Consider the following 72,089-nt stretch of genomic DNA (forward strand, 5'->3'; position numbering starts at 1 on the left):
GTTATTATTCACACAGCTCTGATGATGCGCCTCAGCACGGGGTTGACGCAGTTATTATTCACACAGCTCTGATGATGCACCTCAGGCATGGGCTCACAGCTGTTATTATTCACACAGCTCTGATGATGCACCTCAGCACGGGGCTGACGCAGTTATTATTCACACAGCTCTGATTTCATTATTTTGCATTCTCAGCAGCCATGTAAACAGCAGAACAAAATAAGCAACGGAACAGAACATGATGACTACATATCACTGAGGCATAAGCCATGTTTCGATGTTCTTAATCAAATAAAAAATGTTCACAGAAAAGAAAGCTAGGATGTGTTATAATATCCTGTTAACATCTTTCTGTAAAGCCTCATACGAAAAAACCCTCAGACCATGATTTCACATATTCAAAACATAACACCTCCCTCATCCACACTGCTCTCCCAAGACAATACCCATAGGTGTTTGTAAGAAATATTTGATCTTCCCTTCACCACTGAGAAAGTAATGAAATTTCAGCGACTATAGTGACCACAGTGAATAACTTGTAGGGGGATTATGTATACTACTATTATAAAGAGAGAAGTGTGTCCTTTGAGCCAGGTAAACTCGAAAACTACACCATCAATCCAAACACCCAAAACATCTTTGAAAACGTCAGGGCAAGCAGATGGACATAGGCTATATTAAAAAAAAAAGTAGTCTCTAGGAAGAAGCGTCGGCCGCAACGTGCGTGCTGACATCACGAGCGGAGGGAGGAGCGGCGTACCGGAGCAAGAGGAAGAGCGGGGGACGTGAGCGCGGGAAGGAGCGGAGAGGACTGGCGGACAAGCGGGGAGGAGCGGTGACGACCGGTGAGGAGCAGCAGAGCGGGGAACTCAGGAGCAGGTAAGAAAGACTCCCACTGCTCAGGGGCCCTGAAGCAGGCTTAACGTCAGGGCGGGAGGGGCCCTGAAGCAGCCTTAACATCGGGACGGGTGGGGTGACGACCGGCAAGGAGCGGCCGAGCGGAGAACTCAGGAGCAGGTAAGAAAACTCCCACTGCTCAGGGTCCCTGAAGCAGCCTTAACGTCGGGCGGGCAGGTCGGGCGGGCGGGGCCCTGAAGCAGCCTTAACGTCGGGCGGGGGCCCAGAAGCAGCCTTAACGTCGGGGCGGGCAGGGGCCTAGAAGCAGCCTTTTGCTCCCGGACAACGTCGGGACGGGCTGCTAGTAGTTAAATAAAAAGCAAACATTTAGGTATTTCCCTTTGTTGAGTCTCCCTTACGCATACCCTGGGAAGGCGTAGGAATCTGTCCGTGGGGACCATCACCTTCAAGCTCCTAACCCACGCACGCAAGGCCCTTCACAACACCGGCACAGCATACCTCAACAACCGACTGTCATTCTAGGCACCCAACAGGAGACTCCGCTCCGCAGACCTCTCCCTGGCCGCCGTCCCAAGCATCCACAGGACCACCTCCGGAGGCAGGTCCTTCTCCTACCGCGCCGCCAAGACATGGAACACCCTCCCTCTCCACCTTCGGCAGACGGAAGACCCTCAGACCTTCAGGAGACTACTCAAGACCTGGCTCTTCGACCACTAGCTGCAGCCCCCCCCCCTACCCCCTCCCCCAGCGCCTTGGAACCCTTCCGGGTATGTAGCGCGCTTTATAAATGCTTGATTGATTGATTGATTGAGTACCAGCTTTCCCAGCAGACTGGGCTCATGGGCACCGGAGGTCATTTCGAAACCACTTGATTGTAGAGGATTGTCAGGCCCAGGATCAGGGCACTACAATCCCCTGGGTATGTTATATTAAGGAATCCGTACAGGCTATAAGAAGGCCACACCTTTTTTTTGCACATGACACTTCATGCCCTGGGGATCTTAGCATCACAAAAGAGTTGCATCATAAATTTGTCACTGCCCAACGCGAAAATAATGAGCTCAGTAAACCTACAGTGAGAGCTTATGTAATGCTACAGTCTGTGCCGGATATGGAAACATATATTTTTGCACTCTCTAGCGCCCATGATAGATTTTTAATTTCGCGCTTCAGATTTATTCAACTTCACCACCTTTTAGCATCACCAGCTGGATTGCTTCCCTTATCCCAAGGAGGCTCCTGTGGCTGCGATCTTACATCTCCCCAGGACATGCTTCATTTTGTTTTATTGTGTAAATTGTTCTCAGTGCTAAGAACACAATTCCTCCGGCCCTTACTAAAGATTTTGAAGTTCAGGCAGGCAAAAGTGCACTTTTGCACCTACAAGGGATAGTGCCCTATCCCCTCCTTGCTGTGATTATTTTTTTTGCGGGCAGCTTACAGGTCCAATTTATCAAGAATTGATTGATCTCCCATTTCTTTGTATTCATGGGGTTACTATTGGTGTGATAGGGTATATAGCCATACATTTCTGGGGTTCTAGTATCCTGTTATGTTTTAATCGGTCATGTTGTTTTATTTGTCTATAGTGACTTTTATATTGTACTAGCAGCCCATCCCGACGTTGTCCGGGTATGAATTGCTGCCGGCCAGTAGTATATTGTTTCGTAGGATTTCATTTTGATAGCATTTCTTATCTGTGACAGGCCTGTGAAACGCTCCGATTCACAGTGCACTGCTGATGCACTTAAGAGTGCGCGCTCAGTAGTGTGTGAACTCGAGTTTCCCTACTTTATTTTCCTTGCAATATTATATTGCGCAAACTCGACAACATGGCATGAGCACAATTTACATTACAGAAGAACACATTGATTTGTGGTAGGCACGGGGAGACAAAGCGATTTGCCTGGAATCACAGGATGTTGAGCTGATGCCGAGATTCTAACGTAGCTCCCCATCTCTAAAGTTCGCAATTCTAGAACTTGTGGTGGGAGGTGTGTCTAAAAGTGTTTGTCGGTGCTGGGCATCAATGAGAGAGACCTGTGCATTTTTCCAATTGGTGGTGAAAAAATATGAGTATGTTGCTGGAGATGTGGGCCGCCGTGCCACCAATGTACTTACGGGGGAGGGTAAACACCCATTATTCCGCAAATTTCTTTCTGCATACCATCACTCTGCATACTTTCATTACGAAAGTACCATGACTCCGCAATGCCATTATAACGCATGGTATTACATTTTATATGCTTTTACCACGCATACATTTACAACGAAATTCGTTGTAAATGCAAGAATGGTAAAAGCATGTTTTTTAAAAAATGTTTGTATAAGGCAAGTATGGGTATAGGGGTATATGTTTTGGGGTACTGAGGTATATGTTTTGGGGTGTTTGGGTATTTTAATGGTTCAGATATAGTTTTGGGTTATGGGGTACAGGGGTATTTTTAGGGTTCAGGGCTAGGTTTGGGTTTTGGGGTATAGGGGTATTTTTAGGGTTCAGGGATAGGTTTGTGTTTTGGGGTACAGAGGTATTTTAAGGGTTCAGGGCTAGGTGTGGGGTACAGGGGTATTTTTAGGGTTCAGGGCTAGGTTTGGGTTTTGGGATACAGGGGTATTTTAGGGTTCTGGGCTAGGTTTGGGTTTTGGGATACAGGGGTATTTTTAGGGTTCAGGGGTAGGTTTGGGTGTTGGGGTACAGGGGTATTTTAAGGGTTATGGGCTAGGTTTGGGTTTTGGGGTACAGGGGTATTTTAGGGTTCAGGGGTAGGTTTGTGGTTTGGGGTACAGGGGTATTTTTAGGGTTCAGGGGTATGTTTGGGTTTTGAGTTACAGGTGTATTTATAGGGTTCAGGGCTAGGTTTTGGTTTTGGGGTACAGGGGTATTTTTAGGGTTTAGGGATAGGTTTGGGTTTTGGGGTACAGGGTGGATTTATAGGGTTAAGATGGGTTAGTGTTTAAGGGTGTTGGGGTATTTTATAGAGTAAGGGTGGGTTATGATTATGGGTTGCAGGGGTATTTAAAGTAGGGGTGGGCGGAATTGGCGCGAACTTGGTACAATAAATCCGCAATATTTCGTTCCGTCAGATTTCCAATTATTAAAACAGAAACCTCATATATTCAAGGTAAAATAACAAGTATTTCTACATGCTAAAATGCATATAGTCATTTCACAAAAGTGAAATTAGCTTCCAGCAAGCAGTGAGAGAGGTGATGATTTTGAGATCAAGCCCCTGCAAACCATTATGGGACGAGATTAGCAGTGGGAAGTGAATATTATAGTATCCAAATAATTCTATAAAGAGCTGCAGTTCACCTCGTTCTCCCCAGTTGTCCCCAAGAGGCAAATGCAATAGCATTTAAAATATTATACATCAAGCTGCAGTTAACCTCATGGTCCCTAGATGTCCCTGATGAGGCAAATGCAATAGCATTTAAAATATTACACATCAAGCTGCAGTTCACCTCATGACTAGTGGCCATTCATGTCCCCTTGCCGGCAATTCCCTCTTCTGCTCCTGTGAGGACGATCTCCACACGGCACTGGAGTAAACTGAGTCTCGAGGACCTTCATCTGGCCCTCGCGGCAGTGCCCTTGTGACCTTTGGAGGACGCGGATGCGGGTTACGACCGGTTCTGCTCGTGGGATACTGAGGCACTTGATTCCCTGATTCCTGTCTCAACTAGGAAAATCAGTTCCAGGGAGTCAAGCCCCTGGTATGATAGTGCCTTACGCGCACTCAAGGGCAGCTGTAGGCGAGCGGAGAGGGAGTGGCGGAAGGTGTATGACAGCGGGAAGAAGGCTGTGTATCTCGCTGCCGTTAAAGTTTACTACCGTGCTATATGTCGGGCCCGGGCAGCTTTTTACGCTGCGGAGTTCGGCAATAGCCTTAACCCATCAAAAACCATCTTCAAAGTGGTAAAGGACCTTGTGGCAAAGCGAGCCTTGGCCACAACAACGAGCTCCTTGGCGCACTGTGAGGCTCTTGCCCGGTTCTTTTTAGAAAAAGTTCAGAACATCTATTCGACTTTTCCGGACACTAGGCCACCGGCAGGTACTCCATGTAACTTCGGCGGAGATTTTCTGCTTCATGTGCTACCCCCGTTGACACCTGAGGGTTTTACCATCTTGGCGCAGCAGGTGAAATCCGGGTCGCCCGCCGATCCGCTTAAGCCAGCCCTTTTTAGAGACCAGCTGTTTGTGGGTCGTACCTCGGTAATCTCCCTGATTAACATCTCGCTGGCCTCGGGTACGGTTCCAACAAGTTGGAAGCGGGCTGTGGTTTCTCCTATTTTAAAGAAACCCTCTCTGGACCCGGAAAAGCCGGAAAATTACCGGCCTATTTCCCTTCTCCCCTGGCCGACAAAGTCGTGGAGGCCCACGTGAACAAGGTTCTTTCAGACCACCTCACTCGTGCCAACATCCTAGACCCCACCCAGAACGGGTTCCGTGCTGGGCATAGCACGGAAACCACCCTTCTCACCATGGCTGAACATCTCCGCACAGTGATGGATGCAGGACAGACGGCGGCGCTGATATTATTAGATCTAAGCGCCGCCTTCGATACTGTCTCTCATCCCATCCTGTTGCACCGCCTGGAGGAGATTGGAGTGGGGTGGTCCGCCCTCCAGTGGTTCCAGTCCTTCCTCGATGGTCGCTTCTTTAGCGTTGCGATACCGCCGTTCCAGTCCAGTTTCCATCCTCTGAAACAGGGAGTGCCGCAGGGATCCTCGCTGAGCCCCACGTTGTTCAATCTTTACGTGAGACCGCTAGCTGAGGTTGTCAGGCAGTGGGGGATGACAATGGTGTCATATGCCGATGACACCCAGCTAGCGGTTACGATCAGCGGGGATGCGGACCAGGATGCTCCCAGGTTTCAGAGTGGACTCAGAGCGGTGGCAAGCTGGATGAAGGCCAACTGCCTCCAGCTCAACGCGAAGAAGACCGAGATCATGATCGTCGGTAGAAGGGCGGATCTCTGGGGAGATAGGTGGTGGCCTTCGGAGCTTGGGCCGGCCCCCCTTCCTGTGACGGAATTAAAAAACTTGGGAGTGTGGATGGATCCCACTCTCAGTTTTGTGGGGCACACGAAGAAAACGGCAGCATGCTGTTTTGGAATTCTCCGGGCTCTGCGACCTGTCCTGAAGTTTTTTGACTCTCATACACGGCAGTTGGTAATACAGGTGACTGTTATATCGTGCCTGGATTATGCCAGCTCTCTTCTGGTCGGTGCTAACTTGGCCGAAGTCACTCGCCTCCAACGAGTGCAGAACGCTGCCGCCAGAGCTATTGTTGGTCTTCCCAGATCTTGTCCGGTTTCCAGTACTCTGAAAGCGCTGCACTGGCTGCCGGTCAGAGCAAGAAAACAAGTTCTAAGTACTGTGCTTGGCCTTTAAGATCCTAAAAGGTACGACCCCTCAAACTCTTACGGGTCTCCTGTCCTGGTACGTCCCCACTCGTCATCTGAGATCCTCGGGCCAAGCTTTTACCATCACCCCTCGATACAAGCTGTGCCGTATCGGTGGTCGTTCTTTCCGGGTCAAAGCGGCCGAACTCTGGAACTCCCTCCCGGTGGAGATTCGGTTGCTGGAAGACCTTCTTTCCTTCCGCAAGGCGATAAAACTTTCCTGTTTTAATTTCGATTTCTCCTCTTTTGACTGTTGTGTTTCCTGTGGTTGTTGCGTGTTACCTTGACATGCGCCGGGACGCCCCTTGGCTGGGGCAGCTGTGCGCAGTACAAATTCACGTAAAATAACATAACATAACATGTCCCTAGATGTCCCTGATGACGCAAATGCAATAGCATTTAAAATATTATATATCAAGCTGCAGTTCACCTCGCCGTCCCTAGATGTCCCTGATGAGGCAAATGCAATAGCATTTAAAATATTATACATCAAGCTGCAGTTCACCTCGTCGTCCCAAGATGTCCCTGATGAGTAAAATTCAAAAACATTGAAACCCTTTCATGAATGCTAAAAATTATGCTAAGCTTATCCCATAATGCTTTGCAGGGCCTTTTAGTTGTATATTTGCCCATAACTGTGCTTGGGGTGGTTCTAAGAGAATGGGACCTTCACTGAATTACTATTTAAAAGGAGCAGGAATGTATAGAACCTGGGAAGAAAAAACAACACTTGTGACGGAATGCCCCCCCCCTCCCCACGATTGTCACGACCCCAGCACACACCCACAGCACAATACAGACACGCCCACAAGGGACTACTTTGCTAGCCCGGTTCTTTTACATTTTAAATGTATATGGTGGGCGTCTGCATAGCCTATGTCCTTCTGCTGCAACTGCCCATTCCAACGCTGTATTGGGTGTTGTGATTGGTGCTGTGGTTCCCGAGTTTACCTGTCCAAAAGGTGTAAGTTCTCTCTTTATAATAGTAGTATAGACTAGCAGCCCGTCCCGACGTTGTCCGGGTATGAATTGCTGCCGGCCAGTAGTATATTGTTTCGTAGGATTTCATTTTGATAGCATTTCTTATCTGTGACAGGCCTGTGAAACGCTCCGATTCACAGTGCACTGCTGATGCACTTAAGAGTGCGTATTCAGTAGTGTGTGAACTCGAGTTTCCCTACTTTATTTTTCCTTGCAATATTATATAGCGCGAACTCGACAACATGGCATGAGCACAATTTACATTACAGAAGAACACATTAATTTGTGGTAGGCACGGGGAGACAAAGCAATTTGCCTGGAATCACAGGATGTTGACCTGATGCCGAGATTCGAACGTAACTCCCCAGCTCTAAAGTTCGCAATTCTAGAACTTGTGGCGGGAGGTGTGTCTAAAAGTGTATGTCGGTGCTGGCCATCAATGAGAGAGACCTGTGCATTTTTCAAATCGGTGGTGAAAAAATATGAGTATGTTGCTGGAGATGTGGGCCGCCGTGCCACCAATGTACTTACCGGGGGAGGGTAAACACTCATTATTCCGCAACTGTCTTTCCGCAGACCATCACTCCGCATACTTTCATTATGAAAGTACCATGACTCCGCAATGCCATTATAACGCATGACATTACATTTTATATGCTTTTACCACGCATACATTTACATTGAAATTCGTTGTAAATGCATGAATGCTAAAAGCATGTTTTTTTTAATGTTTGGATAAGGTAAGTATGGGTATAGGGGTATATGTTTTGGGGTACTGAGGTATATGTTTTGTGGTGTTTGGGTATTTTAAGGGTTCAGATATAGTTTTGGGTATGGGGTACAGGGGTCGTTTTAGCGTTTAGGGATAGGTATGGGTTTTTGGGCACAGGCGTATTTTTAGGGTTCAGGGCTAGGTTTGTGTTTTGGGGTATAGGGGTATTTTTAGGGTTCAAAGGGTAGTTTTGGGGTTTAGGGTACAGGGGTATTTTAAGGGTTCAGGGCTAGGTTTGGGTTTTTGGGGTACAGGGGTATTTTTAGGGTTCAGGGCTAGGTTTGGGTTTTGGGGTACAGGGGTATTTTGGGGTTCAGGGGTAGGTTTGGGTTTTGGGGTACAGGGTTATTTTTATGGTTCAGGGCTAGGTTTGGGTTTTGGGGTGCAGGGGTATTTTTAGGGTTCAGAGTAGGTTTGGGTTTTGGGGTACAGGGGTATTTTAAGGGTTCAGGGCTAGGTTTGGGTTTTGGGGTACAGGGGTATTTTAGGGTTCAGGGTAAGTTTGGTTTTTGGGCTACAGGGGTATTTTTAGGATTTAGGTATAGGTTTGGGTTTTGGGGTACAGGGTATATTTATAGGGTTAAGATGGGTTAGTGTTTAAGGGTGTTGGGGTATTTTAAGGAGTAAGGGTGGGTTTTGATTACGGAGTGCAGGGGTATTTAAAGGGAGCAGGGTGGACACCCGGAGCTGGAATGTACAAAACCTGGGAAGAAAAATCAATGAAATATTTGACACAACGCGCAGCACCCCCAGCACACGATGTGAGACATGGCATGAAGGACCGAATGTAAAACAACAGTTGATGGACAGAATGCAGAACAATGTCATACATTCACCCCAATACAGAGATCTGGGCCTACATCCATCATTTTTTTATGTACTTCACACCACCCCACTTCAGACATGGCCATATGCAAATCAGCCTTCACACTGTATCTCATGGGAACATTCCAAGCCATGTACTTGGACTGGACTCAAGCATCCTAGCACCAATTTCTGATTATCAGTCCTGTTCAGCCAAGATAGCCTGACTCCAATGGTGTGGAGAGCATGGGACTCATGTCTGAGTATACCCATCCCACTCGGGGTGACAAATGCAAAAACAACAGTAGATGGACAGAATGCAGAACAATGTCATACATTCACCCCAGTACAGAGATCTGGGCCTAAATACATCATTTTTTTGCACTCTACACCACCCCAGTTCAGACATGGCCAAATGCAAATCAGCCTTGACCCTGTGCCTCATGGGAACAGTCCAGCCCGAAGGGCGCAACGTACCACATGCCCCCAGCATTTGTCACGCCCCCCCAGCACAAGCCCACAGCACAATGCAGACACGCCCACAAGGAACTACTTTTCTGGCATGGTTCTTTTACTTTTTAAATGTATATGGTGGGCGTCTGCATAGCCTATGTCCTTCTGCTGCAACTGCCCTTTCCAACGCTGTATTGGGTGTTGTAATTGGTGCTGTGGTTCCTGAGATTACCCGCCTCAAAGGTTTGGGCTCTCTCTTTATTATATTAGTATGGATGATAGGATTATTGTACCCTTTTATGGATGTGTTGCCTTCCAAATAAAGAAGGAATTATTTAAGCATGGGCGAATTTTGCGAATCTCGCGTTCGCGAATTTTGCGGATTTGCGGATTGGCAATCCGCAAAATCCGCGAATTCTCGCAAATTTGCGGATTTTTTTTTTTTTTTGTTCGCAAGTCTTTCTACCAGTTCGCGAGGATTTGGTACTAGTTCGCAATTGCGAACTTACTTGTCGGCTCGCAACGGTCGCGACTATGTTGTTTCTACGTCTGGTTCATCATCACAGCCTCCCAGCACCCTCTGTTTCACCACTGGCACCCTCTCTTTGACCCATGCCACCCTCTGTTACATCAATGCCACCCTCTGGTTCATCATCACTGTAGAAGATGGGGGGGGAAAAGCAAGCCCACCTGCCCTGCTTGAACTGACATGAATGAATTTGGGGTTAGTTTATTAACAACACCTGCCCTGCCCCAACTGACAATAATGAATTAGGGGCTAATTAATGTGTCACTGAAAGAATTTCAAGTTCCAGCCTGGCACCTGCTTGTCTGCTCCTTTAGCTGTAAATCAGGACCTTTGTGGCATACAGTTAAGGTCAGAGCAGGGTCACACAATAGTTGCAAGCAGGCAACCGAATTCTGGAGGGCCCCCTCAGGAAGCACTACAGAGAATCGTTACAAATCATGAGGTTGACCTTTTGCACCTGCTCATTGCTTTTGCTTTTGCTGAAATCGTTTTTCGTTTTTTTCGCGCTATTCGCGGGGCGCGGCGTCGTGCGAAACCGACCGCGGAAGCCGCCAATTTGTGCGAATGAGCATTTTATTTTTTTGCGGCTTGTTGTTTCGCGAGTTTTTTTGCAGTATTCATGAGCCGCTTGCAGCGCAACACGCGAATTTACCCCAAGGTCGAGTACGGGTGCGGCCATTTTGTTTGCGTGACGTATTTCCGTTTCCGCCCGCTATGTATAATCTCGCGCAGTAAGCGCATTGCGAGTAGACGTTCGCACGAGATCGCGCGGGAAATCTAGAGGTTCGCACGAGATCGCGAGGAAAGTCTCGCGCGAACTTACTTTCGCGCTCGTGAACGGGCGCCGGCCATCTTGTTTTTCATTCATTTCCTGTGTCTGGGCATGGTGTTTAATCCTCTTGGTATCTTTGCCATCCTTTGCTTGTTTTCAGTTTTTTTTTTACGATTTTGCTTCTTATCTATCCCTCTCTTTTCCTAGCTGTATATTTTTGTCTTTTCTGCTATTTTTCTTTACTTTTAAACTACTTTTTTAAACTCTTTTCTTTTCTTCTTCCCTATCCTATTCTTTCTTAATTTTCTACTTCTTCCTACCTTACCTGCCCAGACCATGGTCAAGCCAGGCGCCGTGAAGCTGCCCAGGCACTTGAGGGCCGCAGCGGCGGCGGGGAGTAGTGCTGGACCCAGTGCCAGGACAGCATGCGGGAGATTGAGGGGGGAGCAGGTGACGCGACGGGAGATATTCAGCCCGGAGGAAGTGGGCGCGCTGGTCTACTTCGTCCAGCGCCGCCTGCCCAGGACCATCGCGGGAGGCGGCAGGATCGCGGCCGGCGGCTACAACATGCGGGAGCGCCGGAAGCGGTGGGAGACGGTGTGCTGGGCCATATCCCACCTCTACGGGGTCCAGCGCACCTACAGCCAGGTCACCCATCGCTGGACGGACCTCCTGGACCGCGAGCGCGACCTGCTGGACCAGCTCGGCTTGGAGATCCCCGGGCTTGGTGAGTAGTAGTAGCCATTTAATCACTCACTACTATGATGTTTTCTCCTGCTCTGTGTTGTTGTATTGCAAATATTTGTTTTTTACATGGAGCAAGCCAATAATGCCGCTGATGACGATTACATTGTAGTTAAATTATATTTCAAAATCTTCTGTGCATTTCAGGTGCACTGCTCTCCTTCTCAGTGGCGTTGCTACTATGCTTATTTGTTTTCTATTTCGTGGTCTCATTGGCCTGAGTAACTATTATGTATGAGTGTACTTTACAGAACTGCGTGATGCTAGACACTAGGGGGCACATTACATTTACAAGCCCCTTGCGCCACGTTTACGTTGCCTTGCGTGACGCAACAGCGGCGTAAACGTGCCGCATCCCTGCGAGTCATTTACGACATCACGCATCTAGGGAGATGCGTCACCTTATAAAGCCATGGGCCTGCACCACAATGGGTGCGTTCCTAGTACGCAGGGTGGGCGGTCCGGCGGCTGTGCGCCTTGCAAAATTGCCTGCGTGAAATCTACAAGATTTAACGCAGGCACTTCTGCGACGCTGCTACGTCAATTCAATTCCTTTTGTCTGCTCGAAGCAGGCGAAAGGACTGACACAGCATGTTAAGTATTGGGTGGCCCTGAGCATTACTGGAGTTGCATTGCGTTGGTGACGTGACTCCAGCGATGCGCCGCTCTTACGTGACGAGATGCGTCACGCAAGTGCCCACCCTTGCGCCAGGGTGCACCGCATTGTAAATGAGGCGCATCTGCCGTGTCGCAAGGGTAGTTTTGCGTGACGCATTTGATCTGGCGCATCTCTGGAGATGCGCCAGAACGCGTAAGTAAGTATGCCCCTAAGGGGCAGAATTGCAATTACCGTCGCATCCCTGCAAAGTAGCAGGGATGCGCCATTAATTGTGCGGCCCGCTACCACCACCAAACATGGTGCGCCGTATTTGCAATGCGGCGCACCATGGGCCCAAAACGTCACCGAAGCTTTACTGCTGGAGTTGCGTCGCAACGATGGCGCAGCTCCAGCAATGCTCTGGGGTACCCTATCTCCCCAATGCTGGGTCAAGCCGTACGTCTGCTTCAAGCAGGTGCAGGGTTTGTGTGACGCATCATTGTCCTAAAGGTGACTGATTGAAATTTTGTAGATTTCCCTCAGCCACTATTAGGATGTGTTCCAGCGCAGGAATGCCCTCCCTTGCGCCGGAACGCCCCCTGATGGCGCAGGGCTTTATAACGGGATGCATCTCCCAAATGCGTCAGGTTGTTATAATATTATACGCCGCACCATGGCGCCCTTTTTTGTTTAGCTGCTGCGTCACAAAAGTCACGCAAGAACGGCGGAAAAGAGCCACAAGGGGCTTAAATCTGCCCCTTCCTTTGTACCCCTGACAATAAGAAAAATAGTGGCGGTGGATTGAGAGTTTGACTATTTAAATGACTGGTAATGTAGCAGGCAACTGTTAGTGTTGTCACTGATCTGACTGAAATCACAATGGAGTTTGTCTGTCACTTTGCGTCTTGCCTGCGGACTGCTGCCTGCCAGTCCTAGGTGAACGTTTCAGTACTTTGTTTAGTGAGTTACGTGACTTTCGAAGTCACAGGTCCGCAAATAAATGAAAACTAACCCTAATCAATATAATTTCGCGGAAATATTTTGTTATTGTTCTTTTGAAATGTTTGATTTGGTTGACATTGACAAGCAACAATCATCCATGTTTTCTGTTCTTTCTTTCATGTTGTACGTCAGCTCCCCCCAGGGGCGAGAGGAGGACACAGGAGCAGCAGGCGGCGGATGCTGTTCAACAGGGCCAGGATCGGGCAGGCGAGGGCTCCTCTGCTGGCCCCAGTAAGTTTTCATTTTAGACTAGTACCTATTTTTCCTAGCGTTCCTCATTTGACTTTTTTCAAAATTATCTTTGCTCTTCTTGTAGACTGTATCTAAATTCTTATCCTGCCTCTACTATGACTCCCTGTGGTATTACTAGATTATTCTTATTAGTCTGTCTGTGTAGCTAACTAAGATTGCACGGTTGGCGAAACTCCCATGATTCTAGTCAGCAATAGCTCTATCAACTTAGTGCAGTCCTCTGGGATTGTCCATAATGTCTTTTGAAGTGTTCTATCTGGACTCATGCTTGCAAAAATTGCAAAACCTTTCGCTCAGTCACTCTAGTCTGGACCAAAATACACAGATTGTATTTAAGTTTAAAAGCTTTATTAAAAGTAAACACATTTATTAAAATGAAGTCATAATAAAACTAAACGTTTAACTGATAATGGAAAAGTGGTTAGTGCTGACGATTAATTGAAGACATTTCTTGTGGTCGAGCCGAGCTCTCACCTGGTTTCAACTTGATCTTGTTGTTAGAAGTCCATCTTCTGTCTGTGTGGAGAAAAATGGTGCGTGTTAAAAAAACAGCCTTCATCAGTTGTGCCAAAAAGTGCAGCAAGACAACCTTCCCTGGAAAAAGGGACATTTTTTTTAACTTTAACGTAGACAGTCACAAATTACATTGTTTTCACATGTCTTCATTCCTAGACCAAAGACTAGTGAGTGCTTTATTCTAACATTCTTAAATGTACTTTGTAGGTGGAACATCTGGTGGCGGGGCCAGTGTGGAGGTGGTGGTGCTCGACACGGAGGCGGAGGGTGATTCTTCAGGGGAGGAGGCGGCGGCTGTGAGAGTTGAGACGGTGGTGGTGGCGGCCAGAGGTAAGCTCTTATATATTCCTTACTTATTGAGATTGAAGACTAGCTGTGAAGGCAAGAATATGAGATGCATGGCTGGGTGAATGATGAAGCAATGATGGGTGGAAGGACAACAGCCTGGGTGGGTGACACAGAAACTGTATGTGTCCATATACCTGGATCATGCTACTATCTGACTCTTAGATAGCATATGTGTATCTAGAGCAGGGGTACTCATAGTACGGCCCGCGGGCCGGTGGTGGCCCGGCAAGCCTTCCTTGGCGGTGCGCAGACCTTGCAGACAATCACTGCTCCCCCGGCCCCCACAGAGCAGAGGCTTTTTTGTATTTCACCTGTTAGCGCCCCTGCATCTCCACTCTGACAATCACTGCTCCCCCGGCCCCCACAGAGCAGAGTGGAGATGCAAGGCCACAAAGAGGTGAAATAGAACAAAGCCTCTGTGGGGCCGGGCAAGCAGTGATTGTCAGGGTGGGGAAGCAGGGGCGCTACAACAAACAAAGCCTCAATAATATGTTAATGGTCTTTTAAAGACCTGTTAAGTACTTTGGTGTTGTTGTCTGTGTGTGCGCGTTGAGGAAGCGGTCTCAACCCGGGCTGAAGGCTGACACAGATAGACACACACACAGTGAGATGACAGAGGGGGAGGTAGAGGGAGGGCAGGAGGGAGAGAGAGATGGAGAGGGAGGGCAGGAGGGAGAGCAGGAGGGAGAGAGATGTATGTAAATGCTGGGTCTGGTGGCTCAGTGGGTGAGGGCATCTGCTGCAGGGACCTGTGTGCAACCTCATGGTCACAAGTTATCGTTTTGCTTTAGCCCCGCCCCCTCTGACTCCGCCCCCACCAGTGCGGCCCTCGGCCCCAAACTACACTGTAAATGTAGCCCCTGAGAGAAAGTTTGTGAGTACCCATGATCTAGAGAGAGTAGACGGTGAGTGGATGAACTAAGTGTAACTTTGAAGAGCATGTAACACTGCACCCGCACGTCCGTTCCAGTGTAGGAAAGGCAAGGAAAAGAACTTTTAATTTTGTCCAAATACTACCATCAATAGTAGCAGTAGTTTGTATTGCAAGCACTGCATAGATCCGGTTATTACGGTGGCCACTCCCTACCTCTCTTAATAAGTTTAGTAGTACTCAGTCATTCATGTGTGGATGTATCACTGGTCACTCAATAAAAAGCAAAGCACCTAAAGTCATCCCATATATAAGCAAAAACATCCCATGTGAAGTGATAGATAATCAGATTATTTATCTTCTTGAATTTTCCATTTCTAGTACTCATTTCCACTGTAGGGTGAAAGTTAAATTAATTAAGCAGTAGCCCTTGAGTTGTAACAGAGTATTCTCAGTGCCACCCGTAATAGAAAAGTAAGAGCTTCACCACCTGCATGTACTGGACGGGTACAGTAACGCAACGCAAGTCTAGGTCACTCCTCATGGCGTGCGTCTCTTTTTCTCGGGTGCAAGTTTACTGCGCTGGCATTATGCCGGCTTGCAGAAGATAACGTACCAATTTTCCTAAACAAGAGACAAGAAGAAGAATAAGACTGGTGTACTTTCATAGTCGACTCCAATGGAAGTCCATAGTGCTCGTAGAATTTGTTCCTTAAACTCCCACTAATGTTAGAGCAAGGATGAAGAAGTGTGAGGTTAGATAGATACTGGCCTCAATAGTTATGTAATGCGTTTGCAAGTTGCTAGTTGTAGTGCAACACAAATTTCTGCTGAATGATTGAGTTAATCTTAAGGAGCATTGGTTACAGACTATGTCTTTCTTTCTTCATATAGGTTCTCCTTCCAAACGAACAAGGAGGAAGGAGCTGGCTAGAGCGGCCCGGCAACGGAGGATCGATGCCACTGTGGCCGAATATCGGCGACTGGTGGCCCTGGAGGACGAAGAAAGTGTGCAGTCGACCACAACAACTACGTCGTCTGCATCGGCCTCCGTTCCCCCACGGGCTGCCAGCGCCACCCAGCACAGTGGTCCACCCAGACTGAGCCGGGCTGCCAAAGCCAAACGCCACCGCCGAGTAGCAAGGACAACAGCTACAGCTTCCTCTCACAGCCGTTGCACCTACAAGGCATTGAAGGCACGCCTGCGCCGCAGTACCCTGATGGTGTCCCGCCTCCAGCAGGAGCTCCACCACTTTTCCAACCAGTTGGAGGGGCTCCGCGTAGAGCCCGCCTTGCTCCGCCAGGAGCATGATGCCCTGGCCCAAAAAGTTGACAGCATCCACCCATAGTGTCCCTTGCCCCTTTTTTAGAGACTTTTGGGGGGTGGGAATTGGGAGTTGGGTTTTTGGGGACTTTTGAAGGACAATCGTTGGGGTTAGGGAGGGTCTTGCGGGAGATTATTTTGTTAGGGATATAAATATACTTTTTCAAACTTTATCTGAGCATACCCGTTTCTTACTGCTTGCCTGGTGGGTGGGGGTTTAACGTTGACTTTGTTTTCCTGAAAGTTTAGTTCCATTTTCTTCCTTTAAGTGTAAATGCCCAAATGTTTTCAACACTAAGTGCCTCTCACAGACTAAGTGAAGTGAATCCAAGAGTCCTAGGACTTTAGTAGTACTACCTTCAGTCTCTCGTCTCTCGTACTAATACTCCATTATACCCCCAAACCACCAAACGCTTATCTTACCTGTAATTTGTTTTTGAAAGTAGGGCTAGACCCAGGGCTGGCTCCACGGCAAACAGCGAATATGGTTGGCAATCTTGGTCGGATAAAATTTCCTCATAGCGGTGGTACTAGTGGTGTGACACAGTGGCAGTTGCATGCCTATGAAAAAAAAGAAAATGAAATCTGGTTTGTCCTCCTGAGCAATTCAACGGTACAACTGAGAATATAGCAGGTGACAGAAGTACAATAGAACAGTGCCACATTGTAGCCTAACAAATGGTAAAGTATAAATACTAATTCGGTTGAACTTCTTTCACATTAGCAATGGTTCTTTGTCAAGCAGAGTAAGAATATATCCTCGGATTTCTTCACCAGCCTGTTGCTATCACCTTATCCTCCCCAGCAAGTGTGTGGATTTATTGCTGTTATTTAGTCACACATCAATCAAAACCACACAGCCCGGGGGAAGAGGGTTAGGGTTTGAAAAATGGATGGGTACGGGGGTTTTTGGGAAAGGTTTTGGAGACAAGAAAAAATAGCACAGCATAGACAAACAATTGTGAACATAAACAAATCTTTGGGTACAAACCTATCCATCAATCTTTGAAAGTGCATGCACTACTGCATACATGTCAGTGAAAAGTAAGTAGTACATTCGACAACTGTGGAAGAAAGAATGCGACAGTACAGGGCCTGTGTGGAATTATTGATAACGATATTCAACATAAGGTCTCTGTACTTAGCCAGATACCCGAGAGCCTTGCTGGTCACTATAAATCCATTCACAACAACACTCAGTGGGGTTGGTCTGGAAGGTATAGTAGATAGAAAAGGAGAAATTGCTTGTTTTCTAGGTGTCCCCTCACTCACCAGGGTTGCCCCTTGGTGACATGCTTCATCATTGGGGCCATCCCAGTCCTCTACGGCCTGGGGCGTGCTGCGACTTGCGAATTACGTAGGAGCACTTACAAATGACTATGTGTGGTGCAGATGTGATAGTGGAGTGGACTAAGTGATGTGTTAAGGGATCAATTTAGAAGCAGAGAGAGATCCAAGAAATGCAGTCACAGTCAGAGAAAAAGGCAAGGGATACTGTATCTATGTGGTTGTAGTGGTCCTATTGGAAGTGGTAAGTAAGTTGCCTGCAGAAAAAAAATCCTCCTTTTAGCGGCACTCCTCCATTGCAGCCGACGCTTCGTCCATCGATGTTGGTCACCAGAAGACACCCTGTAAAAAAAAGCACAGCATAGACAAACAATGGAACATAAACAATTCTTTGGGTACAAACCTATCCATCAATCTTTGAAAGTGCATGCACTACTGCATGCATGTCAGTGAAAAGTAAGTAGTACATTCGACAACTGTGGAAGAAAGAATGCGACAGTACAGGGCCTGTGTGGAATTATTGATAACGATATTCAACATAAGGTCTCTGTACTTAGCCAGATACCCGAGAGCCTTGCTGGTCACTATAAATCCATTCACAACAACACTCAGTGGGGTTGGTCTGGAAGGTATAGTAGATAGAAAAGGAGAAATTGCTTGTTTTCTAGGTGTCCCCTCACTCACCAGGGTTGCCCCTTGGTGACATGCTTCATCATTGGGGCCATCCCAGTCCTCTACGGCCTGGGGCGTGCTGCGACTTGCGAATTACGTAGGAGGACTTACAAATGACTATGTGTGGTGCAGATGTGATAGTGGAGTGGACTAAGTGATGTGTCAAGGGATCAATTTAGAAGCAGAGAGAGATCCAAGAAATGCAGTCACAGTCAGAGAAAAAGGCAAGGGATACTGTATCTATGTGGTTGTAGTGGTCCTGTTGGAAGTGGTAAGTAAGTTGCCTGCAGAAAAAAAATCCTCCTATTAGCGGCACTCCTCCATTGCAGCCGACGCTTCGTCCATCGATGTTGGTCACCAGAAGACACCCTGTCCACTGCCTGCCTGATGCTGAATTGTGGCTCGCTACTGTGAAGCCTGACTCCATCCTTTTTTCCCCATTGCAGAGACTGAAACCCGGCCTGTAATTATTCAACGAAAAACAGGAAGTGATATAATATTACAACACCACTGATAAATAAATATAAGGTATGTAGGCTGTGGAGTGCAAAAAGTCACAATTTGATTTTCCTAGTAGACAGTACAATATTTTTGAAAGTGCGTACTCTGAGTCACATTTTGAAGGATAAATAAGTATGGGCAAATTAATGTAGCGGATCTTGCCCCTCAAGCTAGGTGTACTGTAAACTGTGTTTTAGAACAAAATTAGATCTTCCTAGCAGTGCTCCCACCCAGACCCTTACTAAAGCCAGTCGCAAAAATGTAGAAGACCCCCAATCAAATCTCAAAAAACGAGGCCTAGCAGAAAACTGGTGACAAAACTTACTTTGAAAGTAAAAGTAGGCCGAAGTACCCCCTTCCTAATTACCCCTTACCCACCGTGGATTGCATTCAAACCACTTGCAAGCAACCAAGCAAAAGTAGCCATAGCCAGCATCGCTCCAAGACTCGAAATCCCCCCCACTCAAACACATGCAATAGAAATACTGCTAACCCTAACGAACCCTAAGTTAAGAATAGTGGCAAAGGCTTTCTTTAACTATGCCAAATCCCCCCTTTCCCACCATGGATTTTCTTCAAATGACTTGCAACCAAAATTACACATTCTCACGAGTGCTCTAAGACCCCAGAACTCAGTTGCAAAAATCTAGAACACCCCGAAACACATGCAATCCTGCTGCTAGGGCTAACCCTAACGAACCCTAAGTTACAAAAAGTGCCAAAAGGCTTTTCCGCGAGGATTTTGTCCCAACCACTTCTACCCGGTATTAGACCTTCCCAGGAATGCCCCAAGACACGCCAACCCACCCGCCAAGAAGCATAACACCCCCAAACAGGCCAAAAGCATAATCTCATACTTGCAATATTTCTCGGCCTTTGGTCCAAACGCGCTGCGTAGCTAGGCCATAAGTCGGGGTTGCCACGACGGATTTCCTGAAAAGCAAATGCAATCAAGATTAGAGTGTCCCAGCAGTGCTCCCAGACCACGAAACTCACCCACAAACAGACGGAACCCCCCCTAAGAGCACCTCAAAGGCAAGCAAGTCATCAAAAACACAAAAAAATTTCCGCCTGGGATTTGGTCCAAAACACTTTTATCCGGTATTAGAGCTTCCCAGCAATGGCCCCAGAGCCGTCAACCCAGGAGAAAACTAGTAGAAGACCCCCAAACAGCCAAAGAGCAAAAGTACAAAAATGGGGACTTACCGCCTGATTCATCAAGCTGAAATCGGCTCGCAAAGGGTCAGATTCTGAGAATCTGGCCCTTTGCGAGCGCTATTTTTGCATTTGGGATTCATCATCCCAAATGCAAAAATCGGTAATTGCTAGTTCGCTAAATTGCGAGGAATTACATTTAAGGAATCTCTATTTGAGATTCCTTAAATGCAATTCATCAACCATTTTTAAATTGCTAATTCGCAATTTCGGGCCGCTATTTACCGAGAGGTCAGAACCTCTCTCCTTTGGACATGTGTGTGTGCAACACCTGTGTGAAATTTCATTTGAGGGGTGCTACAGGGTGTCCTGTGGACACCCCTGGCACCCTTCAAATCGCAATCTTATTTGCGATTAGCTAATTGCTAATCGCAAATAAGGAATACTCCCCATTCATTCCTATGGGCCTTTTGGCCCATAGGAATGAATGGCGAGTTATTCCTTATTTGCGATTAGCAATTAGCTAATCGCAAATAAGGAATTGTAAGGAATCGCATTTTTATTGCATATTCCTACTTGAATCCCGTTTTGCGAGTCCTTAATAGCGATTTGCTATGAATCGCTATTAGGGCCTCGCAAAACGGGAGCATGATGAATCAGGCGGTTAGTAAATTTTTCACAAATTTCACAAATCACTCCGCGCGCGCTCTGCAGCTAGGCCCTAACTCCCCTCTGCCACCATGGATTTGCTTCAAACCTCTTGCAAAGTAAAGTATATATAGCCAGCAGTGCGCCCAGACCCCGAAACCCACCCACAAACACCAGGAAGCCCCCCAAACAGGCCCCCGAAAACGCTACATTGAGCAAAATGTCAGAAATAGCCAAAAAAAAATCGGCCTGGATTTTGTCCCAACCACTTCTACCCGGTATTAGACCTTCCCAGGAATGCCCCAAGACACGCCAACCCACCCGCCAAGAAGCATAACACCCCCAAACAGGCCAAAAGCAAAATCTCATACTTGCAATATTTCTCGGCCTTCGGTCCAAACGCACTGCGTAGCTAGGCCATAAGTCGGGGTTGCCACGACGGATTTCCTGAAAAGCAAATGCAATCAAGATTAGAGTGTCCCAGCAGTGCTCCCAGACCACGAAACTCACCCACAAACACCAGGAAGCCCCCCAAACAGGCCCCCGAAAAGCTACATTGAGCAAAATGTCAGAAATAGCCAAAAAAAAAATCGGCCTGGATTTTGTCCCAACCACTTCTACCCGGTATTAGACCTTACCAGGAATGCCCCAAGACACGCCAACCCACCCGCCAAGAAGCATAACACCCCCAAACAGGCCAAAAGCAAAATCTCATACTTGCAATATTTCTCGGCCTTCGGTCCAAACGCACTGCGTAGCTAGGCCATAAGTCGGGGTTGCCACGACGGATTTCCTGAAAAGCAAATGCAATCAAGATTAGAGTGTCCCAGCAGTGCTCCCAGACCACGAAACTCACCCACAAACACCAGGAAGCCCCCCAAACAGGCCCCCGAAAACGCTACATTGAGCAAAATGTCAGAAATAGCCAAAAAAAAATCGGCCTGGATTTTGTCCCAACCACTTCTACCCGGTATTAGACCTTACCAGGAATGCCCCAAGACACGCCAACCCACCCGCCAAGAAGCATAACACCCCCAAACAGGCCAAAAGCAAAATCTCATACTTGCAATATTTCTCGGCCTTCGGTCCAAACGCACTGCGTAGCTAGGCCATAAGTCGGGGTTGCCACGACGGATTTCCTGAAAAGCAAATGCAATCAAGATTAGAGTGTCCCAGCAGTGCTCCCAGACCACGAAACTCACCCACAAACAGACGGAACCCCCCCCTAAGAGCACCTCAAAGGCAAGCAAGTCATCAAAAACTCAAAAAATTTTCCGCCTGGGATTTGGTCCAAAACACTTTTATCCGGTATTAGAGCTTCCCAACAATGGTCCCAGAGCCGTCAACTCACCTGCAAAGAGGTACAACAACACCCCCACAAGTGCTGAGTCTTTCTTCATTGGGCGTAAACCAGCCCTCTGGTTTGATGGAAATAGGAGTCTGGAGGAGGAGGATAGAGGAGCATGTTCTTCTGAACTTGTGAACCTGAGGAATGCAGACTGCGGCAACTTCAAATCAATTAGCAAACCAGCGAAGACAGTTCTGCTGATGGGCTTGATTTTGTGATTATCTGATTAAAGTTTGAAATATATTAACTGTGCACAACAAAGAAAGACAGACACACAGGAATAAAAGTGAATAGGGACGAAAAAGAAAGTTATTGATTCGTTGTGTCATTTTCAGGGCTCGGTATCACGGTCCAGGAATGAGAATAAGGCTTCGTCATCATACTCTGCGAATTCAGGCAGGGTGAGCTCAGTGTCACCTGACAGAGTAGAAATTCCCTCATCTTGTCAGGATCCGACCTGTGCCTACCCAGTGATAGTCAAACTACAACTCCCAGAAAGCTCAGCGAGCATCGAGTCAGAATGAGATCATAAAACTCCGTGAGAACAGGAGTGCGGTGCACGTAATTTTGTCTTTTCGGAGATCAGAGTTGGAAGCTTCTGGGACTGTTTTCTGGATTACTAGTGCTCCAAAGTGTGTTTACCGTAACCCGCGGCTGCGGGGTTACTTATCCTGGGAAATCGAATCTACCCGAACCGAGAGACGCAGGATTGCACCCTCTCGTGATTTCGGGAACTTTGTTTGAACGCGTTTCTTTTTGCATTCGGAGAGACGCCGGATTTCCCCCTCCCGAGTGCGGCACTGTTTTGAATATTGTTTGTTCACTGGTGGTGGGATTTTGGGTTCTCGTGAGAGACGCTGGATTTGCACCCTCTCGAGTGACAAGCGGCAGATCTGTTCTTGGAAACTGATCGAATTTGTCCGACGTGAGAGACGCAGGATTGCTCCCTCTCATGGTCGGGGTGTCATGGTATGTTTCGGAAGAACATTTATTTTCTTCTTCAGATCCAGTGACTGGTAAGAGCCGCAAAACTGATGGGGTGTGTTTCAAGAAATACCATTCGTATTAGCTGGTGAAGAGGGTACTTGGGATCAAACCAGAACAGTTGAACGTTTTATAATCCTTGTTTCCTAATGAACTTTGTGGAATTGGTATCCATAACCTTTACGCCAAAGTAGAACCTTTTAAAGTAAGGGACTGGAAAACAACGGGTAGGTATAGGAACACCACGCCAAGATTCCTAGTCAGATTTACGGGAGGGAAGTGTATGTAACCCTGTGTGTGTATTCTTGTGTTTTCCAGAAAAATCGGGTGTTGAGAGAAAGTATCTCGTATTTAGAAGGGAGAGGTCCTGAGAAGCATCAGGTAGGAAAGAGGTCAGCAGGGAGAGATTTCATAAGGAACAGGAAGAATAGGAATCTCTTCTCACTGTGTGTTCTTTGTGTCTTTACAGAAACCTCGTCTACCCTCGTTTCCAGTCCCGGACCTTTTATCCCTCGCCTGCTTACTATCGTGCTCTGTGATATTATTCCCGGAGCACGGAGAAAGCTGGAGGTGGAACCCATATAGCATCTTTCGATCCGGAGGAGCCGTTGGACCGTGACACATCTATGTTGCAGGCCACCTCCTCTTCATCCGGCACGCTCTCTCGTACTCTGAAATCTGGTGGTATGAGGTGCTGATTCATCTTGATCATTGTTAACCTCTCCACATTTTTGGGTGAGAGGCGGCTCCGTTTGGGAGTTACAATGCCACCAGCAGCACTGAAAACCCGTTCAGAAGACACGCTTGCGAGTGGGCAAGACAAGTAGTTTAAAGCCAGGTTGGTGAGCTGTGGCCACAATTCTTTTTTCCCATGCCAATACGCCAATGGGTCAGAATTAACATAGACCTCTGTTGAGTCATTCAGATAGTCCTTCACCATCGACTCAAGGTCCTCATCCAAGGTTCCTCCACTTTGCTTAGCTCTTGCTGTGCATCTGACCTTTTGAGAACCAAACCCACGCAGAGCTAGCCAATCCTCTTCAGCCTCCAATGTTTCTGTTGTGTTTCGTGCAGATGATCCGGTTGCCGGTGTCTTTAACGGCTGAGAGGTCACTTGTGCCACAGGTGCAGAAGTGGATTGTTTTGACTGGGGATGGCCTGCTGATGTACTGCCATTTCCTTCAATTTCCAGCCGTTCTGTTTCAAACCTCTTGGCTGACAAGGCTAGCCAACGTTTGTACTTTGGAACATGTTCATCATCAAAAGGAAAGAATGCTTGGCCTGCCAGCGCCTTTTTGTAGCGTGGATCCAGAATAGTAGCACAAATGTAATGCTGTTCTGAGTGGATCTTTTTAAGACGTTCATCACCTTGTAGGAGCTCTAATAATTGCTCAGCCAGAAGCAAAGAGTCTTGGTTTTTGTCATCTTTTTCAAACACAGAACACACCTCCTTCAGTTGGTCCTCCAGCATGTACAACAATGGGATAGCTTTTCCCAAATTAGAGTCCTCCTTGCTGACTGCACGCGTGAAGAACTCAAAAGGACGAAGCATGCGTGTCAGGCCTTGAACTATGTTCCATTGCGGCCCACCCATCCTCAGCTCCTCTGTACCCTCTGTAAGGAAATATTGATCGAGTTCCGTATACTGCTCATACAGACGCTCAAGCATGTAGAAGGTTGAGTTCCAACGTGTTACCACCTCCTGGATGAGTGCTTTCACTGGCATTTTACGTTGATATAGCAGGCTCCTCAGCTGCTTCCGGGCCTTAAAAGAATGGCTGAAATGCTTGCACATTTTTCGGCAGTTGTCCAATACACTGTACGCTGCACTGGCTTTATTAGCCAAGAATTTTTGGACAACCAGGTTTATACAGTGCGCCAAACACGGCACTCTGAAATAGTAACCGTCCCTCATGGCCTTAACTATATTGGCGCCATTGTCCGTGGAAACATAACCAACCCGGTGTTTTAGTGGGGACAGCCAGTTAAGGACCTTTGTGTTAAAGACATCCAAAATGTTTTCTGCTGTGTGACGTTTCTCCAAACCAAACATGGCTAGTGTTGCATGTTTCCGAGCAGCTTTAAAAACAATGTTCGTGTCAACACCTGTGTTTAGCTTTGCTTTAGCCCCTGAAAAAGAGACCCAGTGTGCAGTGATGCACATGTAATCCGCGCCTGCGCCACTGGTCCACATGTCTGTTGTCAGATGTATAGTGTGAACAGCACTCTTCTGCAAAGCTGCCCCAATCACCTTCAGAACATCTTCATGTAGTGCTGGAACCGCAACTCGGGCAAAATAGAACTGGCTAGGAACCTTCCATTTAGGGCAGAGCGCTGCCACTAATTCTAGAAAACCAACCCCTTCTACAAAAGAAAAAGGGAGAAGGTCCAGAGCTAGCATTTTAGCCAGCTTAGTGTTATACAGACGCGTCATTGGGTGGTTGCGTTCATATTGCGCTTCTGTAAACAACATCTTTTTAATGTTGCCCTGGACCAAGGATTTACGGGATGATGATGATATCTTCGACCCAGTTACGCTCGCTGATGAACTTTTCCGCATTGATGTCTCACTCTCTCCCACACTCTTAGTGTGGCTCACATGGGGTGTGCTGCTGACAGGGGTACTGGGTGTAAGTGAAGTGTTTGAATCGTCTTCTTCCTCCTCGTCATTATCAGATGAAACAGCATTACGTGCAATTCCGGCTTCCTCGATCGCCTGTAGGTGTGCAAACCATTTGACAGTGTGCTTTCTTTCAAGATGACCTCTCTGGCCTCCGGTATCATAGTTGGAACCCAACTTACCACGACTAACTCGAAGCTTACACATGCTACAAATGGCTATGGTTTCATTTTTTGGGCAAACACTAAAGAAGTCCCAAACTGCAGACTTGAAATGTCTTTGGGGGCCGGAGGAGGCGGCGATACTGGTGGTGGTGGTCCTGCTGCTAATGCCAGATGAAGTGGAGGATGTGGATTGCCGAACTTCAGTACGTTTTGCACTTTCACCACCACGAATTGAGGTCGAGGACGAGGTGGGTACCTTCTTGCGAGGAAGAAATATGGAAGCGGTAGGTTTTGGTGTACTACTTAACTCCAAATCTAATGATTCCATTTCCATTGCCTCCTCGCCGACATCATCACGCTCAGCAGCTTCTCGGGATAGGGTCAAAATGTCTCTTTGCTGCATGCCCGGTGGGGCTGCAGTGACCTTTGTGATGACTGGCTCGTCGTCATCGTGAGAGGCTTCATCACCAGCAGTATCTGTCACTTCTTGTTGAGCCTCATCACACTCCATAGGTATGAGTTTTTGGACGACCTTCCTTTTACGCTTAGGTACCTGTGTCAGATCATGGTGTGCCTCACTGTCAGACCGCAGTTGTGGTTCCCAAGACAGATCACTTGCATCAGAACGAGGTGGGCTTGAAGAAGATGTAGACACCCCCCTTGATCTTTTCCTTGCTAGGGATGTGGAAGACAATGAATGATCATCAGGAGGAGTGGCTTCCAATGATACCTCGGCTTCATTGTCGATTTCCTGATGTGCCCCTACTTCGGGAGGAACAACTATTGTGGGCACTTGTGAACCTCCATGCACCTTTGCTTGCGCATCTCCTTTTGCTGCCTCTCCTTCCACATGTACTTTGGCTTGTACTTGCACATGGTGTTGTTGTTGCGGCTGGGGTTGTTCAACACTTGTCAGATGAGTTACAACAACCTGTGTTGATTCAGGGACATTGCTGCTACTTTCTTGCGATGAGCCAACATCACTGGTCGATGGTGATTGGAGAAGTACACTGACTGCCTCTGAAGCACTCAAGGGCTTTGACTTAAGTTGGCGTGGTGGTGGAGGCACTGAACCCAATGGAGCAGGGGTGCTGCTCCCAGCTTGGTCCCCAGCAGATCCTGCTGCTGCAGGCGTACTTTTTTTTTTTCTCCCAAAAAACGTGGCGGGTGGCACACCAGCCTCCTTGGTAACTTGCTTCTTCTGCTCCTTACTAGCAACTTTCTTGCTAGAGGAGCTACGGAGACCTTTCTTTGGGGCCATCTTCTTCAGAGCAGGTCAGACAGCAGGCCGCAGTTGCAAGAATTGTAGAGTTGTCTGAGGCCAGACGTGACGTCGCGAGACGTTATGCTGCACACACACACCGCTGCAGGACTTCTTCCTGGCACTGGTGGTTCTCTTGAGTCTTGTGCACCTAAAAAAAATGGAAGACAGAGGAACATCAGTTCAGTTATACAGCACAAAAAAATCGAAAAACACTGCAAAATCAGCACAATCCCAATCCATCCATGCCCTCCATAATGTTTAAATTCAAGACAACCCACAGCAAGACTAGGCCCATGCAAGACTCACTACCCCTGGGCATAAATAAAGGTTGAAAAGTAGGCAAAATGGTTGGAGGCCTAACAACAAAGCCTGCGTTCAAAATGGCCACTTGCCTGCCAGCACATGGCCAGTGCCTGTAGCTGCACTCAAAATGGCCACCAGCCACATGGCCTGTCCCTCCCCATGAACACCCCCAAAAATCGAAAAACACTGCAAATTCAGCACAATCCCATTCCATCCATGCCCTCCATGATGTTTAAGTTCAAGACAGCCCACAGAAAGACTAGGCCCATGCTAGACTCAAATACCCCTGGTGAAAAGGCCACAAGTACACCCCCAAAAATCGAAAAACACTGCAAAATCAGCACAATCCCATTCCATCCATGGCCTCCATGATGTTTAAATTCAAGACAACCCACAGAAAGACTAGGCCCATGCAAGACTCACTACCCCTGGGCATAAATAAAGGTTGAAAAGTAGGCAAAATGGTTGGAGGCCTAACAACAAAGCCTGCATTCAAAATGGCCACTTGCCTGGCAGCACATGGCCAGTGTCTGTAGCTGCACTCAAAATGGCCACCAGCCACAAGGCCTGTCCCTCCCCATGAACACCCCCAAAAATCGAAAAACACTGCAAAATCAGCACAATCCCATTCCATCCATGCCCTCCATGATGTTTAAGTTCAAGACAGCCCACAGAAAGACTAGGCCCATGCTAGACTCAAATACCCCTGGTGAAAAGGCCACAAGTACACCCCCAAAAATCGAAAATCACTGAAAAATCAGCACAATCCCATTCCATCCATGCCCTCCATGATGTTTAAGTTCAAGACAGCCCACAGAAAGACTAGGCCCATGCTAGACTCAAATACCCCTGGTGAAAAGGCCACAAGTACATCCCCAAAAATCGAAAAACACTGCACAATCAGCACAATCCCATTCCATCCATGGCCTCCATGATGTTTAAATTCAAGACAACCCACAGAAAGACTAGGCCCATGCAAGACTCACTACCCCTGGGCATAAATAAAGGTTGAAAAGTAGGCAAAATGGTTGGAGGCCTAACAACAAAGCCTGCATTCAAAATGGCCACTTGCCTGCCAGCACATGGCCAGTGCCTGTAGCTGCACTCAAAATGGCCACCAGCCACATGGCCTGTCCCTCCCCATGAACACCCCCAAAAATCGAAAAACACTGCAAAATCAGCACAATCCCATTCCATCCATGCCCTCCATGATGTTTAAGTTCAAGACAGCCCACAGAAAGACTAGGCCCATGCTAGACTCAAATACCCCTGGTGAAAAGGCCACAAGTACACCCCCAAAAATCGAAAATCACTGAAAAATCAGCACAATCCCATTCCATCCATGCCCTCCATGATGTTTAAGTTCAAGACAGCCCACAGAAAGACTAGGCCCATGCTAGACTCAAATACCCCTGGTGAAAAGGCCACAAGTACACCCCCAAAAATCGAAAAACACTGCAAAATCAGCACAATCCCATTCCATCCATGGCCTCCATGATGTTTAAATTCAAGACAACCCACAGCAAGACTAGGCCCATGCAAGACTCACTACCCCTGGGCATAAATAAAGGTTGAAAAGTAGGCAAAATGGTTGGAGGCCTAACAACAAAGCCTGCGTTCAAAATGGCCACTTGCCTGCCAGCACATGGCCAGTGCCTGTAGCTGCACTCAAAATGGCCACCAGCCACATGGCCTGTCCCTCCCCATGAACACCCCCAAAAATCGAAAAACACTGCAAAATCAGCACAATCCCATTCCATCCATGCCCTCCATGATGTTTAAGTTCAAGACAGCCCACAGAAAGACTAGGCCCATGCTAGACTCAAATACCCCTGGTGAAAAGGCCACAAGTACACCCCCAAAAATCGAAAAACACTGCAAAATCAGCACAATCCCATTCCATCCATGGCCTCCATGATATTTAAATTCAAGACAACCCACAGAAAGACTAGGCCCATGCAAGACTCACTACGCCTGGGCATAAATAAAGGTTGAAAAGTAGGCAAAATGGTTGGAGGCCTAACAACAAAGCCTGCATTCAAAATGGCCACTTGCCTGGCAGCACATGGCCAGTGTCTGTAGCTGCACTCAAAATGGCCACCAGCCACAAGGCCTGTCCCTCCCCATGAACACCCCCAAAAATCGAAAAACACTGCAAAATCAGCACAATCCCATTCCATCCATGCCCTCCATGATGTTTAAGTTCAAGACAGCCCACAGAAAGACTAGGCCCATGCTAGACTCAAATACCCCTGGTGAAAAGGCCACAAGTACACCCCCAAAAATCGAAAATCACTGAAAAATCAGCACAATCCCATTCCATCCATGCCCTCCATGATGTTTAAGTTCAAGACAGCCCACAGAAAGACTAGGCCCATGCTAGACTCAAATACCCCTGGTGAAAAGGCCACAAGTACATCCCCAAAAATCGAAAAACACTGCACAATCAGCACAATCCCATTCCATCCATGGCCTCCATGATGTTTAAATTCAAGACAACCCACAGAAAGACTAGGCCCATGCAAGACTCACTACCCCTGGGCATAAATAAAGGTTGAAAAGTAGGCAAAATGGTTGGAGGCCTAACAACAAAGCCTGCATTCAAAATGGCCACTTGCCTGCCAGCACATGGCCAGTGCCTGTAGCTGCACTCAAAATGGCCACCAGCCACATGGCCTGTCCCTCCCCATGAACACCCCCAAAAATCGAAAAACACTGCAAAATCAGCACAATCCCATTCCATCCATGCCCTCCATGATGTTTAAGTTCAAGACAGCCCACAGAAAGACTAGGCCCATGCTAGACTCAAATACCCCTGGTGAAAAGGCCACAAGTACACCCCCAAAAATCGAAAATCACTGAAAAATCAGCACAATCCCATTCCATCCATGCCCTCCATGATGTTTAAGTTCAAGACAGCCCACAGAAAGACTAGGCCCATGCTAGACTCAAATACCCCTGGTGAAAAGGCCACAAGTACACCCCCAAAAATCGAAAAACACTGCAAAATCAGCACAATCCCATTCCATCCATGGCCTCCATGATGTTTAAATTCAAGACAACCCACAGAAAGACTAGGCCCATGCAAGACTCACTACCCCTGGGCATAAATAAAGGTTGAAAAGTAGGCAAAATGGTTGGAGGCCTAACAACAAAGCCTGCATTCAAAATGGCCATTTGCCTGCCAGCACATGGCCAGTGCCTGTAGCTGCACTCAAAATGGCCACCAGCCACATGGCCTGTCCCTCCCCATGAACACCCCCAAAAATCGAAAAACACTGCAAAATCAGCACAATCCCATTCCATCCATGCCCTCCATGATGTTTAAGTTCAAGACAGCCCACAGAAAGACTAGGCCCATGCTAGACTCAAATACCCCTGGTGAAAAGGCCACAAGTACACCCCCAAAAATCGAAAATCACTGAAAAATCAGCACAATCCCATTCCATCCATGCCCTCCATGATGTTTAAGTTCAAGACAGCCCACAGAAAGACTAGGCCCATGCTAGACTCAAATACCCCTGGTGAAAAGGCCAGAAGTACAGCCCCAAAAAACGAAAATCACTGAAAAATCTGCACAATCCCAATCCATCCATGGCCTCCATGATGTTTAAGTTCAAGACAACCCACAGAAAGACTCAGTCCACCCACCACTGAGTACCCCTGGGCAAAAGGCCCCAAAACAGCCCAAAAATCGAAAATTCCAAAATTTTAATTGCAGCAACTGTAATGCCCCAAACAAACTTACTTGTAAAATTTCTAATCCAACAGTGATCCAAAGAAAGTCAAAAAGGCCTCAAATCCAAATATCCAGCAGCATCCACAAAAAGTAATCCTTCCAGCTCCAGACCCAAATGAAAAGTGACCAGGAGATGGACAAAGCACTGGGAGGAGCCTGCTGAACAGGAACAGGAACAGGAAGTTGAAGACTGTGGGGCACTTCCTTCCTCCCACCCCCCTGCCCCCCTCCCCAAAATGGACTCCTCGCTAAAAAAGTGCAGGCAAATGTCAAACTAAGGAGTTATTCAGATAAAAATCATCATTTCTAGAAGGTTTATGCTGCTTGCTGGTGGATTTCTTGTGCAGAATTGCAAATTGTATATTTTCGCTCGCCGCATCTCAAATCTCGCAATTGCGAAGTACCGCGAGACGTGATCTCGCCGTACTCGCGTTGACAAACTATCGCTGGCAAGCCGCGATGACGTAATCGCGCTCGCCAATTCCCGCGGGATCACACAGCAAGATCCAAAATGGCGCAGCACTCGCAAACTATCGAGAAAAACAACTCGGCAAACGATGATAAACGCCGCGCGCCGCAAAAATTGTATCACCAACGCCGCGCGCCGCCAAAAAAATCCGCTGCGTGCGAATTTGCGGATTTTGCGGGAAATTCGCAAATCTCGCGGATTGCGAATTTCCCAAAAATCCGCAAAATCCGCGAGCGTCACGGATTTTCCGCCCATGCTTACTCAGCACCACCACAGCACCACTCAGCACCATCACATTATCACTGTCAAGTCAAGTCAAGTCAAAAGATTTGTATAGCGCGCTACATACCCAGAGGGTCTCAAGGCGCTTGAAGAAGGGTGGGGGGTTACTTGTCGAATATCCACGTTTTGAGTTGCTTTCTGAATGCTAGGTGGTTCTGAGTAAGGCGGAGGTGAGTGGGAAGTGAGTTCCAAGTTTTAGCTGCTAGGTTGGAGAAGGATCTACCTCCCATGGTGGTTTTGTTGATGCGAGGTACAGTGGCAAGGGCTTTGTTGGAGGATCGTAGCTGGCGGGAGGGGGTGTAGAAGGATAGTCGTGTGTTGAGGCATTCGGGTCCGATTTCGTAGAGTGCTTTGTGTGCGTGGGTTAGGAGCCGGAAAGTGATCCTCTTATTGACGGGGAGCCAGTGGAGGTTTTTCAGGTGATCAGAGATGTGTTCTTTACGCGGGATGTCTAATATGAGCCTGGCTGAGGCGTTCTGGATGCGTTGTTGTTTTTTCTGGAGTTTTGCGGTGGTGCCGGCGTAGAGGGTGTTTCCGTAGTCCAGTCGGCTCGTGACCAGAGCGTGGGTGACTGTTTTCCTAGTTTCGATAGGGATCCAGCGAAATGTTTTTTTGAGCATGCGAAGAATGTTGAAGCAAGATGAAGAAACGGCGTTGACTTGTCTGTTCATCGAGAGTGAGGAATCCAGGATGACGCCCAGGTTCCGTGCGTGGTCCGTCGGGATGGGTGCTTTTCCAAGGGCCTCTGGCCACCAAGAGTCGTCCCAGGCGGAGGGGGAGGTACCTAAGATGAGGACTTCTGTTTTGTCTGAGTTCAGTTTCAGACGGCTGTGCTTCATCCATTCGGCTACTTCTTTCATTCCTTCGTGTAGGTTGGTTTTGGCCGTGTTAGGGTCTCTGGTGAGTGATAGGATCAGCACCACCACATTATTACTCAGCACCACCACATTATCACTTAGCACCACCACAGCACCACTCAGCTCCACCACAGCACCACTCAGCACCACCACAGCACCACTCAGCACCACCACAGCACCACCACAGCACCACTCAGCACTACCACAGCATCACTCAGCACCACCACAGCATCACTCAGCACCACCACAGCATCACTCAGCACCACCACAGCATCACTCAGCACCACTATATGACCATGCAGCATCACTCAGCGCCCCCACAGCATCACTCAGCGCCCCCACAACATCACTCAGTGCCCCCACAACATCACTCAGTGCCCCCACAACATCACTCAGCGCCCCCACAACATCACTCAGCGCCCCCACAACATCCCTCAGCGCCACCACAACATCAATCTGTGCAACCATTCAACAACAACTGGTTCAATTATGTTCTCTCAATGTTTCAAGCTTTATTACAAATGTCACAAAAAGATGTTAATATTTCACTTCTGTTCTTGGATTTTCATCACAATAAAATACACTGAACATAATCTTCACAAAAGTTATTTACAAAAGTTTAAGCTATTGCCATTATAAATTACAATCACTTTTATTTAAGTATTAATTATTTAAAGAAATTAAAAGCCGTTGTTATTTGTAATATCAGTACATCTAAGTCACGTAAATATAAAACATGTTGCATTACAAATGCTATAGGTGTCACATTTGCGAAAGTTATAACTATTGGCATTGTAAATGACAAAGCTATTAATTTACCTATTTTAAAACCAACACATAAATAAAAAAATTGTCATTTACAAGACCAATAGCTCAAACTTTCATAATGCGAGACCTATTGCATTGCAAATGCTTGTTTTTAGTAGTGGCATTACTTGGCCGACTTTAAGACATTCAGGTATGATGGCGGTTCTCAGGGAGCTAATAATAATTCTGCACCAGAACGGGGCTATGGAGAGTTTGAGGGGCATATTACCAAGCAATAGCGATAATTATCGCTATTGCTTGGTTAGAGACAAAAATTTATCGCCAACCTGCGGTGATTTTTATCGCAGATAAACCTTGGTATTACCAAGGTTTATCGCAAATGCGATAAAAATCGGCCGCAATGCATGAATATCACTGAAAAGTCCGCGATATTCATGCATTACCGAGCTAATGCTCTTAGCCATGCTATACACCTCCCATTGGATAACATGGCTAAGAACTGCTCAGGGCAGGTTTTAGCTTTTGGAGATAATCGCGCTTAGCGCGAATATCTCCAAAAGTTGGTAATAGGAGATAGCGATTTTAGCGACTGTTTCCAGTCGCTAACATCTTGGCACGCCCACTTTGCATGTCATTAGTGATAAATTTCTATGACATGCAAAGTGGGGCCCAAGGTGATCGCTATCTCCTACTAGCTGTCGGTAACTGGTGTTAGCGACAGCTAGGTAATAGGGTGATAATTTTATCTCCGCTTTCTTGGCTTTTAAAGCCAAAAAGCGGAGATAAACCCCCTTGATAATATGCCCCTGAGTTTTTGGGTCAATTGGGTGGGTATAGGGTCAAGGACGTGAAAGGCGGATTTGGAGGTGGAGATTAGCTTGAGGATCTCCGCTTCCGGGATGGGATTGAAGGACTTCCATGTTTTCGTTGGGTGCAAGCATGTACCTTCTATTGTAACTGGGGGCAGGCTTTTGCGGGTCGGGTTGCTGCTAATGTCTAGTGAGAGCTTAATTTTGGGGATTTTTTCTTTGAAGAAGATGGCGAAGTTTTTGCACAATTCGTTGGAGGCCTGCATAGAGGGTATGGGAGGCTTAGAGGTTTGTTGCTTGATCATTTTAAACAGTTCTTTGTGCCAGTTTTTTGCATTGTCCAGGGCAGAGCAGAAAAGTTGGATTTTTGGCTGCAGATGGGTTTTTTGTATTTTCTTCGAGCTGCTTTGAGTTCGAGTAGGCTTGTGGAGGGATTGCTTCTCCATACTCTCTCTGTGGCTCTAAGTTGTCTCCTTTCATTGTTGATGCCTGTATTGAACCAGGTTCTGGATGGGATGTTCTTGGTTATTTTTTAGTTTCAGGAGGGCTTTCTAGTCTAGAATGGATGTCAAGGTTGTGTTGTAATGTCCAGTGGGTTCTGTCGTGGATAGATCATCCGCGGAGGTAATGAAGAGGGAGTTTAACTTTTCCTCCAGGACAGTCATGTTGATCTGAGTGAGGTTTCTGGTCCATTTGAGCTGTTCCTGGGCAGGGGGTTGTAAAGTGATTGGTTGAGTGAGGTGGAAGAGGATTAAGTGGTGGTCTGACCAATTCACGGGCAGGGTGTGGTTTATCATAACTGTGTCACGTTTGGCGATAATGGCATCTAGGATTTCTCCTTTTTTGTTAGTTTCCACTGTGCAGTGTTGGATAAGGTTGTTGTTGTGTAGCAGCATGTTCTGGTTCTGGATTAGCGGGTTTGTATTTTGTATTTTATTTATTTGTTTGATTAATTAAAATCTTACAAAAAAGCAGATAAAACTTTACCAAATTTAAAATTATAAAACAATTGGATTTTCAATCAGTTTTCAAAAGTTAGATATATATTATACACATAAAAAGGAAAAAAAGCTGCATTGTATAAAGTCCATATTCACGTAGATTATTGTTTGGTCAATCAAAAGCATCCAATTTCTTCTGTACCGCACGAAGGAATTTAACAAGCGCAGAACTCATCGGCAAATCTTCTGGGTTAAGACTTGCGATCAGTGCCTGTCTACATGTCCTTACACTACGCATGTTAAACATTCTTTTAATTGTAGTTTTTCTTTCAATTTCCAGATCCGGGCAAAGACACAATAGGTGTAAGATGTTTTCTTCTCCTAGGTTACAAAGCCTGCATATGTTATTTCCTTGTGGTCTCTTCCATGGTGGTAAGTGGCATGTGCCTGGATAGAAGCCAAATCTGGCATTAATAAAAATGTGTTTATTTTTCTTAGACCATGCAGTTTCTAAATAGGTTTGAACCTTTTTTTTCTTATATCCAGAGACAATTGACCATGCGTGGCTACGCTTGACCAGAATATCTTTATCCATAATCATGGAGAGGTAGTTAGTGAGTTTGTTTATTGTTTTTTTGAAGCTCTCCGACGTAATTGTGGTTTCCCAGATTGGTGTTATACCAAATTCTGCAATAGCGCTGTTTAAGCAGGAGCTGACGTTTGTGTTTGTTTTGTTGTTCACTTCCTGCCACAATAAGCGGGACATTTCATTATCCTTGTCGGATTAGCGGGTTGTTTTCTTCATTCCAGTGTAGGTTGAGGTTGCCCAGAATTAAGTTATTCACATCACGTAGTGAGCCATGGGCAATCAGGTCAGACAGGTGTTCAGTGAAAGTGGTTGAGTTGCATGGGGATGGTAGATAAGGTGGCAGGTTAGTATTTTTTTGTTATTGCTAGTGCTGATGTTGATGGTTAGGCGTTCAAAGGTACTGTAGTTGAAGGAGTCTGTTTCCGTCATGGAAATATTGTCTCAGTGAATGATTGCAATGCCTCCTCCTCTTTGGTCTTTTCTATCTTTGTTGATTATGGGGACGAGAGTGTCCAGAGTGGTAAGGAGGAATCATTCATCCAGGTTTCGGTAATGAATGCTATGTCCATGTCAGGGGTGGTAGATAAGGTGGAAGGTTAGTGTTTTGTTTCCGTCACACCTTTGAGCGGGAAAAAGTGTAGTCCAAAATTCTGTTTTTGATATAAAATCAGTGCCTTCGGTGGTCACATCGCTAAAAATACCAAATTAACATTTTTTTTGCCTACGGGTGATCATGGAAGACAATTTCTATGTACTGGAATTTAGAGAATGCTAAAGTGATTCTGGTATTTTACTGACCACTGCTGGTCGTTTTCTATCAAGAAAGTTAAATAGAGTCAGTTGCCAGAAAAAATACAAACATTACAATAGGTCTCGCTTTTGGGACCTCTTAAGTATTTAGCTATGCAGCACAATATCCTTGGTGCAACAACATCAACTGTTGCATGGATAAACACTAATAAGGTCCCAAAGGCGACACATAATGGCTATGCCAATGCTTGTTTCCCTTCTCACTGGAGGAAATCATAAGAGACCTACATTTCTCTGCCCTTTAGAAAAGGGATACACTACACCTATTTGTGTTGGGTTACCCTACAGTAAGGCCATCAAAACATCGTGAGATGAAAGCTATATGTCTCTTGCCGTAGAATTGGCACACGCTCTTAGTGGAGTAGCAAAAACCAGCCACTGGCTTGTGTGGGGGAACTAAACATTTCTTATATCCAGCTTTTAGATGGGACTCTACTCATAGGTGGGGAAAAAGAAAGTAGCCATCATTCTGGAGGAATCATGTAAATAGAGGAAGTTAGTACCTGAATACTGTCAAGGATGCATAGTAAAACACACAACTTGCAAAACAACTTTTCCTCAGAGGTAATTAAAGAGTCTGGCCTGCCCTCAAAGGCTCGCTTCCATCTCCCCTCTCATCCTTGTACCCATCATATATAAAACGTATAAACTGAAGACTAACACCCACTGTGTCCAATTCTACATGGAACCACCTCACTCAACACTCAATTGGCAAGCAGCGATGGTCATGCACACCTCAAGTTGCTTGACGTGCTTCATACAGATGTGAAACACATAACATTACATATTCCGTCTTTCATACCTACTCTTGACAAACAGTCCGCTTAGACAGGAAACATCCACCATCTGGGGTTCAAGTGCTGTATGCAAAAAACTCCGGTTTCTTCCAAAAAACGGCACGCACTAAAATACATCCATACACACTTTGTCACTTGTGTCGTAGCTTTCATTTGGAACGGTTACAAATGTGTTTGCAACTATGCACAATGTGAGCTAGTTAGAGTGTGTGTGTGTGTGTGCGTGAGAGAGAGAGAGAGAGTTTGCACGCGCCTGTGTACCTTTTGTAACGTGTATTTAGGACATTTAAACGAGTTTTAGGGGCATATTACCAACAACTAGCGATAATTATCGCTATGTTGGCTTAGTGGCAATATTATTATCGCCGAGCTCCGATTTTTATCGCAGATAAACCTTGCTATTATCAAGGTTTATCTCAAAAGCGATAAAAATCGGCCGAAATGCATGAATATCGCTGAAAAGTCAGCGATATTCATGCATTACCGAGCTAATGCTCTTAGCCATGTTATCCACCTACCATTGGATAACATGGCTAAGAACTGCTCTGGGCAGGCGTTAGCTTTTGGAGATATTTGCGCTTAGCGCGAATATTTCCAAAAGTAGGTAATAGGAGATAGCGATGTTAGCGACTATTTCCAGTCGCTAACATCTTGGCACGACAACTTTGCATGTCATTAGCGATAAATATCGCTGACATGCAAAGTGGGCCCCAAGATGATCGCTATCTCCTACTAGCTGTCACTAACTGGTGTTAGCGACAGCTAGGTAATAGGGTGATAAAATTATCGCCACTTTAGCGGGAAAAATTCCCACTAAAGCGGCGATAAGGCCCTTGGTAATATGCCCTACAGTCTGAAACTCTTGTCGTGTCTTATCAGCATTATTTACTGTTGTTTGCCAAGCACGTGGACTGCAGTTCTGTAACTGATCTGCAAACACAAAGCATGCTCAGTAAATCCCACTCCCCCTAATTCAAAGCGGAGCTACAGAAATAAACAGAAGGCGCTTTGCCAGCCATTAGGGCCCTGCTTACCAATTAGCATTACCGTCGGTGAAAATCATTATGGGCCGTTTGCAGAGGTTGTTAGGCCCAGTGTAAACAGTAGTACAAATAACACAGATTAGGTGAGGGAAGGCTGGCCATGGTGGGCTCCAGAAAGGTTCTTGTCAGAGTGTTAAATTCCCAACAGGGACAGGTCACTTGGAAAAACCAGTTACTTGATTTATCTTTTACACCCGACCCATGAATTAAAGACAACATACACAAGCGAAGGAGGGAAAAGGATTCTATGGGAGGGAAGCCATGAAACATTCTACACTGTGAAAGGAGGGCAGCCTTTTCTAGCTGTGCTGGCACAATACGGAGCAACACCCATATGGCCAGGATGCCCGTCACCCCCTCCCAACACAATCCCCAATGATGGGAAACGGACGTCATTCTGAACTTTTGGAAGGCGGGAGGGAGTCACCCTCCCGGCCGTATTTATTAAAATATGAAACAAAATTAAAACATTAAATAAAAGTTTCATATCATGTACAATTTTCATTTGTTACATTTCGATGAAGACATGTTCATTGGCTAACCTTAACAAATCTCTAATACAAAGGTTTTCCTAGCCGAGTCTAACATCCTGCAAATGCATACTTTCTAAATTAAAATTGTACATCCCTAGCATTACGGGCCAACGGCAAGGTCGCAACCGGTGTCAGATCCCTACTACCAAACTCTCGCCCGCACGGTGTGAGTGGCGCATGCGCAGAGGACTGTACCCTCTGTGCCAACTCCAATTTCCCTTGTCTTGTTGGGGGCCCCCATCTAAACTCGACGCCATCTTAAAGGTCGTCCGAGGACCCGTGTGAGGTGTCTGTAAGAAGGCAGCGTGGACTCCCCCTCCCACCCCACACTGTCTATCACATCAGCCGTCGCGGATATCCGGGCCACGGGAAATTCGTAGGAGGGGCATATAACCGCCTCCTCCCCTGGAAGGGGACTATGGCCGTCTTCTCCTAGGCGACCCATACTTAGTGGGTGCCGCCTCCCCGTGGGAGGGGCCAACGGCCACCTCCCCCCAGGCGCTCCCATCCATAGTGGGTGGCGCCCCCCTCTAGGGACCTTGAAATTACTGCTCACCGATCATGACCTTACCGCCACAGGCCGGATAGTTGACCGGCTATCCGGCCCCCCCACAAACTCCTCCTAAAGGTCATGCTTTCTTAAACCCCTTAACCATGCTATGAAGTCTCCTATGAGTAAGACATTCCCCTCCCGGGACAAGTGGACCCCATCCTCGACATACATGTGATCGCCCCGAATACACCCATGCGGAATACTGTGCAACTGCACTGAGCGAAACAACCTACCAATTTTGTTGTTGACCTTCTTAACTGAATGGTTCAGTGCTGACACCGAAAGGCCCCCCCGCCATACTTTCCTGGGAATCATGTGGGACCATGCAATTGTGCACCCCGGGATCCTTTTCGCCAGCCAGCTAACGGTAGACAACACTCGCTCGAGTAATACACGTTTACCGAGTGTCACCATGTCGTTGCCCCCCAGGTGTACTATGATCACAGATGGCGGTGACCTCTGCCGCCCTAAGAGTCCCTCGATAAAAGATTCGAACTGGTCAATACAGAGTCCGCCCCTTCCATGGAAGGTCACTCTGTACCCGTATTCCCCAGCTGCGTGAGTCATGTCACCTGCTTTCAATACGTCCCCGGCCCGCCTCACGTATGAGTGGCCCACGACCCATACCACTTTCTCCTCAGCTGGTGATCTCTGACCGCTGGTCCCCAGGAGCCGGGTCGACTACAAATTCCGCCCCGCATAACATGCTCGCGAAACTGTAAATCAAACAGAAAACAAGAAGCGTGAGTGCATGTAACTTGACTTCACAACATGTGCAACCGCACATACCTTTTAAAACAATTCGAGGACCATCGTCCCAACAGTTTCACCTCTTCGGCACTCCGACCCCTGGCTGTAGCCTGAAGGAGTGGGTCCCAAAATCGCCCGGGTCTAAGCCCGCCGCTGCAATTGCCATTGTCAGCACCCTCTGAAACTGAAACCTCGTCAGTGGGGTGGCATCGATGTGTCTCAGCAGACTCCCACCCCACGTATCAGCCCTCAGTGCCAGTTATTCCTCAATGCACTTTACCGGGCACATGGGGGACCCTTGTATGCACTGGACCACAAAACTGTCTCCCATAGCTGTCTGGTCAGTCTTGGATTTAGCTATTGTCACTACCATTGATTCACCCCTAATCAGGACGTGATTCCTACACAGACCTCCCTCCACATCGTTCTCATTCTTTGCTACCAGTTCACTCACCCGCATAGCCCCGTGAAATGCTAATGCAAATGCGGCCCAGAACAGAACTGCCTCGAATTGGGAGGAACATGTCGTGGGTAGTATCGCCATGAGCAGGGACAACCTCTCTAACCCAATCGGGCGCCTCTCGTCTACTCTACCACCCTCAAGGCGCTGCCAGCCCCGAAGAGCTTTCTTTACCAAAAAGGAAGATGTCGGGTCCCTGACACCATGCACTTGCGCCATGAATGAAATGGCCACCCGGGATACTGATCGGCCTTCCCTATGTAATGCTACCAGAAACCTCAGGAAGCAATCCTCCTGACCCCATGTCTGATCCCCTGTCGGACCCAAAAATGCACAATAGGAACGAAACGCTCCTTCGTACGCTTTCCTTGTCCTGGGGGCTAAGCTTGCTGCCACGAGGTCTTGTAATCCGGGGCACCGAGTAGCCAGAGTACTTCGGGGAATGGTGCCGCCGCTAGGTCCGCAGTCGGTAGATAACGCCTGAACGCCTGCATATGTGAATGAGAGAGTGCGTCAGCAGCATGATTCAGTACCCCCGGAACATGCTTTGCCCTGAAATGTACATTTAGTCTCATGCAAATTAGTACAATTTCTTTCAGTAATCTCAATATCCACCTGCAGCGTGCTGCCTGATTATTTATACATTCAACAACAGTCATATTGTCAGACCAAAATACCACTGAGCGATTTCTGAACTCGTCCGGCCATGCCCTCAGAGCCACCAATATAGGGAAGAGCTCGAGGAAACCAATGTTCCCTGTGAGACCGCTGGTATGCCACCATGTCGGCCATGTTTGCGCCGACCATCGATTGCCAAAAATGGCGCCAAACCCCACGCTCCCCGCCGAGTCAGTCCACAAACCTAGCTCGTCCGAGGATGCTGGCGGCTTGATCCACACCACTCGACAGTTAAAGTCCGCCAGGAATGCTAACCAAATACGCATGTCCTGGCGAACCTCTGCCGACAGTCTCGTGTGGTGGTGTCCTTCTTTGAGACCGACCATAGCCTGTGCAATAGAGCGTGTAAAGGGGCGGTCCATTGGTATCACCCTCAGGGCAAAGTTAAGCTGACCCACTGCCTGTTGTAACTGATGCAGGGTCACTTTGTCCTTACTAAGGCACAGTTCCAGGGCAGCCCTAAATTTTGCTACCTTTTCCACCGGCAAACGGAAACATCCCTCCACAGAATCGAGCTCAATTCCCAGAAACTCGAGTGAAGTAGATGGTCCCACCATCTTACCTGGGGCCAATGGCACCCCGAATTCCCTCATAAGGATACAAAAGTCCCGTAGAGCCTGCGCACATGTTGTGTCGCCGGCTGCCCCCCAAAACAGAAAATCGTCTAAGTAATGCATAACATGGCTATGCCCAGTGGCCTCAGTGAATGCCCACTCCAAACAACAGCTGAATTTCTCGAAATAAGCACAAGATATGGAGCAACCCATTGGCATGCATCTATCCATGTAATAACGTCCCTGAAACACAAAGCCTAACAAACGGTGGTCCTGTGGGTGTACCGGGAGCAACCGGAACGCCGACTCGATATCTGATTTCGCCATCAGCGCTCCGGGCCCCAGGCAATTCAACATGGTGACGGCATCATCGAAGGATGCGTACCGCACCGAACAAACTCCTGGGTCAATCGCTTCGTTCACCGAGAGACCCTTCGGTGCCGATAAGTTATGGATAATCCTAAACTCCCCTGGGTCTTTCTTGGGGACTACTCCCAACGGGGAACAGACACAATTTGCCACTGGAGGGTGCTGGTATGGGCCCGCCACCCGGCCTAGTAAAACCTCTTTTCCAATTTTCCTCTCTACCACCGCCGGATGCTGCCGGGCCGATAATTGGTTACTACAAAGTGATTCCCCACGAAAATCCCCCGCCGGAATGCGGAAACCATATAAGAATCCGTTCCTCAGCACTCCAGCGGAGACATGATCAGGGTATTTGTTTAGCCAGGGGGTTATTGCCATGATATCGACGGGGGTAGGTAATGGTACACAATGACCCTCCTCAGTCTTGTTTGGACCCCCCCTTACCTCCCGACTCGCCATTTTTGGATCTGCACGAAATTTCCGGGTGCAAGGAATTCCCACAACCCGCACATGCATGCCTGAACTTACATGCCCCTTGTGGTCTGGAGCAGTTGCCTCTATTAAAGCTCCAACAGACCCCCCGCTTTCCCCCATTCCCCCCGGGCCTTGGTTGGTGATCGCCACCGGAGCCTGCTCGAAAGGGCACCACGGGCTGTTGGCGGGAAACCCCCGACCCGTTCCCGCCAGACGAGGACGCCTTCGACGCGCCCGGCAGGAGCTGCTTCTGCCAAGAGATCGAGTCGAGACAATCCCACGTCAGAGATGAATCGTACTCCTTGGCCTTACGGAACTTCATGTCGTAACCCATCCATTCATTACCCTCATACGTTTCGTAAAAATCCATTATTCGTGCCTGATAGCAAGATAATTCTGACAAAACGTCAGGCTTACGTTCCCCAATAATGGCAGTAAACATCGCAAAGGCCTTGGCCCAATTCGTTATTGTCTCATCTACTCTGAAACTGGCCATCTTGGCTCGCCACACACTCGGGTGCCACAAATCCTTCTGCGTTTTAGCATACTCCATCTCTTGATGGTCAGTTAACAACGAGAACATATTAACATACTTGTCAGCCCAAATTAACTCTTTCGTGGCCAATGTAATGTAATGTAATGTAATGTAAAGAGGCTTTTATATAGCGCATGCTATCACTCCAGGGAGCATCTTGGCGCTGTTTGTCACCCCAGAATAGAAAAGGGTGAGTAAGCTGGAACAGCTCTAAGAGGTTTTAAGCATTACACCAAGTCCTTACAGGCCGCGTCGGAGAGCGTAAAGACCCAGGTTTTTAGGGCTTTCCTAAACAGAGATTCTGTTGAAATTTGACGAAGTGCGGGAGGAAGTTTATTCCAGGCTCTAGAGCCTAAGACTGCAATGGATTTTCCCCCTTTGGTCGCTAATTTGAATTTAGGGACCACTAGTAAGTTGAGGTGGGAAGATCTCAGATTTCGGGATGGCCGATGTCGTTTAAAGATGTTGGACAGATATCTAGGTCCTTTTGCGTGATAGGCTCTAAAGGTAATAGTCAAGATTTTAAACAACACGCGCTTATGGATGGGCAGCCAGTGGAGGGTACGAAGTGCTGCAGAGGCCGATGATTTCCTGGGCCAGCCCAGGACAAGACGGGCGGCGGCATGCTGGACCATCTGCAACTTGTGGAGCACGGTCTTGTTGGCTCCAGCATATAGACTGTTGCAGTAGTCCAGTCTTGATGTAATAAGAGCCACCGCCACCGTCTTTCTCGTGGACAAAGGAAGGAGATCGAAAAACTTCCTTAGCATTCGGATGATATGAAAGCAGGAGCTTGCTACCCCGATGGCTTGTTGCTTGAATGATAGGGTATTATCGAACTTAATACCTAAATTGCGGGCAGAGGAAATGGTGTTTCGGGGAGCTTCTGCGCCTTCAGGCCACCACTGCTTAGGGGAGAAAAGATTTTGCGAGCCGAATGGGAGTATTTCTGTTTTGCCAGAATTACATTTCAAGTGGTTGGTCTTCATCCATTCGAACGTCGCAGTTAAGCATGTTTTGAAATTTTCTTCTGCTTGTGGAGACTCCCTGTCGAGTACCAGAATGAGCTGCGTATCGTCAGCGTAGGAAATAGTGCTGATCTGATACGAAGAGATTAACTCGATCAGGGGTACCATATAGAGATTGAAAAGTAGTGGGCTCAAAGTAGAGCCCTGTGGTACCCCTGTTTTAATCGATTTTTCCTCAGATCTGTATTGGCCCAGCACAGTGATTTGTCGTCTGTGGCTCAGGAAATTTTGGAACCATTCTAGCACTACTCCACCTAACCCTGCGCTCCGGAGACGGTCAATCAGAATGGTGTGGGAGACCGTGTCGAAGGCCGCCGATAGATCGAGTAATATCAAGACGGTCTTCTTTCCAGAGTCCATAGCGGAGCGCAGGGATTCAGTGGAGAATAAGAGTGCCGATTCGGTCGAATGTTTAGACCTGAAACCCGACTGATTCGGATGCAGGACATTGTTATCTTCCAGATAAGTGGTGAGTTGGTTATTAACAAATGACTCAGTCAATTTGGATAACAGTGGCAACAGTGAAATGGGCCTTAGGTTTGTGAGGGTGGTAGGGTCGGGTAAAGGTTTTTTTTTAAGGGGTTTAACCGCGGCTAATTTCCAATCTGATGGAATCTCTGCTGTTGCTAATGATGAATTGATGATACCATTCACTATGGGATTTACCTCATTTACCAAAGCTCTTAAAAACATAGGCGGACAAGGGTCAAATGGTGATCCAGACTTGCTAGACAGAATGGCCTGACGTGATTCCTCCAAGGAGATGGGGGCAAAAACATTAAAAAGAGGATTAGGTGGATCGTTTATTCCATTTGCTTTTGTAGAATTGTTTTCACGAGAGGTTGAAGTTAAGGTTGGAGGTGGAAAATCCTTAACGATGGCTTGGATTTTATTGTCGAAATAGTCTGAAATAGAATTACACAATGATAGCGAAGGTGGGATATCCTGGGCAAGAGCTTTAGGATCAGTGAAGCTATTTACAATCTTGAATATTTCTTTCTGATTGTTTCCCGAAGATGCAATGGCCTCTGAAAAGTGGGCTTTTTTTGCTGATTTGATGGCGGCATGATACTGTTTACGCGCTGCTTTGTAGATTTTCTGGTCATCTTCTGAGTATTTTCTGCGCCATCTGCGCTCTAATGCTCTCACTTTGCCTAATTCACTCTTCAGAGTGGAAGAGAACCAGGGGGCACTTCCTTTGATTTTTTTGCTCATAGGGGTCATTTTCTTCAGCAGCTCTTGTTGGTTGCTAAGAGATGTGATCCAGTTGCAAAAATGTTGATTGTCTATTGTGGTATGGCCGGATAGAATAGGTTTAGTCTCTATTACTTTAGTTAAGAGATTTGGTTGGGCGAGAACTTTTTTCCAATCAGGTTTTGTTTCTCCTGTATTTATTTTGGTGTGTCTATGGGTATTTAGAGGTGAGTCAAGAGTTACCTCGAAAGGGATAAGTTTATGGTCAAACCAAGTTTGAACTATTGGGGAAGTACAGGTCAACAGATTCAGATTAGAGCAAATACAATCTAGAATGTGACCCGCGCTATGCGTGGCTTCTTTGTTTAACAGCGTAAGACCAAGAACATTGATAATATCCATAATACCCATTACTCCTGGATCGCTGGGTGAGTCGAGGTGAAAATTTAAATCCCCTAATAGAGTAAAGTTAGCAGCTCTAAGAGTGAGATTACTCAGTGCATCCCCTATGCTCTCTAAGAATTCTTGGGGTTGCCCCGGGGGGCGATATATCAAGGCTCCAGAAAAAGACAAGGAGTCATGAATATTTAAACAAAATGCCATGGCCTCTGCTCCCTTTATATCAGATAGATCATAAGTAGTACAAGTCATGGTGTTTCGGTGGATAATCGCCAGGCCCCCTCCCCTTTGTTGTGGTTTATCAAGACGCTGGATTTGAAATCCTTCAGGGAGGGCTACCACTATATCAGGGGTGCACCAGGATTTTAGCCACGTTTCGGTTATAAAAAGCCAGTCCAAATTCATCTCAGTAATCATATCATAGATGTGCTGTGCATTTTTACACATAGATCTGGCATTGATGAGCCCCCCTCGTAGAGTGGTGTGTTTAGTTTTATTTTTATTGTTGTGAGTTGGTTCTGGCCAAAAAGTTGTCTTACAGTGTTGGCAGTGAATGGGACCATACCATGTGTCTGGTTTAACAATGTCATGACAATGTGGCGAGGGCCTATTTAAGGATAGAAGAAACGCTCGAGACATACCGAAATCTGTATTGGGTGGACTATTCCCCGTGGCCCTTGGCGCTTCCTTAGCGCTGACGGGCGCAGACGGGCAGGACTCTGGCATGAATCCGGCGTGAGTCCGGCGCGTCCGCCCGTCGCGTCCGCTACGCGGAGAGTGAAAGTCTCTTTTTATAAAGAACTAGAGCGCGTCACAGCGCGTCTCACCCCCAAGATGGCCGCCGTGTTTCCCTTTGCCTACTCTGGACCTACTCTCAGCGTCAATACTCAGCTGAGAGCGGCCCGAGTAGCGGAGGTGGTAAGAGAAGCTTCTAAAACAATTACTGATGCTCCCAATGCCGGTTTAAAAGACCACTGCCTATTACATCAAGCAGGGTACAGAGAGATTACGCTAAAAGCAAGGCAAGAAGGGATATGTTGAACCACTTTCTCTCGCCTTGATGGCAATGAGCCCCCCCCCCCGCCATTGGCAATGCCTGCTTACACGGCAAGGTTGATGTTCCCGCCATTTTTTCCACGCCGGCCACCGGTCCTTCCGGGGTTACCTGTGGGGGGAGAAGAGGGAGATTCGCCTTTGCGGCATCTCGCGACTGCCGCAACTGCTGCATTAGGAACCTGGCCTCTTCGGCCGTGTCTCCAGGTGCCGTAGCACCCCCTGTTTTCTTGCCGAGCCATGCAGCCAACTGGGCGGCCAATTCAGGCGGCATGTCCTCCTCGCTAGTGGGCGTAATCACAACCGGTATCGGTTGACCCGCGTCTGGGAGTATAGGGGCCTCGACCGGAACGGGGCTCGCCGGGGGCACCTCAGGAACGGGGACCTCCCCCCCTGGGGCTCTATTCCTGACCCGCTTCCCCCTACCCTCCGGGGCAACACCCGGCAATGCTGGGCCTATCACCTTTTTTGGTTTACCCGGATTGTGCATCGCAGCCATCTGCTTCTTCATGGTCGCCATATCGCGTCCAACGGTTCGTTCCATCTTCGTCATTCTACCAACCAACATCCGGAGCATTTGTTCAGTCTCGGACTTCTTTCCTGCCTTTTTGCCTGGCATTCCTTCCAAGTAGTCACTCAAGACGATCCGAAACGGTCCCCGGTCGTTTTAGCCTCGAAGTCGCTGAAAGAGAAACACAAGAATTATAAAATTCTCAAAATTGCTCCTTGTTCCGTCGAGGGCTCATGTGCAACGAGTGGGTGCAGCTTCCAAGCACAGGAACAAGAGGATGCTTCTTCGGATTCCCGCTCCCTTTATTCTTCTCCGGGAGGGCGTGTACCCTCCGCCGGTACGCCTACTGGGCGTGGCCATCGGTGTAGGTGTCTAGGACAACCCCTCTTGGGCGGGAAAAGGCGCGTCCCGACATCGCCGCTTTGGGCATACCAGTCGTGACACGCCCCCCGCCCAAAATGGTTTCCCGGGAGGATCTGGGCCCCCAACCATACGTTCGGGGGGACCGAGTGGTCGCCCCTTTCCAAACAGTTCCCAACACCCCGCAATCTCATGCAGCTCCCATTTGACTTCTAAAACAACAAGACACACTGGCAATGGCCACAACTGTGGAGAGAGACCGCCCAGGCTGAAGCCACTTTGCAGCATTGAAAAACAAGCCTCTGTTGTGATGGCACTTGTGAACAGTAAGTAAGGGCGGTCTACAATGAACGCTGCTGAACCTCTGCTGCATAATTTGACCCTCTCCTGTCGCATAATTCCAGTGACCCTTATTATAACCTGCTGTCGTTCAACAGCAGGACTGTTCGCGGTCTAGTGCTTTACTGGAATTATCAGCTGTAAAAAGACTGGCAAATACTTAAAACTAATCCAAAGCTAGATAACGAGGCTGCAGTTGGGCCAGATTAGGACCCGTTTCAAGATAAGGCTGACAGTTTTCTGTTGTATTAGTAAAAGTGAAGAAATTGTGCCTGACCTTGGTACGGTCGCCACACAGGCAGTCTCGCCCATGTGCATGTGTGGTGCTTGGTGTCATGGCTGTCACTACTGCTGTGCGTGTTTGGCCCCACAGTTTGCTGATGCCAGGTAGAACAGGGATCAGGGGTCTGTCTGGTTCAGCTTGTGATAGCATCCCCACAGACTGAGGCCAGAGAGGTTGCGAGAGTTGTTGCAGGAGCTGAGGAAACCACAATGTAAGAGAGGCAAAGCCAGTCCCTGGTGGACCACTGAGTGCTACTGTTCCCCGGGCAGAGTAGCTAGCACCCAGGCATGGTAAGGGAGGGCGTCTTGCGTACCCTACAGTACACAAGATGTTTACTACAGCAGAGCTAGTAATGGGCTATGATCTGCTGCACCTCTGACAGCACGGACCCCGAGAACAACTGGATAGGACCCTTTACTGCCAGCCTGCCCTGAACTTCTCCTCTTTGCAAGTGGCCAAATTACTCACCCAAGAGCAGCCGAAGGTGAGAGAATCACAAGCCCAGGGCATCTGCCAAAACGTAAGTATTGACTCTCATGAGTTAAGTGACGCGGAAGGTGAAACAGCAGGATTTGGGCTGTCAGTGGCAAAAGAGTTCAAAGCTCCATTAGGGATCTGAACTCATCTGCTCTGCAGTGTTGCCACATTTTTGAACCCTTCTTTCCGAATGTGGTGTAACGGCCAGAGCAGCTGACTTTGTACTCTTTGTACACGTCTATACCCTTATCACTTAGCTACTTGTGTAGCAATATGCGGCCGTTCCGCATTCAGATTCATGTTTCACAGCTGCCACATTGAAATCCAGTGCCTGAATAGTGGGGCGGTGAGATGGTGACGTTACAAGAGCCTTCATATAGGGGTGGGGAGAGCGAGAGAGCTGCAGTAAGCGGGCGTGTAGGTAAAAGGCACGCTGCCCCAAAATTAAAATAATGAAAACCCGCGATTGTGAAAATAAAAGCGGGCATTTAGTTAAAAGGCGGCAGCCTCCAAATTCAAATATTGAAAGTTGCAATGGTAACATTAGCACCTGAGCTCGCTAAAGGAAAAAGAAAAGCGCACGCGCCTCGCGCTCATAAACAAGTTTGACGAGAGGCAGCAGGGTGAAGGGAGAGAGGACGGGGGCTAAGCTTCCCTTGCGGGAGTGAGCAGGAACCATCTGTTTGTAATTAACAGATGGTTTGAAAGCTCGCTCCCTCAAGGGATTTGCCAAGTGTGCACGCGTTTCCATTCAAAGCAATGCAACGCGTGCACGTTTTTGCCTGCAGGGCAAAGCTGAAGTGATTACTAAAGGTCGTTTCCTATGCAACACAGATGCGCTGCGTAGGCGAGACCAATAAATGAAAGTCCCTCAGCAGAAAGCAATTCTGGTATTTTACTGACCTCTGCTGGTTGGTTTTCTATCAAGACAGTTAAGTAGAGGCAGTTGAACAGAAAAAAAGTCACTAAGTGAAAGCAGCCACAGATGGATCCAGACAGATACAAGAAAGACAGTCACCCAGGCCCTTGTCAGCAGCGGACTCAACTACGGAAACGGCCAAATCACCCCCACCTGAGAAACCTGCACTGGCTCCCCGTCAACAAGAGGATATCCTTCAAGCCCTCATCCACGCACACAAGGCACTCCACAAGACCGGCCCAGCCTACCTCAACAGACGGCTCTCCTTCTACACCCCCAACCGCCAGCTACGTTCCGCCGACCTCTCGCCATCGTCCCGCGCATCCGAAGAACAACCACCGGCAGGAGATCCTTCTCCCACCTCACCGCCAAGACATGGAACACCCTCCCACTGAGCCTACGACAGACCCAAGACCTGCTGACCTTTAGAAGGATACTAAAGATTGATTGAAGTTCTAGGGCTGATCTCCAGAACCCTCAAAGAGGATATACATATACTACTAAAGTATATATATATAGTCAAGTCAAGTCAAAAGATCTTTATTCGGAATTAAAAACATCCATAAAAGTACAGACAAAATACAATCAAAGCAATCAAAACAATACAGTACAATAGTATGACATCTGGAAAACAGGACCGATGAATCAATATCAATTTCATTTTCACATTTACACACAGATTGTCCCTCCTTGTTAAAAACAGCTTTATATACAACTAGCAGCCTGTCCCGACGTTGTCCGGGTATGAATTGCTGCCGGCCAGTAGTATATTGTTTCGTAGGATTTCATTTTGATAGCATTTCTTATCTGTGACAGGCCTGTGAAACGCTCCGATTCACAGTGCACTGCTGATGCACTTAAGAGTGCGCGTTCAGTAGTGTGTGAACTCGAGTTTCCCTACTTTATTTTCCTTGCAATATTATATAGCGCGAACTCGACAACATGGCATGAGCAATTTGCCTGGAATCGCAGGATGTTGAGCTGATGCCGAGATTCTAACGTAGCTCCCCATCTCTAAAGTTCGCAATTCTAGAACTTGTGGTGTGTCTAAAAGTGTATGTCGGTGCTGGGCATCAATGAGAGAGACCTGTGCATTTTTCCAATTGGTGGTGAAAAAATATGAGTATGTTGCTGGAGATGTGGGCCGCCGGGCCACCAATGTACTTACGGGGGAGGGTAAACACCCATTATTCCGAAAATGTCTTTCCGCATACCGTCACTCTGCATACTTTCATTACGAAAGTACCATGACTCCGCAATGCCATTATAACGCATGGCATTACATTTTATATGCTTTTACCACACATACATTTACAACGAAATTCGTTGTAAATGCATGAATGGTAAAAGCATGTTTTTTAAAAATGTTTGGATAAGGCAAGTATTGGTATAGGGATATATGTTTTGGGGTACTGAGGTATATGTTTTGGGGTGTTTGGGTATTTCAATGGTTCAGATATAGTTTTGGGTTATGGGGTACAGGGGTATTTTTAGAGTTCAGGGCTAGGTTTGGGTTTTGGGGTATAAGGGTATTTTTAGGGTACAGGGCTAGGTTTGGGTTTTGGGATACAGGGGTATTTTAGGGTTCTGGGCTAGGTTTGGGTTTTGGGGTACAGGGGTATTTTAAGGGTTATGGGCCAGATTTGGGTTTTGGAGTACAGGGGGATTTTAAGGGTTCAGGGGTAGGTTTGGGTTTTGGGGTACATGGGTATTTTTAGGGTTCAGGGGTATGTTTGGGTTTTGAGGTACATGGGTATTTATAGGGTTCAGGGCTAGATTTGGGTTTTGGGATACAGGGGTGTTTTAGGGTTCTGGGCTAGGTTTAGGTTTTGGGGTACAGGGGTATTTTAAGGGTTATGGGCCAGGTTTGGGTTTTGGAGTACAGGGGTATTTTAAGGGTTATGGGCCAGGTTTGGGTTTTGGGGTACAGGGGTATTTTAGGGTTCAGAGGTAGGTTTGGGTTTTGGGGTACAGGGGTATTTTTAGGGTTCAGGGCTAGGTTTGGGTTTTGGGGTACAGGGGTATTTTTAGGGTTCAGGGCTAGGTTTGGGTTTTGGGATACAGGGGTATTTTAGGGTTCTGGGCTAGGTTTGGGTTTTGGGGTACAGGGGTATTTTAAGGGTTATGGGCCAGGTTTGGGTTTTGGGGTACAGGGGTATTTTAGGGTTCAGGGGTAGGTTTGGGTTTTGGGGTACAGGGGTATTTTTAGGGTTCAGGGGTATATTTGGGTTTTGAGGTACAGGGGTATTTATAGGGTTCAGGGCTAGGTTTTGGTTTTGGTGTACAGGGGTATTTTATGGGGTTAGGGATAGGTTTGGGTTTTGGGGTACAGGGTATATTTATAGGGTTAAGATGGGTTAGTGTTTAGGGGTGTTGGGGTATTTTATAGAGTACGGGTGGGTTATGATTATGGGGTGCAGGGGTATTTAAAGTAGGGGTGCGCGGAATTGGCGTGAACTTGGTACAATAAATCCGCAATATTTTGTTCCGTCAGATTTCCAATTATTAAAACAGAAACCTCATATATTCAAAGTAAAATAACAAGTATTTCTACATGCTAAAATGCATATAGTCATTTCACAAAAGTGAAATTAGCTTCCAGCAAGCAGTGAGAGAGGTGATGATTCTGAGATCAAGCCCCTGCAAACCATTATGGGACGAGATTAGCAGTGGGAAGTGAATATTATAATATCCAAATAATTCTACAAAGAGCTGCAGTTCACCTTGTTCTCCCCAGTTCTCCCCAAGAGGCAAATGCAATAGCATTTAAAATATTATACATCAAGCTACAGTTCACCTCATGGTCCCTAGATTTCCCTGGCGAGGCAAATGCAATAGCATTTAAAATATTATACATCAAGCTGCAGTTCACCTCATGTCCTTAGATGTCCCTGATGATGCAAATGCAATAGCATTTAAAATATTATATATCAGGCTGCAGTTGACCTCATGTCTCTAGATGTCCCTGATGATGCAAATGCAATAGCATTTAAATATTATATATCAAGATGCAGTTCACCTCATGTCCCTAGATGTCCCTGATGATGCAAATGCAATAACATTTAAAATATTATATATCAAGCTGCAGTTCACTTCGCCGTCCCTAGATGTCCCTGATGAGGCAAATGCAATAGCATTTAAAATATTATACATCAAGCTGCAGTTCACCTCGTCCTCCCAAGATGTCCCTGATGAGTAAAATTCAAAAACATTGAAACCCTTTCATGAATGTTAAAAATTATGCTAAGCTTATCCCATAATGCTTTGCAGGGCCTTTTAGTTGTATTTTTGCCCATAACTGTGCTTGGGGTGGTTCTAAGAGAATGGGACCTCCACTGAATTACTATTTAAAGGGAGCAGGAATGTATAGAACCTGGGAAGAAAAAACAACACTCGTGATGGAATGCCCCCAGCGATTGTCACACCCCCAGCACACACCCACAGCACAATGCAGACACGCCCACAAGGGACTACTTTGCTGGCACGGTTCTTTTACCTTTTAAATGTATATGGTGGGCGTCTGCATAGCCTATGTCCTTCTGCTGCAACTGCCCTTTCCAACGCTGTATTGGGTGTTGTGATTGGTGCTGTGGTTCCCGAGTTTACCTGGCCAAAAGGTGCAAGTTCTCTGTTTATAATAGTAGTATAGATTAAAAGATGAGTTATAAAACATAGTTAAAAAGAAAAGAAAAATGGATGAATAAAACAGCATCGTTAATAAGTCCACATTAATAATGTGCAAAGCAGCAAAAATGTGCAAATAGGAAATTTAAAGTGCATAAAAAAGTGCAAATGTGCGAATATTATACATCAACATGTAAGGTGGCTCGTGATCTAACGGCAGCTTTGAGAAAGCAGCTCACCCTAAATATTACTTCATCCGTTCCCAGTAATAAAAAAGACCTCAGTGCTATTCTAAAGCTAGTCAATTTCTGTTTTCTACAGTAGGGCATTAAGTAATGAGCGGAAAGCTTTTTGTAAAAACCACAGAGGAACAAAAAGTGCATAAGGCTCTGTTTCATGTTAGGGTTACATGGACAATTCAGGGTTTCAAGGTGTCTATTGTAACCCAAGGGGAAGTTTAGTAAATTTACTATACTTCCATCTCGGAAGCGAAACAGTAAGCTCCTATTCCACCTGCCAAGATGCAAGCATAAATACCTGTGTGGGGGGCCTGGGTGTTTAATGTGAGGTTCAGAATAGCCCATGTTTTTTATAACAGTGCATTTAGACAGGTTCTTCCTTTCTCGCTCTTCTCTATACAGAAAATATAGTGCCCTAAGAATGATGGTCTTGTGAGAGCGATTTATTAAACTGGGCGAAGTAAACAAAATACCATGTCCTACACTATCAAGGCAATCTTTTACCGCTTTTAACCACGGTATGCAATGTGCCCTGTCGCAGTTTAAACAGTCCAAAATTATATCACGGGTCAGAGTGGCAGCCGGATGATCCATATCTTTAGCCCGAAGAGTGCTGGTCTAGATCTTACAAAGTCTTCTATATATGAAATGTTTAGTTCGTTGTGACATACATAGTGAGGGGAGCAAATAACCCCACCCAGCACCTTCCGACAGAACCTATTTTCTTCCGTTTGGATACTGGTGCAGTTTGTGTAACCCCAAACCTCGGCGCCATAAGTGCCAGTTGGAATACATTGGGTTTGGTAGATCTTAACTAGTGGTGTTATTACATCGGCATAGTTGGGTTGTTTCAGGGAGGTGACACCATTTATGGCTTTACCCAACTTGTTCCTAGCATAAGATACATGTGCATGCCACGAACCAGTATTTGAAAATAGCAGCCCCAAATAGGGAAAAGTGCAAGTGCTTTTCAAAACGTTTGACCCTGATTTAATCTCGGCAATTTTATAATTTTTGGGACCACAACTCATGATTAGGGATTTTTTGAAATTAGTGGTCAGGCCTAAATCGGCCATAAAGAGAACAAATCCTGAAATTAAAGTGCGAAGTGCCTTTGGAGTGCAGCCCATCAGGACCGCATCGTCGGCATAAAGAAGGGTTGGTATAGGGGCTACATTTACATGGGGTACATCTTTTGTTAAAGTATTCAATGAGCTGCTCAGATTATTAATATATAGAATAAAAAGGAGGGGGGCCAGCACGCACCCCTGTCTGACCCCCCGACCTATGCTAATGTCGTCAGAAACTTCGCCAGATTGGTTTATACGCACATGTGCTCTTAGATCGCTGTGTAAAAAAGCTAAAAAGTGGACCAAGTAATCATCCAAACCATAATCAAGAAGGGTGGACCATAGGCGGGAACGGTTAACAAAATCAAATGCAGAACTTAAGTCCATAAAACCAAAATATAAAGGGGATTTCTTAGCAATATTATATTTTGCCATAATCAGACTCAGGTTCAAACATTGTTCCACCGTACCAACATTGCTGCGAAAACCGAGCTGGCTTGGATGTAGGATCTTACTCTCTTCCGCCCAGGTTCTAATTCTTTTAAAGATAACCCGCCCCAGAACTTTCAAGGTGTTATCGATTAACGAAATGGGGCGGTAACACCCAGGGTCCAGCCTATCACCCTTTTTGAAAATGGGGACGATTGTACCACAAGACCATGTTTCTGGGACGTGTTCGTTTGTTAAATTGTTAAAAACATTACATAGTAATGGAGCCCAAAAGTCAGGCTCACACTTTAGCTGATCAATTGAGAGCCCATCAGGGCCGGGCGCCTTGTTTCCAGCGCTTTCGGGTGTGGCATCCTCGACCTCCGACACAGAGATATTAAGGGGGCTTAAAGAGGGGGAGGGTCGGAGCGGGGTTGCTGGGTGTGGCATAAATTTTAGCAAAATGTTCAACCCATGTAGGTCCAGTGATGTTACAGTTAATTGCCGTTAAATTTGAACCTATATACTATTTGCGTTGGGGAGCTCAGTCTGAGTGGAAGTAGACACTGTATTTGAAGCGTCATTATTTATTACTACGACATCACCAAGATGAGATTGGTCCTGCACGGATACTGTCTGTTGAATTCGTTTCTGTTTCTTTCCCCTGCTCCACATGCTTTGTGGTGTTGGTTGGTTAGCACTCCTAAGGGGCTGCTTCCTTTTGTTGTAATTTAATTTTACTGGGCCCCTTTTTCGTTTAGCTCCTGTATTCTCAGTGACCTCAATAATAACCTCAGTAGTTGGTAATGAAGAGGCAGGGTCTGGAGCTATATATGTGACGGTATTTTCGTCATCAAGGACGATGGGCACACTAACAGCAGGATGTGATGGTTTAACCACGATGACTTCAGGGATTATGTGCGTGTTTCCATTTGAACTACCTGTTGCACTTGATTGATTGATGGTAAGAGAACCCATGGAAAACCTCCTCTCAGTTTCGACAATCTCATTAAATGCAGTGTCTATCAATGTCTCAAAAGATGTAATGAGAGAGGCAGAGGTATCAACACCCTGGGTTAATACGTCAGTGTTATTGCTGATAGCGGTACAATCACCCATTTTATTATCCGAGCAGAATGCTCACCTTTTGAGGGGAATGTTAGAGAGGTGGCTCGCCCGACCACTGATGACCTCTGAGGGCCTCAGAGGGCCCGCCCTTTGCCCGGGCTTAGCCCGGCGCCGTCCGCGTGCGTCCGCGACGCGGAGGTGACTCCCTGTTTAAGTAGCGCCTCCGGGCACGCAGCGTCAGGAAGTGGCCAGCCGGAATTCGTCGTACTGCCCTCTGGGAGCTGTAGTCTCCAGCCGCCGCGATGGCGTGGAGCGGCGAGACCACAGCGTCAGGGCCCCAGGTGCGAAGTGGCGTCCGGCGGCGAGATGGTCTCCAAGTGGCTCCGTGTGGCAGGTGAGCAGCAAGGATATACATATACTACTAAAGTATATGTATATATATTCAAGAGATCTGGAATGCTTCACGGGCATCACGGGTACAGCACATGCATGGCTTACATCATTCTTGCAGGGTAGGACACAACGAGTACAGCTGGGAGATTTACTTTCCACCTCTGCTCCGATCACCTGCGGGGTCCCACAGGGCTCTGCCCTGTCACCCCTACTTTTTAATATCTACCTGCAGCCATTAATTGCTCTCCTGAATAGGATGGACTGCCTAGTGTACAACTATGCCGATGATACCCAGATAATCATCCGGCTGGATAATGGCCCGGGAGCATCCACTAGGCTACAGGACATACTGAAAGCTATGGTCAACTGGATGTCCGAGAACTCCTTGGTTTCTAGTAAATATAACATCTCACCACGTAAATCTGGACAAACAGCGCTTAGAGACCCCAGTGGTTATAACGCGCCATATAAATTAAATTAAAAAAAAAAAAAAAAATGCTCTTCGAATGCTGCTATTAACTACTGCAATGTAAACAACCAGGTTTGGAACTTTCATCCTAGCGAATACCTTCCATGTTGTTACCTTCCATGTTGTTAGACTTTATCGTTTCAGGAGCTTATTGTTTAAATAAATAACTCCTCAAAAAATTGGTGTAAAGTATTCTCCCATCACTCCCACACTAAGTGAAGTGACCTAAAGAAAATGCCATCATATGAGGATACAGTCCTTCGTTCATATGTTGTACTAGTAAGTGAAAGTCACCGTTCACTGTTAGCAGCGGAATACAATGCAGACCTAACCACGTCATTCTTAAAATTTACATCCTCTAAAGTGTCTTTTTTCCCACAAGAAGAAAAAAATGTGTTTAGTGTTTCTCAGAGAGCCCTGAATATTCTGATTTTGAACAGAGGATTGTGGGAATGAGACGTCATTAGAGCGCCGGAGGAGGCTGTCCCCCGGTTGCTCTTCTCTGATTGGGTGGCTCACTGCTGCGTCAGGAGTGACGCGTGTCTGCTCGGGAAGTCCGGTATTCCTTCCTCGTCATCTATCATGCTCTGCAACAATTGTATTGATTTTTGCTTCGAACATCTGGTGCTTAAAGCGGCTGTTTGAGTGACGGTCCTACTTTCACCTCAACAAAAAGAGCTGGAAAGCTGGAGGGGGTGAAACTTTGGGAAGTGTTGGATATTGTAGGACTTGATACAATTAAAAAATATCATGAATGAGAAGAGAAAACAGTAGCTTATTCCCTTATATCTCACAGCAGCGATTCCTTCATCTGCTCGTTTTCCTTATTTTAGAGCATGAGCCCCGCAGACTGACTGATGTTTTCTTATGAGCGTTAAGGTGCAGTACCACAGGCCGCCAATAGATGTCCCTGTAGACTAGAGCCAGCGGTACCAGGTGCAGTGCTGTGGGTCATTATTAGGGTCCTCATTTACCTGAATCTGGCTAAGCGCAGCGCAGCAAGTCAGCCTGCTGTGATGTCCTACCCAAAGTGACAGGGCTGGAATGTACCGTATTTATGTAATACAGTGCATTCCTGTCCTTTCTCCCTGCGCTGATGCCTATGAAGGTATGGTAGCTTTGCACCATCTTCAAGAAGGAAAGATCGATGGCCCAATCCTTTTCAGGCAACGCGGTGAGAATCTGGAACTCACTTCCGGACCACCACCTCTCCCCAGGCCTTCAAAACTGACCTCAAAGTTCTCCTCCTTCAAAGACACTTCCAAAGTTAATTCATGCCCTCTCTATTATCTGAAGGAAGACCTCCCATTACTGAAAACTCTGGGGAATATTACCAACAACTAGCGATAATTATCGATATGTTAGCTAATGCTCTTAGCCATGTTATCTACCTACCATTGGATAACATGGCTAAGAACTGCTCAGGGGCAGGTGTTAGCTTTTGGAGATATTCGCGCTTAGCGCGAATATCTCCAAAAGTTGGTAATAGGAGATAGCGATGTTAGCGACTGTTTCCAGTCGCTAACATCTTGCGACGCCCACTTTGCATGTCATTAGTGATACATTTCACTGACATGCAAAGCGGGGCCCAAGATGGTCGCTATCTCCTACTCTCATACCAGGCATTACCACAGACACACTTATCCCCAATGTATTCCTATGGGAGGGCAGGCCAATCTCAACACATGCACACAGAGAGCACACGTACTTTACACTGGAGCATACTGCTAAAGTGCTCAGAGGCTGAAAATCATCAATACCAGGTTACAGTAAAAGGCTAGGAGAATAGAAAAAGTTTTGGGGTGAACCTGCCAAAAGGGCCAAGTCCAACACTTCACGTTTGCGATTTAGTCGCGCCTTTGTTAACCTTAAGTATTGTGGGGTCTTAAACTACAGGCAGAGTAGCGGTTTAGATATAGAGACGACTCCCTTGTGATTGCATCGAGATGTTTATCTCGCTAGGGCTCAGAAATACTTCTAACTTTCCATGACAAGCCCTTCAAGAGATATATTTAAAACATGCTAATAATGTTTCAGGTTACTCAATTGTTTCCAGAATTGTAGATAACACACAAGAGAACTTCTGCAACTAACACCGCAGTGGTTTGGAGCCGCACGGCGGTAGTAAGCTGATTTAAGATACAGCAAGTATGATTACCATAAAACAATATATCTATGTATTTCCTCAGCGAACCACAGTCCACTTTGGGTATGTAGACAACAAGATATATTTTATTCCGGATGAAATATTGTATCCTCATCCATAGCCCTTCAATACACATATGAGTATCTAGCAAGAATACTTCCCCCCACACTGTTGTTTTTACAAGAATATGTCTCACATGAACACACATGTAGATCGGTGCCCAAAATGAAAGTGCCTAGTGGGTGATGTACAATCTTATTTATTTTCAGAGCGTGACCCCTTCCCCTTAGCTGTTGCCAGGTAGAGGTAAGGCCTACTTATCCAATATGTTTGGGTAAGGGAACTTTTTCTCCATAGAAAGTTGAATATGGTTTGCCGCAGATGGACAGGTGGTCGTTTCGGCATTAGCAATATGTGTTGTACCTGTTATGATGGATTAGAGTTAGAAAATATGGGGGCATATTATCAAGGGATTTATCTCTGCTTTTATGGCTTTAAAAGCCAAGAAAGCGGAGATAAAATTATCTCCCTATCAGCAACAGGGTCCTAACACGCAAATTCACATGTTAGCACCCTTTTTCTCTACGCTTCCCCTTGCATCTATAATGAGATGCAAAGGGGGCGTTCCAGAGAAAAATAATAGGAGAAATGTTGTTAAACGACATTTCTCCTGTTATCAAGGATTTCGCTAACCCTGTTAGTGATAAAAAAAAGCAGCGCTAACCACGGTTAGCACTGCTTTTTTTACACCTGGGCCCTTATTTATGAGGCCTTGCGTCAGTTTTGCGCCACCGGTGTCTCACTTTTTGTGACGCACCAGCGGCGTACAAAATGCGCCTTGTTGCGCCATATTTAAAAAGTGACGCATCTAGGTAGATGCGTCACTTTTTAAACCCCTGCGCCACATTATACCTGCATCAGGTATAATGTATGCAGATGGGGCGTTCCCCCGCAAAAAGCCTTATAAGAGTGACGCAGTGAAATCTATGAGATTTCCCTGCGCCACTTTTAGGATGCTGTTGCATCAAAATCTTGCGCCTGCCTCACAGCAGGCGTAAGACTGACGCAAGCCCTTTCACATGGGGCTTTCCCCATGTGAAAGGACGCATTGCTGGAGTTGCGTCACTTTTGTGACACACTCCAGCAATGCGTCACTTTTGCGCTTACAGATGCATCAGAAATACTGACGTATCTGTAAGTCCTTGCGACATGATGCGTCATACATTAAATATGACGCATCATTGATGTCGCAAGGAGTGCGCAGTGAAAAGTGACGCATCGCTGTTTTCACGCAGCGATGCGTCACTTTTCAAAATGAGGCCCCAGGTATTTTCCTGACTTAGCCATGATATCCTATGGAAGGTGGATATCATGGCTAAATTTGTGAGCCCTATCATCAAGCTAACTCCAAACTTCGAGAAATTATCGTTGGTTTTCCAGCGATAATCTCTCAATTGGCAGTTAGAGCGAGGATTTTTATCACTACTGAGATAAACCTTGCTAATAGCAAGTTATCTCTGCGATAATTTCCAGCGATGCTTAGCGTTAAAAAATGTGTTGCTAAGCATCGTTAGCGGTAAATATCGCTAAACGTTGGTAATATGCCCCATGGTCTTCTGTTTTTTGTCTCATTTACACAGATAGCTCCAGTCATACCAAATCAACAGATACAAAGGAGTACTGGTTGTGTATCTTTTCCCTTATTTTTCACTTATATCACAAGCAGCAGCTTTACTCTTTTAGTCTGGTCCTGAAGAAAGTCTTGATACTTGGTTCAGATTACCGTTTTTGATATATAGTTGTTTTTAATCCATACTGATATTTTTGGAGTGCTTTTTAATCCTATCAGTGCGAACGATTAAATAAAATGTTTCTTGCCCCACTAGGTGGTTTTATTCTCACCACTGCACATTCACGCATTTACTTCTTTTGCGCTGCGCCTTCACCACACCTGAGATTCACATATGGGATTTTAGCATCCATAGAAGTTTTCTAACATTCTAACAAAAATATCCCAGAGCTCCTCTCTCACAGTGAGGGGGTTGTAGCCCTCAGTGGGACTACGTTTCCCACTGGGAGGAGAAACCCATATGAAGAAGCATGCCACCTATGGTGGGTGAGGGTTTTCACCCTGAAAGGGATTTCCCCCTTTTTGGAGACATAATGAGACTGTAATTTTCTAATCCTTCATTAGCCCCAGAATTTAATATTGCGCTTTTGTGAAGCCCCGAGGAGTTTTTGTGGTATCATAGTATTATATTAGAGGATATTCTCCACACAGGTCTATAAACTTTCTCCCTTGGACCCTCCGCCCTTGTTGTTATGTTAGTAATATTGTGAATGCTCAGGTACAAAGATACAGTGCGGATGCTGGAATCCATACAGGTGACAAGTTGGTAAGAATCCAAATGTACAAATGGTTTCACAATACTGGTTACAGTATCCTGAGAGTGATTCTGATGTATCTAAATGACGGTGCCTGAGGGGGGAGGAGGAGTACGTGCTTTGCGCATCTCTTGAGCTAGATCAGTTTGGTCCTTTTGTCGATGGGGAAGTAGAAGGTAATGTTATTACATTCCTTGTGGACACTGTGCTACCCGTTCTACTGTGAGAATAGCAGCAATTCCAAACCTATCCCTCTTGGGAGATACTATCCAAGTTGTGGGTGTCTCAAATCAGCTTATCACAACTCTAGTGACAAAACCAGTGAAAATGCTCATTGGAGAATTAAGAGATTTGCATCAATTTGTGGTGTGTGATATGAGTCCGGTAAACCTTATGGGTAGAGACTTGTTATGTAAAATGAATTGCACCATCTATTGAACACTGGATGGCATTGCTTTCCAAACACCAGATGAAGATGTTGCGTTCAAAGTGATGAAGGTAAGACAAGAGATAGAAGTGAATGATTTTTATCCTTTGTTTACAGCAAAAGATTTGCCTGTTGAATTGAGAGAAACAGTAATGACTGATGTGTGGGATTTTTAAGAGAAAGACATTGGATTGATGAAAGGAGTTGATTCTATCCGAATCTCAGTCAAACAAGGAGCAGAGTGTCCAAAAATGCCACAGTACAAAATAAGCCCAGAGACTATTTCAGGAGTTTTTTTTGTTGTAAATCTGTTTATTGCACAGGAAAGCAATCCAGTCGTTACATACAAATGTGACATTGTAAACATAAATAAGCGCTGATCGGCTAAACAAACGATGATTGAGTATATCACAGTGGGACTGCAAACTGTCTGCATGACTCATTACGATGGTACATATTTGCTTTTTTACAAAACGAGAAAGAAAAAGGGAAATCATGGTACAACTGAAGAAAAAGCGGTCATCCACGTACAAAAAATGATAGAAGACAATAATGTTGCGAGCGCAATCGAGAAGGTCAGTCAGCACAAAAATCTGATTTATCCGCAGTATGGCACATTGAGAATGGAACATCAAGTCCTTCAGAGACAGACCGGACATATGTCAAACTCCAAAAAGATGATTTCGGAACCCCACAGTGAGAAAGGCAACATTCAATGCGGTCGCAGAGAACACTCAGCAAGTCGCCAGGGCGGCCAATTCCGTGACTCAGTAATGTCAGCTATGCAAGCCCGCAGTGCAAAATAGTGCTGGAGGTAACTCCAAGCTGTAATGTGGCACTTCCTATCCCACCCCCGCAGGGACAAAATAATGAATCGATTGGGATTGTGTCTCCTGGGCTAGTTTCTCAATATATTTCCGGTATGGCCCCCATATATCCAGTGGTCTGGAGGTGATAGGAACCATCTCTGAGTATTCTGCACTGTTAACATTACAGTAGGCCATACTACGGAGCCAAGGGCGGGCTGTTGGAGCACGCCTAGCACACGAGAGCAGCGCCACTTCACATTTAGCTAAAAGGAGGCCAATGGATGCCAGTTTTCGAAGCGGGCGCGGGAAGTTGGCGACGTAGCCAAGCAGGGCAATTTCAGGGGTGGGCTGCAGGTCAATGCCAAGTATTTCCCCCAAAACCTGGTGCACTTGCAGCCAGTGGGTGTGCAGATTCGGACAAGTCCAGGAAAGATGGGCAAAATCAGCCTGTGGGCCTTTGCATTTAGGGCAAGTGTGTGGTCTGCTGGGGTCAATCCTATGGGCGAGTGTGGGAGTGTGGTACGCCCTCCTCAGGAACTTAAAATGTATAAGTTTATGTCTGGTGTTAATGGACACATCTCTAGTGGTGGCACAACATGCAGCCCATTGATCGTCCGTGATTTGGGTACCCAGGTCGCCCTCCCAATTCGCGCGCACCTTAGCATCGAGTGAGGGAACTGAGGCCAGGCACAGCCTATATAACTTAGATACTACATGCGCCCCTGTTTGGTTCTGTATTATGAATGTGAGCGCAGGGGTGTCATCAGGAGGGAGCGGGAATGTGGGGAATTCAGCCCTGAGCATTGAGCGGAGTCTCGTCAGTGTGAATGAGTCCATGAAGGTCCTGTCCGTGAAGCGGTGATCTTCAGTAAAGGAAAAGGCATGGCCGTCCTGGAAGAGGTCCCCGACAGTGTGTATTTGATATTTGGATAGCGTGCGTTGCACCACCGATTTGCCTGTGATGGGGAGCCAGTGGGGATTGGGCAACGGCATTGCAGGCGAGTATAGTTTCTCGAGGAGTAAGAGGCGTCGAATTTTGTCCCAAGCCCAGCAAGTAGTGGACAACGGCTGTATGTCTTGCAGGTCTCGGGGGAGTCCCTTAGGAAGTACGGAAGAGAGGGCCACAGGGAGCGCCAAGTCAGCCTCTGGTCTCAAATGAGGAATCCTGGCATCATGGTGAAACCAAGGGTATGCGTAAGTGCTCTGCGTGACCAAGTAATACAGAAAAAAGTCTGGCACACCGAAGCCGCCCCGTTCGTAAGGGAGTGTTAATGTACGCCAGGACACACGTGGGTTTTTGCCTCCCCACACCAGACGCAGAAGTGAGGAGCGAAGTTGGGGAAAAAAAATCTTGGTGAGGGGGATCGGAATATTGTTAAATAAATACAAAAACCGGGGGAGTACAATCATTTTAATGATGGCAATCCGACCAGCCATAGACAGCGGGAGGCGAATCCAGCGCTCCGTGTTGTCTTCCAAAAAATCCAGGGCGCTGCCGTAATTCAGTCGGACAATGGATACCGTGTCAAGGTGAATGTGTACTCCCAAATATTTCACTGAGTCCATGCTCCATTCAAGAGGGAACGAGCAGGTCCACTGCACAGTGGAGGGGGTGAGCGGGAAAATTAATGACTTATGCCAATTTATTTTAAGGCCCGAGTAGTCTCCAAAGCGGGAAATCTCAACCAGTAGAGGTTCCAGGTTGGACTGGGGAGTACGAACATACAAAACAATGTCGTCGGCATATAACGAGACCAACAGTGGTTCGGTGTGAAACTGGAGCCCACGGTGGAGATGTTTCTCTTGGAAGTGTCGCACCAGGGGGTCCATCGCAATGATGAACAGGAGCGGAGATAGTGGACATCCCTGTGAAAGTGTGAAGTTGTCTGAAAGAGTGCCGTTTAGCCGTATCCGGGCGGTGGGAGCCGAGTACAACAACTCCACCATCGCCACAAACATAGCAGGCATCCCCATTCTCCTCATAATTGACAGAAAAAAGGGCCACTCCAGGGTGTCAAACGCTTTCTCCGCGTCCAGGAACACAGCTGCAGCCAGTGTGGAGGGCTCTATTCAGTGTAAAACAGAAAACAGTGTCCGAAGGTTTAGAGAAGTGGATCGATGTGGGACAAATCCGGACCGAGCCGGCGAAATTATAGTTTCCACTAGGAGCGCTAATCGAATTGCAAGGACCTTGGCCAGAATTTTGTAGTCCAAGTTTAAGAGAGATAGGGGTATGTAGGAGCTGCACAACGAGGGGTCACAGCCTTGTTTGGGTAGTAAAACTATAACCGCTTCCCGGAGCGTAGGAGGAAGAATGCCCGCCTCCAGTGCCTTCGCGTTTACCTCGACAAGTTTAGGGACGAGTTCCTCCTTGTACTCCTTGTAAAAGTTGGCTGTGTAGCCGTCAAGGCCGGGAGCAGAAGAGCTCCGCAAGGAGTCAATTGCCTCAATTATAAAATCCGATGTAATGGGCATGGCCAAAAACTCCTGCATGTTTTTCTCTAGGTACACCATGGCGATTTCATTTAAATACGGTCCCGGATGGCGGTGCTCCCCCGTGAGTGTGGAGGTGTAAAGGGTTTTGTAATATGATAGAAAGGTGTTGGATATTTCGGGAGTGGAATGTTGTCGTGTACCATGGGCGTCAATCACCTCGGTAATGTAAGCAGCTTGGTGTGGTGGTCGAAGCATTTGCGCTAATAGTCTGCCTGGCCTGTCGCCCTCACCGTATTGTCTCGCAGTGTAGTATTTACCCATGAACTTCCCCTCTCTATCTGCTGCGTCCCGAAATTCTAAAAGTAACTCAAGGCGTTTAGCCTCACGATCCACCGAAGGATCCTCAAGGATCTCCTTCTCTATCGTCGTGATTTCTGTTTCAATGCGGGTCAAGGTGGAGCGAATCTCGCGCAGGGACCCCACTCTCTTGGTGATGCAAACCCCACGTAATGTAGCTTTGAAACCTTCCCATAGCGTGGACCAGGAGGTAATGGAGCCTGTGTTTATGTCAAAGTAGTCGTCGATGGCGGTGCGTATGTCCTCTTTAAAAGTCGGATCTAGTAGAGCCCTACCAGGAAATCGCCACTGTCTTTCGTACCCCCCTAATCTGGGGACTGCTAGAGTCAAAACAATGGGAGAGTGGTCTGACAGGGTGCGAGGTAACGTGGAGAGGCCATCCACCCAACCCGCAATACCCGGGGAGAGGAGCCAATAATCAATTCTAGTGCTAGTATTGTGGAAGCCAGAGTGATGCGTGTAGTCAGGTGTGTGGTGGTGCAGTTTAGCCTCTATGTCCACTAGGGAAAAGTGGGAGCAGATTTCCGCCAGCACTGCACAGGATTTTGGTTTGCAGTCCGGAGAGGGAGAAGTGCTGTCCCTATCAGGATTCATCAATATGTTGAAGTCTCCCCCCAGAACCAACAAATCAATGTCGGAGTGAAGCAGCGTCATCTGCAGGACCTGGAAAAAAGCAGGGGAATCTACATTGGGGCCGTATACTCCCACCAGTGTGATTTTGTATCCAAACAGTACTCCCATAATAAGCGCATATCTGCCTTCCTCATCAGTTTTGCAGCCGGTCATTACAAACGGGACATGTTTGTGCACAAGAATCGCTGCACCTCTGGCATATCTACTATAGCAGGAAGACACTTTATGCGATCCCCACCCTCTGGCCACCGAGGCAACGTCCGGCTGCACCAAATGAGTCTCTTGCAGAAAGAGGACATCCACCCCATGTCACGCCACATAAGCCAGCACCTGTTTGCGTTTCCTCGTGGTGTTTAACCCTCGCACGTTCCAAGTCATCAAAGTCAGTCTTGAAGGACCAGTCTGTAGTCCTATCCTGGCCATACTTCCACTTTCAAGATATTCTGCAACAAGTGTGCATACAACAAGCTGCTCAAACGATACACGCAGCTAAGCTTTAATATACATGACCACAGAAACAAAACATATCCCATACCCCACCCACCTCCCAGCCTCCCAGAATCCCACGAGAGGCAGTCCCCGGACCATTGCTGAACAATAGTGCAAATTACAAAAGTTAATAACCATTCAAAGAAATAATAGAACTGCAAATAAAAATGTGATAAAGCCCCAGAAAATAGAAACAACATGACCCGTGCCATTGGGGGTGGCAACGCCACTCCAGGCGGGCATCCCAACAAGCGGCCACCGAACCGGAGACTAGACAATAAACGTTGGAAGAACCACATCCAGATAACAGTGTTTCAAGAAGGGTGCAACAGTGTTCAACGCTGAGCGGTCAGCCCTGGCCAGTTTCAGCAAAAAGGTCAGCGCTGGATTGTGTGTCGTTACGAGGTGGAGTGTTCGGTGGTGAACTGGTAGCTGCCGATGAGCCCTGTTTCTTGTAGTCATGGCAGAAATCTTGCGCCTCCGCGGGAGAGTCAAAAATGGGGAATCTGCCGTTCACATCCACTTTCAACCTAGCTGGGTACAGCATATTATATTTCAGGCCTAAGTTCCGGAGGGTGGATTTAACTCCGTTATATTTGCGACGTGCCTCCTGGACCATCAGTGTGAAATCAGGGAAGAAGGACAGCTTGTATTTCTCCAGCCTCGCGTGCCACACGCAGCACAGCGTCACGATCGCGGAAGTTCATGATTCTGGCGATAATGGGTCGTGGTAGTTGGCCAGGGAGAGGTTTAGGCCCCAGAGACCTATGTGCACGCTCAACCACAAAGCCTGCAGTGAAGGTGTCTCTGCCAAATAGTTCGATCAGAAGAGTTTCGACAAAAGTGTCGAACCGACCCGTGGCCGTTGTTTCCGCCACGCCAAGAATACGAATGTTATTGCGCCTGCTGCGCATTTCCAAGTCCTCGTTTTAGATGGCCACGTCTTTAAGTAGTTTTTTCAACCCGCTCCAGTCTCTTAAGCGATTTCGATGCGCCATCTTCAATGTCCGATATTCTTGATTCAGCCACATCGAGCCTTCTGTCATGGGCCTGCACCCTGGAGCTCATGTCTACTAGCTTTTGCTCCAGACTGTCGAAGCGGGTGTCTAGCGCTTTGAAGCCTGCACGCATTTCACCCATCATGGTGGCAACCATAGCCGCCGAGTCACCCAGGTCAGTAGAGTTGGAGGCCCCGGCCGACGAACCAGGCAAGAAGAGGGGTCTTGTCGAAGCTAAGTTTCCTCTGGTTAGGATCTCTCTTCCCCATCTCCACGGTAGCCCGGAGGGCGTAGTTGAGTCGGGAGAGGCGGCGTGGATAGTTCGGCAATAGGAGAGAGCGGTAGAATAACACCAAGCTCCAGAAAGTTCCAGTAAGTTCCACCAACAGTAGGGTCTCAGCGACCGAATTGTGCTCGGGCCAGGTGGTTGAGGACCAGGTCAGCCTCAGCAGGGGCCTAGCCCCAAGGTCTGGTTCAACGAATGGAATGCACCCCCAGTATGTAGTGGGGCAGGGAGCGGCCCTCTCCCGTCGCTCAGAACAGGAGGAATGGAGGGGTTGTAGAGCCCCACGAGTGTTACTGAAAATCACGTAGCGGCGCCCCCCGGCCGCCCAGCCGCCGAGCTCACACACCCCCGCCGTCCCTTCGTGAGAGTCCCCGCCCGCCGCCCAACATCCGGCCCAGGCCCGCAAATCGAGGCCCCGGTCCCGGCACCCCTTAGGCCCATGGGCCGAGACTGTACCGAGAACCAGCAGCCCCCACCCGGGAGCAAGAAGCGGACGGGCAGCGCGCAAGAAACCCCGCAGGAGACGCCTGTGGGGGCGAAGGCCCGGCGACCAGGCTCCGCGCGGCACTCACCAGCGATCCGGCGCAGTGAGAGAAGATGGCACCGAGGTCCGAAGGCCCCGTTTCTCCTCCGCCGTGCACTCTCAGCAGGCCGCTCCCGCGTTCTCCCAATTCACCCAGATGATCGGGCGACATCAGTGTTCGGATCCACAAGGATGTGGGGAGCAGGAGTGGTGGTTGATATCTCAGTCGCCGCCGTCAGGATCCCGCATGGAGGAGCTTCACGGAAAGGCAGCCATTCCGATCGCCGCCGTGGCCACGCCCCCCCTATTGCAGGAGTTACGCCTGTAATAGAGCAAATGATTGCACAAGGCATCTTGAGAGACATACTTGGGAGTCCTTGTAATTCACCTATTATGGGAATTAGGAAACCGAGCGGTAAGTACAGGATAGTTAAGGACCTGAGAAAAGTGAATCAGATTGTGGTACCTTATTGTACAATAGTGCCATACCCAGCAGTGATTCTTTATCAAATTCCCTGTGACGCAGAGTGGTTCACTGTACTTGATTTGTGCTAAGTATTTTTCTTGATACCTTTGCATCCGGATAGCCAACATATTATTGCGTTCCAGTTCGGAGACCATGTTTCCGCTTTGAGAATTTGCAGAATTTTGGCAATTCCGCGTTCAGCGGAGAACGTAGAATTGCCGAAAACTCCTTGATCTGCGGCGTAGCATAATTTTTTTCTTGTTCCCGCTTTCAAAATGTGTGTTTGCGCACGTGGTAGTGACTTACAAGGATCCCTGTATTCACCAATGAGTTTTCCTATCGGTTCTCGTGCGCCTCAAGATTTTAGTAGCTGGCCGCGCGATCCAGCGATACTGTGCAATCGCAAACACGTCATTCGGACGCGCCATCGGACATCCGCGTTCGCGAACAGAAAACTTGCCTTGCGAACTGGCGGGACAAGTGAAACAAGATGGCCACACCAAATGGCGACACCATGGGCAAGTTTGCAAGATATTTCCCCCTGGGCACGCAAACAGCATCCCCGAAAAGGAAAAATGCACCGCGAACAGGCTGAACAAGCAATTCCGCGTGCTCGCAGAATTCTGCGTAGCTCGCGGAGATTTTTTACTGTTTCGCTGAACTTTGCATAACGCGACTATGCAAATTCCACCCACCCCTAGTTTTGTCATGGTGCAGAGTTCTTAAAGGGCATACAGAGAGTCCTTCAATTTTCAATCAGATATTGAAAAAGTGTCTAGAGTCATTGGTAATGCCAGACTACTCGGTGTTAGTGCAGTACATAGATGATCTATTGGTCGCATCAAAGACACAAAAAGCATGTGTGACAGATACAATTGCTCTACTGAACCATTTGGCTGTAGGTGGGCATAAGGTATCACCAGCTAACTTACAATTTTGTCAGAAAGTGGTTCAAAATTTGAGACACAAGATTGAGAAAGGAGTCAGGAAAGTATCACAAGATCGAATTGCTGTGATCTTGCAAATGGGTCCTCCCAGAACACAGAAAGAAGTTCAAATGTTTCTGGGTATGGCTGGATACTGCAGACAGTCATTCAGTGGTTTCTCACTGACAACCAAACCATTACAGAGATTGGATCACAAAGATGTAGTCAATGCAATTCATTTGGATGAAGAAAGCATTAAGGCCTTAGTAGAGTTGGGAGACAATCTTTGTCTAGAACCTGCATTGGGAATGCCAGATTATTGGAAGGACTTTGCACTATTCTGTTGTGATAACGATGGATGTGCACTTTAAGTTCTAAAGCAAACGCATGGAATAGCATGTCGTCCAGTGGCATACTTTTCTGTCACTTTGGATTCAGAGGTGGCAGCATTGCCAGGATGTCTGAAAACAGTGGCTGATACTTGTGTGAGTTTGGAACAGAGTGAGTCAATTGGGATGGAACATCCAGTGAAAGTGTATGTGCCACATTTTGTTGAGATTCTGTTGACAAGGATGCGTACGCAACGTCTCACAAATAGCCGTTTGACTAGATATGAGAGAGTGATATTGGTAGCTGAAAATGTGACTGTGACGCGATATACCAATTGAATCCTGTAACCTTGTTGCCAAGTACAAGTTGTGAGGAAGTGGTGGCTAAAGCAGATCATGATTGTCTGGATGTGACAGAGTTGTGTACCAAACCTAGGCCAGATATAAAAGACAATCCATTGCCAGAGTCAGATTGTGTAATGTTTGTGGATGGCGCTTGCTTGAGAGATGAAAGAGGTGCTTTGCGTGCTTCTTATGCTGCTTGTATGGTGGCCATGGTTATTGAAGGATCGTGTCTAAAGCGAGTAAATTCAGCAAAAAGTTCTAAACTGGTTGCTTTAACCAGAGCGTGCATAATTGGCAAGAAACTTAGAGAAACCATATTCACTGACAGTCAATATGGTTTTGGGTTGGAGCTTGACTTTGGACAGTTGTGGATGCAACATGGTTTTCTGATTTCTTCAGGATCACCGATTAGAAATAGCAAAGATGTAAAGGATTTGTTAGTTGCGCTACTGGTGCCAAAAGGAATTGCAGTGGGTGAATGTTCGGCACATGAATCTGGAAATGACCATGTGACGAGTGGGAATCGTTATGCTGATCAAGTGGCACGATTCTGTACACAAAATTCTGTTTCAACTATTAAAGGAACAGAGAAACAAAATACAAATTGTCGCTTAATGTTCTATTCTGTGGAAACATGGGAGGGAATTAGACAACTGCAGGAAGAGGCCAGTGAGGAAGAAAAAGAAATTTGGATAAAGTCAGGATGTACTCGAAGAGTGGAGGATGAAGTGTGGGTGTATACTGATGGGAGACCAATAATGCCAGATAGCTTATTGTCTCAGATGGCAAGGATGTATCATGACTTAACACATGTAGGGAGAGATGCCATGATTAGGCTTTTCAAACAGTCTTGGTATAATCCAAAGTTTAGGGTTATTGCAGAGATTCTTTGCCAAAGATGTCAGCAGCAGAATCCAGGGAGAAAGACTGTTGTCAGTTGGGGATGAATTGGGAAAGCAGCAGGACCATTTACACGATTATAGGCAGATTTTATTGAGCTCCCTTTTGTAATGAACTGAAGTATGTGTTGTTATTACATTCCTTGTGGACACTGCTACCCATTCTACTGTGAGAATAGCAGAAATTCCAAACCTATCCCTCTTGGGAGAAGATACTATCCAAGTTGTGGGTGTCTCAAATCAGCTTATCACAACTCTAGTGACAAAACCAGTGAAAATGCTCATTGGAGAATTAAGAGATTTGCATCAATTTGTGGTGTGTGATATGAGTCCGGTAAACCTTATGGGTAGAGACTTGTTATGTAAAATGAATTGCACCATCTATTGTACACTGGATGGCTTTGCTTTCCAAACACCAGATGAAGATGTTGCGTTCAAAGTGATGATGGTAAGGCAAGAGACAGAAGAGAATGATTTGTATCCTTTGTTTACAGCAAAAGATTTGCCTGTTGAATTGAGAGAAATAGTAATGACTGATGTGTGGGATTTTTAAGAGAAAGACATTGGATTGATGAAAGGAGTTGATCCTATCCGAATC

This window comes from Lissotriton vulgaris, chromosome 1_1 (assembly GCF_964263255.1).
Source record: "Lissotriton vulgaris chromosome 1_1, aLisVul1.2, whole genome shotgun sequence".
Classification (NCBI taxonomy): domain Eukaryota; kingdom Metazoa; phylum Chordata; class Amphibia; order Caudata; family Salamandridae; genus Lissotriton; species Lissotriton vulgaris.